Source organism: Oppia nitens, unplaced genomic scaffold (genome assembly GCF_028296485.1).
Source record: "Oppia nitens isolate AA-2021 unplaced genomic scaffold, nextdenovo-longstitch-racon4-pilon3 scaffold1_pilon_pilon_pilon, whole genome shotgun sequence".
In the NCBI taxonomy this organism is placed as follows: Eukaryota; Metazoa; Arthropoda; class Arachnida; order Sarcoptiformes; family Oppiidae; genus Oppia; species Oppia nitens.
This window is the reverse complement of record NW_026533199.1, coordinates 11925043-11997131: the sequence shown is the minus strand read 5'-3', so window position 1 is coordinate 11997131 and position 72089 is coordinate 11925043. Positions and strand designations below refer to the sequence as shown.

General features: G+C 23.5%; 11 protein-coding genes across 11 annotated transcripts in view; 6 read left to right on the top strand and 5 right to left on the bottom strand.

The window, feature by feature from the left end:
- Positions 1 to 612, bottom strand: part of LOC128951913 (transmembrane 7 superfamily member 3-like) — a 4059-nt gene extending 3447 nt beyond the window's left edge. Inside the window, exons 1-2 of the mRNA XM_054297214.1 lie at positions 566 to 612; positions 1 to 180 (exon numbers count right to left, since the gene is read on the bottom strand). The exon at positions 1 to 180 is cut by the window's left edge and continues 126 nt beyond it. Of these exons, the coding sequence (XP_054153189.1) occupies positions 1 to 157 (157 nt within the window). The 5' untranslated portion in view covers positions 158 to 180; positions 566 to 612. The remainder of the gene's footprint in view (positions 181 to 565) is intronic.
- A 2088-nt stretch (positions 613 to 2700) lies between these two features.
- Positions 2701 to 4464, bottom strand: LOC128951520 (glucan endo-1,3-beta-glucosidase-like). The gene is made up of 4 exons (XM_054296768.1): positions 4377 to 4464; positions 3979 to 4234; positions 2800 to 3623; positions 2701 to 2711 (listed from the first exon to the last, which is right to left on the bottom strand). The coding sequence occupies exons 1-4, from the start codon at positions 4450 to 4452 to the stop codon at positions 2701 to 2703; spliced, it is 1167 nt and encodes a 388-aa protein (XP_054152743.1). The 5' UTR covers positions 4453 to 4464.
- Positions 4465 to 5926: 1462 nt separating this feature from the next.
- Positions 5927 to 7331, bottom strand: LOC128951519 (E3 ubiquitin-protein ligase cblA-like). The gene is made up of 5 exons (XM_054296767.1): positions 7304 to 7331; positions 7137 to 7211; positions 6795 to 7022; positions 6504 to 6737; positions 5927 to 6432 (listed from the first exon to the last, which is right to left on the bottom strand). The coding sequence occupies exons 1-5, from the start codon at positions 7329 to 7331 to the stop codon at positions 5927 to 5929; spliced, it is 1071 nt and encodes a 356-aa protein (XP_054152742.1).
- A 19095-nt stretch (positions 7332 to 26426) lies between these two features.
- Positions 26427 to 28690, top strand: LOC128951910 (mannosyl-oligosaccharide glucosidase-like). The gene has a single exon (XM_054297211.1). It carries the CDS (start codon positions 26492 to 26494, stop codon positions 28688 to 28690), a length of 2199 nt encoding a protein of 732 aa, XP_054153186.1. The 5' UTR covers positions 26427 to 26491.
- A 605-nt stretch (positions 28691 to 29295) lies between these two features.
- LOC128951518 (uncharacterized) lies at positions 29296 to 30395 on the bottom strand. Its single transcript, XM_054296766.1, has 3 exons — positions 30295 to 30395; positions 29541 to 30188; positions 29296 to 29411 (listed from the first exon to the last, which is right to left on the bottom strand). Exons 1-3 carry the CDS (start codon positions 30314 to 30316, stop codon positions 29296 to 29298), a joined length of 786 nt encoding a protein of 261 aa, XP_054152741.1. The 5' UTR covers positions 30317 to 30395.
- Positions 30396 to 31185: 790 nt separating this feature from the next.
- Positions 31186 to 32059, top strand: LOC128951931 (putative NADH dehydrogenase/NAD(P)H nitroreductase Pnuc_0932). Its single transcript, XM_054297238.1, has 2 exons — positions 31186 to 31235; positions 31359 to 32059. Exon 2 carries the CDS (start codon positions 31419 to 31421, stop codon positions 31953 to 31955), a length of 537 nt encoding a protein of 178 aa, XP_054153213.1. The 5' UTR covers positions 31186 to 31235; positions 31359 to 31418; the 3' UTR covers positions 31956 to 32059.
- Positions 32060 to 34121: 2062 nt separating this feature from the next.
- LOC128951932 (uncharacterized) lies at positions 34122 to 34998 on the top strand. The gene is made up of 2 exons (XM_054297239.1): positions 34122 to 34207; positions 34405 to 34998. Exon 2 carries the CDS (start codon positions 34465 to 34467, stop codon positions 34993 to 34995), a length of 531 nt encoding a protein of 176 aa, XP_054153214.1. The 5' UTR covers positions 34122 to 34207; positions 34405 to 34464; the 3' UTR covers positions 34996 to 34998.
- A 4409-nt stretch (positions 34999 to 39407) lies between these two features.
- Positions 39408 to 40313, bottom strand: LOC128951517 (uncharacterized). Its single transcript, XM_054296764.1, has 2 exons — positions 40212 to 40313; positions 39408 to 40031 (listed from the first exon to the last, which is right to left on the bottom strand). Exons 1-2 carry the CDS (start codon positions 40311 to 40313, stop codon positions 39408 to 39410), a joined length of 726 nt encoding a protein of 241 aa, XP_054152739.1.
- A 1524-nt stretch (positions 40314 to 41837) lies between these two features.
- LOC128951516 (uncharacterized) lies at positions 41838 to 42769 on the top strand. The gene is made up of 2 exons (XM_054296763.1): positions 41838 to 41949; positions 42146 to 42769. The coding sequence occupies exons 1-2, from the start codon at positions 41848 to 41850 to the stop codon at positions 42767 to 42769; spliced, it is 726 nt and encodes a 241-aa protein (XP_054152738.1). The 5' UTR covers positions 41838 to 41847.
- A 1863-nt stretch (positions 42770 to 44632) lies between these two features.
- LOC128951925 (uncharacterized) lies at positions 44633 to 45524 on the top strand. The gene is made up of 2 exons (XM_054297232.1): positions 44633 to 44796; positions 44894 to 45524. The coding sequence occupies exons 1-2, from the start codon at positions 44704 to 44706 to the stop codon at positions 45491 to 45493; spliced, it is 693 nt and encodes a 230-aa protein (XP_054153207.1). The 5' UTR covers positions 44633 to 44703; the 3' UTR covers positions 45494 to 45524.
- Positions 45525 to 52213: 6689 nt separating this feature from the next.
- LOC128951901 (rhoGEF domain-containing protein gxcJ-like) lies at positions 52214 to 71655 on the top strand. Its single transcript, XM_054297199.1, has 11 exons — positions 52214 to 52310; positions 54975 to 55120; positions 57596 to 57820; positions 63199 to 64056; positions 64752 to 65038; positions 68597 to 69173; positions 69722 to 70197; positions 70274 to 70528; positions 70590 to 71093; positions 71177 to 71460; positions 71546 to 71655. Exons 2-11 carry the CDS (start codon positions 55105 to 55107, stop codon positions 71583 to 71585), a joined length of 3522 nt encoding a protein of 1173 aa, XP_054153174.1. The 5' UTR covers positions 52214 to 52310; positions 54975 to 55104; the 3' UTR covers positions 71586 to 71655.
- The last annotated feature ends 434 nt before the right edge of the window (positions 71656 to 72089 follow it).

The following is a 72089-nucleotide window of genomic DNA, read 5'->3' as shown; positions in this document are numbered from 1 at the left end:
ATCGCTTGCGGCTGAGATGATCGTTGGTCTTGGACAGCGTTAGATTGTGTTGCTGTGAGTGTAGGCCAACAGTGACAAACCCAACCCATTTGGATACCGGATTATCCAATGGACTATAGACTGGCCATACTTTTGTCGAGTTGGCCGACACTTGCATTACAATTGATTGGGTTAATAGACCTATTGATTGATTAGTAATTTTTTATTTTTTAAAAAATAATATGAGATAATTAAATAGTTTATATAAATAAAAATTTATATCATATTACTTGTTTTATTTCCACTAAATATCATATATATATTTTTAATAGTTTAGTTAGTAATTTAATCTAACTATAACTTTATAAACTATTATTTAATATAATAAATATTTAATATTGTAATCAATAAATATATATATATATATAATTGATTTTTTATATAAGATATTAAATATATATTAATTTTTAGTTATCAAAAATTGTTTATACTTAATTAAAAATAGGAAAATTTAAAATGTTTTAAATTTTAGATTAATAGTAAAATGTTAAAATGTTAAAAATATAAAATTAATAAATAAACTTACCAGTTACATTATTGATGAATAGACTAGTAATATTAAGTATGGCACAAATAATTATTTTAAAATAATAATTCATTTTTTTATTTTTACTAAAAATTAAATTGATTTTTGTTTTATATTATATATTTCTATTAAAACTATAGATTTTTTAATTATTATATATTAATAATGTTGTTATTCATATGTTTACAGTTTTTTTAAAATTACATTATATTAGTACATATAATAACTATCACAATAACTATTTGACAATTAAGTTAATAAACATTATTATTATTATTACATTATTAAATAATTGTTGTTTTAATCATTGAACAGTAAAATATTAATAATATATATATTTAAAAATAAATTTTAGACAAAATTAAAATAAAATAATAATAATAATGTTTGTTAATAAACTTTTCTTAAAATAATTGTTACTAAATGTTTAGTTTAATAAACTATACAAATATTGAAACTATTTATTCAACTTATATTACAGTTTACGTATCAATCAATCAATTATATTATTAGTATTATTATTCAAATAATGTTTTAATATTTTTTTGGGTAAATATATTATTGTAATTAAATTGTTTACATTGAAATCATAAAATAGCAACTAGCAACAACAACACAAACAACACACTAAACATTAATAATGTTTGATAAATTAAAAATTATTATTAGTTATTTTAAAATACAATATTATAAAAGTACATCCCTATCCCCATAACAAACTACCAGTCCTTTAACACATAAACACACACATACACACACACACACACACATACACACACATACACACACATACACACACATACATACATACACATACATATACACACACATACATACACATATGCACATACACAGTAGATAGTAGAGGGGGGGCGCTTATCAAACGTATAGCAACAGTTGATAACTTAAAACTACTTAACAAAAATATACATGTACAAATACAGTATTACTATTTTTTAAAATAATAGAAAATTTTTATAATTTTTTATTTAAATGATTAACTTAATTAACTAATTAATAATATATTTTTTTGTAAAAATTAACATTATAAAAAAATTAGCTATATAAATATATACAGTACTATTAAATTATGTTTATTTTTTTATATCGACAATAGACTGTAGAGACATATGTTTGAATATAAAGGGAAAGCCGTTGTAGACTCTGGTGGGTGAGTCATCTCACATAAGTATATAAGTACTATACTCTCTATCTCTCTCTCTCTCTCTCTCTCTCTCCCTCTCTCTCCTCTCTCTCTCTCTCCCTCTCTCTCCCTCTCTCTCCCTCTCTCTCCCACTCTCTCTCCCTCTCTCTCCCTCTCTCTCTCCTCTCTCTCTCTCCCTCTCTCCCTATCTCCCTCTCTCTCCCTCTCTCTCCATATCTCTCTCCCTATCTCTCTCTCTCTCTCTCTCTCACACACACACACTCACTCACTCACTCACTCACTCACTCACTCATTCATTTAAATGTCCCATTCATTGACTAACCAATCATCGATGAGCAGCTAAATTTAAATTTATATATAATTATATAATACATATAATGTATATAAAAATGTGTGTTACTGTGTGTGTGTTATGTAATTCATGTTTAATGTATAACAAATTTTATGTGTTAGTAAGTGTTATAATTTTTATATTTAAAAATTAAAAAATATACTGGTAAATGTAATTATATTTATTTAAAATTACTTAAACATGTAATAATTTTTTTCCTAAAAAATATAAATTCAAAAACATGATATTAATTAAATGTGTTAAATATATATAAATTTCATTGTTGTATTATCTAATTATTAACTTATATATATTTTATAAATTAATCTAATATGTAAAAATATACAATAATTGGTGTTATAATTTAATTATATATTTATATATATAAAAAAAATTGTTTTTGCAATATTTGTATATATTATATATCGTATAATTTTTTTTGTTGATAAATTAAATTACAAAAAAAAAGTTTAATACTATAAATAGTTGTAAAATTTAAATATGTTTTTTATATATATATAAAAAAATAATTTTTTTCTTTACTATAGCTTTTACCTAATTTATTAATTAATGTGGATTATATATATATACAGTATATACTGTAAGTATGGTAAAACTGATTATATATATATCATTAAACTAATTATAATCTACTGGGTCAATTGATATTGATTAATTTAAAAAAACAACAAAAATATTATACTCTAACATTATATTTAGGTTTATTAATGTTATTACGTTTAGGTGTAGATTTTTTAGTATGACCCGGTTTCTTAGGTCCCGGTTTTTTAGATGGTCCCGGTTTTTTGGTAGGGCCCGGTTTTTTGGATGTTCCGGGTTTTTTGGATGGACCCGGTTTTTTGGTCGGAGTCACTGGAGATGTTGGCGCTGCAGGATCGGGTGCATGTGTTGTCTCGGCATCGGGTGCGTCGGTTGTATCGGCATCGGGTGCTGCCGGATCGGGTGCACCTGCTGCTGCTGCTGCTGCTGTTGTTGCAGGAACGGGTGCCAGTGTTGTTGCATCAGGTGCTGCCGTATCGTCTCTAAGTATTATAGGTGGATCATCATAATCATCAGTTGGCTGATTCAGTTGCGATACCCGACACCAGTCGACCAGCATATTGGGTTGAGTCCAATGTCTAGACTCGTCCAGTGTAGTAACCACTGGCCCATCATCTAATGGGTTAGCAGAAAAATGTCTACTACTACCACCATCACCACTACCCACTGCTACATCTAATATCAATTGAAACTTGTGGTCAACTGTTGGCGGTTGACCATCATTTTCGGGTGCATCAGCAGTAGTAGCTATATTTTCTACGAAAAATTGTTGGCCATCGACCATCCATTTAATGGTCGACCCAATCCATTCGATACCGAATATGTGAAAGTTGGCCGAAAAATCAGTGGTAAAGTTGAACCAATCATCATTGCTTCGGGTGGTCTGAACTAATTGTTTAGACGGCCATTGACTGCCGCCGCCGCTGCCGCCATAGTAGTGAATGTTGGCTAGCAATTGATTAGGTCGTTCCCCTTTAACCATTGCTATATCTATTTCATCGCTTACAATAATATTATAATATTTATATCAAATATTAATATTAGTAATTTATAATAAATATATTTATATGTATAATCTTATTCTGTATATAATTAAATAATTAGACTATCAATACAATAGCAATTAATTTAATTAATTTAATTAATTTAATTAATTTAATTAATTTAATTAATTTAATTAATTTAATTAATTTAATTAATTTAATTAATTTAATTAATATAATTAATTTAATTAATATAAATATAAAGTGTAGGGATAAAAATTATTTTTTCATCTACAAAATAAACTAGATATTATTACATAGATAATAATTATTTTTTATTTTAAAAATTATAGAAAATTATAGAAAATAGTACCATGTTCCATTAGTATATCGGTTATTTTCGGTTACTATCATCCAGATACCGGGCCATAGATTTTTGCCGTTTGGCATTTTAGCCCGACATTCAAACCGTCCATAAGTCCATGAATTTTTTGATAGCAAACGCGTTGATGTATAATAATAATAACTGCCATTCAATTCATCAATTTTGACATTGATTGACATCAAACCATTGTTTAGTTCAATATTTGCACCATCAGTATAGTATTGTAGCTCATTATTACCCCAACCTATATATATATATATATATATATATATAGAATTATAATAATTTAAATCAAAATTAATATATAAATCAGTTTTATTTATAAAAATAAAAAATAATGTTAAAAAAATTAAAATATTATATATATAGTATATGATAATACTAACCATCATTATTAGGACCCCTTCCCACTTGAAATTCCCAATTATTTAGATCCAGTTTATCTGAATTAAAGTCATCCATCCATACTTCAACCCAATCATTGCTTTTAATTTTATTTATTATAAAAAAAAATAATAATTAATATATTAATTAAATATATAATTAATTTATTTTTCATTATTATTATTATTATTTCTATGTTAAATTAATATTTATCATTAAAAATATAATTATTAAGTGCAAAAAAATATGTTTGTTATAATTTTTTTTTATTATTGTGATGATCTTGAAAGATAGCATACATTATTATATTAATGCGAATTAAGTCTAAATAAACATAAATAGTACCTAAAAAAACAAATAATTTTGTTCAAATAAAATGTTAATTTAATTTATAATTTGTATAATAATAATAATCAAAAATCAGATTCTGGTATACTATATATTAATTATATGTATAAACACCTTTTATATATATATTATATATATATAATATACTGTATATAGAATTGTATTATTATTATAAAAAACAAGTAAATTAAAGATATTTAATTAAAATGAAATTTTTTTATCTAATTATTGTAATTAAAATATGATATACTGAAAAATCACACTGTCTATTATAACTCAGTTGAATATCTTAAATAATTAATATTTAATTAGTATTATATTAATAATATTTTACAGTATGTATATGCTTATAACTTTGTAATGTATTTTTTTAAAAAATACAAAAGCATTTTTTTATTTTAAAAATCAGGTATAATGTTATTTAATAATTTTAAAAAAGATAATGTTTTTTTTAGAAAAAACTGTAATATAAACTTATATAAAGCATTAATATATTAATTTAAAATAATTAGTTTAAAAATAGGATGCATTTAGTATGTAATTTTTTTAGATAAAATTTTTGATTTTGTTTAATATAATTTATTTTTATTTCTAAAGTAGAATTTAATATTAATTAGTTATAATAACATATGAAAAAATTGTTAATAAATAATCATAATTATTATCATTATCAATCTTAATAAAAAATATAGTTAAGAAATAATTATATATATATATATACCGTATATAATCGATAAATTAACACAAATATGTAATACAATATTTTAATAAAATAATATTTTAGTAATTTTTCAATTTGTAATTTAGTAATTTCTTATTGCGTATATTAAATAATATACAATATATAATATATATATACAGTATAACATAAGAAATAAATTTTATAAAAACTGTATCATTGCAATAATATTTATTTATAATATACTAATATTAATAAACTAAAAATATTTAGTGAGTTTTTATTAGAAATAAATTACTATAAAAAAATAACGATATTCTAGTATCTAACACTAGTATCATAAATATAATTAGTATTATAATTATTTTGTTCACTATATGTTCACATAAATATTAAATTTTAGCAAAATAAATAAGTTGTTAATTAAAAAATAAATTATTATTATTATTAAATATTTTAATAAAAATATAGTCAAATAATAATAATAATAATCAGTTAATAGTTAAATAATAGCTAAAACATTGTTTATAATAAATAAATTCTAGTTTTGCCTTCAATTGTTTGCCGACACAGTGGACAGGTAGCCAACTGATTGGTACATTCACCGCAAAACGTATGACCACAGGGTAACAGTGCCCAATCTATTGGATTTGTCAAACATATTTTGCAGGTAACACTTGTGTCGGTATTATTATGGGCACTGTTATTGTTGTTGGCACGTCTATTGGCATCGTCTAGCCTACTGTTCCACTCTAATTTATCATGGTCATATTGATCACGTAGCTCCGATAGCTGATTGCATAGTCCCTGTATTTCAATGTTCAAACATGAAACCTCATTTAACTGTGTATTACCACCACCACTACTACTAGTACTACCAGCACTAGTATCATAAATATAATTATAATTAGCTATACTAGTAATACTAGCACTGGGAGGTAGAGATATAGGTAATGGTGGTGGTAGTGGAGATGATGGAGGTGCAGATGGTTGCGGTGGTGGTGGTAGATTTGATGGACTGAGTGTTTGATCTAGGTGATTAATTGTTAAAAGTTAGTAAAATAATTTATTAAAAATATATAATTTAATAATAAAAAATTACCATTGACGCTCATACTAAGTACCAGTGCTAGCTCCAGTTCCTCATCATAATCATCATCATAATCATCATCATCATCATCATCATCACTATTAATTTCCAAATTGATTGATCTAGCTACTTCTACATTATTGCTAGTATTTAATTCATTATGAGCTTGATTAGTTTCTATTTCGTCATCATTATTATTATTAGTTGTTATATTTGCCATTGTTGTTGTTGTTGATGATGTAATAGCTAGAAATTATTAGATTAGATTTAATTATTTTGTTGTATATTATAAATAAATTTTACCATGTTCATTTTGCTGATTAGATGATTGTCTATCATCATTATTATTGGTATTATTATTATTATTATTATCACCATCATCATTTAAACTCATAGTTAGGGCTAATGCTAGCTCAAGATCTTCATCATAAAAACTATCATGTTGATAATTATTTTCATCATGATCAAATCTAGGTATTGGTGCATGTGTGCTTATTGAATTTTGATCACTTTGTCCAGGTGCTTTTAGACCTATAAATTTTATAATAATAATTTAATAATTTATTTAATAATTAATTGTAGATTACAATATGTAAATAATATATTAATGTAATATTTTATATATATATATAATTTGATTATTACCTGCTATTGTTGATGTCCTATTATCTTGATTACTATTGTTAGTAGTAGCTATGTTTTCAAATAATCTAGTTAAATCTATTAATTAAAAAAACAATACAGTATTATTATAATTATTATTACAAATTTAATTTTTATAATTAAAAACAACAATAATTTAGTAATTTTACCTTGTACTTTTTTCCTATTTTGCGACATTTTTAGTATTATATAATGTAATTTATTACAATAATTATAAATATATTATCATATATATTAATAATATTTATTAACTAAATAAATAAATAAATATATAAAAATAATATTTTTAAGCATATTTAAAAAAAAATAAAAACTATTGTTTCAATGTTTTATTATTTATTTATACTATAAATACGCACTAATTATATTTATACTTAAATTAATTAAGATAAAAAATTGGCTTTCATTGTTATGATAATTTAATCTTAGTTTTATATAAAAGTAAAACTTAAATGCAATAAAATAATAAAATTTTTGATAAGTCAAAAATTAATGATATTAAGTTATCATACAGTTTAATATAAAGTAATGTAAATGTAATTTTTATCTCTAAATTAGTAAAATAATTATTTATATATATAACATAATAAATTGTAAACTTATTTTAAATTACTGTTATTATTTTTTAATTTATCTAAATAATTTTTTTTGTATAATTTAATTATTTTCAATTATTTAAAAATATTATTGTCATTAATTCTATTATATAATTAATTATAAATAAGCACTTGTTTATCAATTAAATTGGAAATTATTTTCAATAATATTGTAAGGACGGATTTGCCGGACCGATGAGTGTGGGAGTCGGTGAACACAAATAGTAATAAAAGCGACACAAATAGATATTTACTTGAAACTGTTTTATTAATATTATACACAATTATTACATTAGGTGTTATACTAGTCCTAACTCGGACCCTAGTATTATATGTAAGCAAGTCTTTACTCTATGCTACACATGGGGTGACTCCTCGAGCTATGGCTTGATCTCCTCGTTATATAATAATGAGTGTAGGTGTGTACATGTTATGGAATGTCTGGGTAAGCGGACCAATGGGGTGCAGTGGAAGGTACCAGAAATAGTGTTACAATATTAATAATATTTATGATAACAAACTATATTAATACAATTAAGTCTGAATATGCAGAAACCACTTATAATCATTTAGACTCATTTATAAAAGTCCCATATTTACGGTTAAGTCTTAAAGCAAAATATAAAGTACGCTCTCATAAAATAATAAATTTATTGAATAAATACATAAAATTACATTAATTTTCATCACTTTCTGATATATATTCATTATTATAATTACAATTAATTTCTTTAAAATAAGATAAATAATATTTTTGATTTTCTATATCTAAATATTTTAACAAACTTAAAATATCATTATATTTTTCTTTAGTAATACCTATATCAACAATTAATAAATTTGTATCTATAGTAGATAATTTAATATCTATTAAATTAGCTTTAATTAAATTAATTTTAACAACATTTTGATCATAATAATTATCATAAAGAAAAATATCACCATTAGGATTAAAACAAAATTTTACAAATTTAGAAATATGAATTTTTGATCTTTTTTCAGAAAAAAATTATTCAAAAAACTATTAAAATCATAAACCTCTGATTCTATAGTATTAAATTTACATTCTTTAATTAAATTTATATATTTATTAGGATTTTGAATAATTTTATTTTTACAATTTTTACTTATAACTCCAAAATTTCTATCACACATACAAAATGTATGACCTTTTACAGGATAAATATGTGTTAATTTAATATTAAATTTAATTGAAATATAGGAACAAAATTTTACCATGCACCAATTTTTATTTTGAGCACATGTATTATCTGACATAAATATAATTTCTTTATTTTCTAAAATATCATTATTTATAAAATTTAATACTCTATATAAATTAGAAACTACACTATTAGCATTTTTTGGGAATTTCCCTTCAATATTATAAAAAATAAATGAATCATAATTATATACATGAATATTTAATATAAAAAACCACAATAATCTTTTATAAAAAACATCTGAATTTGTTAAATATGGTAAAGGCTTATTTTGCCCATAGTCAAATTCAATTACTAAATATTTATTATCATTAATATACATATTTTTAATGTTTTTGTGTGCTAATATAGAGGATTTATGATTGTTATAATCTATATCTTTTATTAAACTTTTATTATTTATTTTATTATTGTATTCAAAACAAAAATCACATTCATCAGCTTTAGGTTTTTTAAATTGAATATTATAATGTATTTTAAAAAAATTATTAAATAAACTAAAGCTAATTTTAGAAATATTTTTATCTTTAGAATAATTTAAATAAAGTTTATATAATTTTGTTATATTTAATTCACTATTATAAAAATATAATTTATTACTATTTGTATAATGAGATGGTAATGTAGGGAATAAATTAATAAAATCATTAAATATAATTTTATCAATTTTTGATTTTTTAATATTATAACCTCTTAGATCAACTAAATTAATATTTTTATTTAGTTTGTTTTGAATTTTTTTAATTCTAGATATATCAATATTTAATAAATTTATTATAAAAGTTAAACAAACTTTAACCTCATAATTGTCTTGATTTTTAATTGCATAATTCCATATGTTACTTCTCGGTGAATCTTGATTATCATTTATTTTTTTCATCATCTCTTTTAACATATAATCTTGTTTTTCTTGATTCATTAAATTCCAGTACCTGTTATAATTAAAATTAAAAAAAATATAATCAAAATTTATTTTATTTAATAACTTTAAAATTATTGGTTCGATTGATCTAAAATTTAATATATTATAATATAAGGTAAATTAAAATATATCAATTAAAATATTAATTTCCAAAATTTGCTTAACCGCGCCTGCTAATTTGTAGTTATTTTTTATACTAGCAGTTAAATTAAAATTAAAATATTACAATTATTATTAAAAACTACTTATATTTAAATTAATTTAGTTATAAATACCTGTTAAATATTTCATTTTGTTGTATTTCATTAAATTTTTTATAACATTTCAATCTTTTACAACAATTTTCTATATTTACAAATGTTTTTTTAGGTACATTTTTCCCTTTAGATGTTATGTAATCATTTCCCTATTTTAAATAAAATAACTATTATTAATATTAATTATTATAATTTTATATATATTTACCGATTGTCTTCTTAATTTATTTTCAACTCTTTTATGGCAAATTGGATAACTTTTCCTATATTTTGATTCATTTTTTTCTTTTTTTTTGCTTTCAATTAAATCAATTAATTTATCTCTGTTAGTTATTTCATTTAAATATTGAATATTGTTGACATTAAAAGATGCATTCATTGCATATAAAAACACAATATACAAAAACTTAATCATAATTATAATAACTAAATCACAATTAGTAGTAATAATAATAATAAATAAATTACAATTTGTAGTAATAATAATAATGATAACTAAATCACAATTAGTAATAATAATAATAACTAAATCACAATTTGTAGTAATAATAATAATAATGATAACTAAATCACAATTAGTAGTAATAATAATAATGATAACTAAATCACAATTAGTAATAATGATAACTAAATCACAATTAGTAATAATAATAATAACTAAATCACAATTTGTAGTAATAATAATAATGATAACTAAATCACAATTAGTAATAATAATAATAACTAAATCACAATTTGTAGTAATAATAATAATGATAACTAAATCACAATTAGTAGTAATAATAATAATGATAACTAAATCACAATTAGTAATAATAATAACTAAATCACAATTAGTAATAATAATAACTAAATCACAATTAGTAATAATAATAACTAAATCACAATTAGTAATAATAATAATAACTAAATCACAATTAATAATAATAATAATTTAATTTAAATAAATTTTAAATAAAAAAATACAATATTTTTGAATGAAACTATTTGTTAAAATATTTGAAACCAAATGATAGAGATTAATAAAGTTTTACATTTGTTTAAGGATTAGTACTATTTTTGATAAGAGTCATGAGTTTATAGGTGGTTTCTGCATATTCAGACTTAATTGTATTGAAATAAAAAGCATTTATTGATAATTTTTAATAGACATTACTTATTTATAATGAAATATGATATTTTAATTATATTATATATCTTATAATAAAAAGTGTTTTAATATAATAAATGCTATTTTTAAATATATACTAAAACTGTATTTTATTATTGTTAATGATTTATTAATAAGGCATGTAATTTTTTTTATAAATATTGATTAAATGTCTCCAAATATCTTAATTTAAAATTATTATTGTTCAATATACAAATCATTAAAAACTATCAAATTATTTTATTTATATCAATTGAAATATATTTATTTATCTTATATTTAATTAATTTATATAAATTATGAATTAAAATATTTAAAAATTACTTAATCAAATATTTTTAAAAAACGATATTTTGATTTTTAAAAAATTTTATTTGAAAACTCTAGTAATTAATTTTATAGTTAAATTATGCTAGCTTAAAATTATTATTATTATTATATTAATAGTTGTTTTAATTTATCGCATGTTATTTAACTATAATGTGTATTTAAGATATTATTTATTTATTTTATTAAATACATAATAATCATTAAGCATAAACTGTATATTATTAAAATATTATTGGTCTATATAATTAAAATAAGTAAATTAAATATAATATAGGATAACTTTACAAAAAACGTAACAAATTATTTATTTATAAATTTTAATTAAAACGATAATTAAATTTTATTAATTATGCAATTAATTTTGTTTAGACAACAAATATTAAGAAATTATTATTAATAACAATATTACTTATTAGAGATATTTATTTTTAAAAAATACTATAACATAAAAATGTAACTTATTTTAATTTTTACATGAATAACTGTAAAATAATATGAATTTAAAATATTAGTTTTATTGAAAAATAATATTAAGTAATTAATTGAGATTGGATAGTCATTATTATTATCTTTTTATTTTTATAATTATTAAATTGTTATTATTATCAGTAACTGTATTATTAGTTGATAATTGTATTGATTGATCATGATACTTTTTGTTTAATACGGTTTATACATTATCAATAGTCTAACAAATTATTTTTTTAATAGACCATGTTTATTATGTTTTAACTGATATTTTTGTTTGAAAATGTTTATTACAACAGTTTCTATTAATAGTTTAATATTTTATTTATTGTCTAATATTGGCCAATACTTGAAATTAAATTTGTAATTTTAATTACCTTTAAAATATATAAATTTATATCATAATTATTGATGACATTGTTATAATTTTTTTTTTTAAAAATGTTGAAAAATTATACGTGGAATAAAATCTTACTGTAAGTATTAAATTATTAAATAAATATACACTTTATTTTTAATTTTCATAAATTATTTACAGTCTAATAATAAAATATCTAATAATAATTGATGAAGTTTTGTAAATTAATATAAATTATATTGAAAGTTAATTGTTTTATAATTAAAAATAATTGATTATAACACAAAATAAATTGATAAATAGTATTCAACTAAAATATGTTTTGCCATAAAAAAGTACTATAAAATTTATTAGTTAAATTAATCATTATGATTATCATTAAATTATTTACTTAAAAATAATATTTATATTTTATAATTTTTTTTGTTATAATAATTTAATTGTAGTTTTTAAATTCAATATACGGACAGCCGTTCCGTATATATAAGCAATTTTAGTCGCATATGTAAAATATTAATAAAATTATTTGTTGTTTTGTTTTTAATATAATTTTTTATAAATTATTTCAAATTGCATAATGAATTATTATCAATATAAATATCTAATAGTCTAATAATTTATATTCAATTATTATTAATACAAATATATATATATATATATATATAACCCTAAAATTCTTATTAGTTTATAAAAAATATTGAAAATTAATTATTTTAAAAACAAACTTTTAGTATATTTTTTAAAACTGTATAATATTATACAATTAAAATATATTAGTTATAAAAAATGATTAATTATTATTATTAGAATGAGGAAGCATAATGAAAAATAATTTTATCTTTATTCAATAATATATTATTTTAATTTAATTAAATATACTATTTTAATATAATTAAATAAACTATTTTAATATAATTAAATATACTATTTTAATATAATTAAATAAACTATTTTAATACAATTAAATATAATTTCAAACTTTTATTTTTAATATATAGTAGAATGCTTCAGTAAATAAATTTGTTGTAATTTATTAAAGATACCAAAATATTCTATTTAAAATTTTTTTATAACCTACGTCAAATAATTATCTTTTTTAATTAAAAAAAATTATAATAAATAAATAAATTTATTTAATTAAAAAAAATTATATTGCTGACATTAATAGTATTATGCAATGACAGCATATATAAATATATTGTGATAACTCTAGACTATTGATTGGAAATAAATTATAACAATAGAAACCAATTGTCGGTCCGGACAGCCGTTCCGTATATATAAGCAATTTTAGTCGCATATGTAAACTAATTGTCCGATGTTTAGCCAAATAACCAAACAATAGATTTAGAGGTAAATGTGCCGATCGGCTGATCCATGTGTTCATTATGTAAACAAATTGCATAAACGATATGACAAACACAAGCATACATGTAATAAACAATTTGGCCAATGGTGTCGACTCTCTGTGAAACGTGCCGTATATGGCCAGCAATACGCCAGGGGTTGCAATAAAATACAAGATAAATGTTATGCAACGAAAATAATGATTACATTTTGAAATAAAATTGTTAGTAAACTCGTTGTGTTGTGTAATCAATGCGATTAGCCTACGGGGGTAGACAAGTTGCCATTGTGTTCTAGTTGAATTAATATTCAAAAATTTAGCTATATATGTGTTTAGTTCATTGAATTTTAATCTAGCATAACTGGATAAAAAATACCATAGAAAATAACCAATAAACAGGCAGCTAAACATTTTCGGTAAACATAGTAATGCTAGAAAAATGTACAAGGTAAATTTAGTTAACCACCAATAGGTACAACTGGTATCAAAATCGCCAATCAATGCCAAATAATAAGCATATAATGAGAAACATAATTGCATTGCACTGTTCGTATAGATTAACGGATCGATTAGTTTGACAAACATATTGCACCGGTTGGCCAACCATTTCATTGATTTACTACTATTTAGTTTCATTGGAAAACAATTGTATTTGATTTGGTTGACAATATTAGCCCAATACAGGGTGTGACTTAATTCTTGATAATTGGTAACACATAATATGCAAAATACAGTAAAATGTTCAGTGAGTATCAGTGTTGCACACAATCGACCATTGATTAGTGTATAGGTTGGATCACCCAATAGGTCACGAATCCATAGCTTATAACAAAATATTAATAAATTTTTATTTAATCATAATAAGTTTTAATTGCTAAATAATTGTTATATTTTATAATATTGTATTATAGTATAAATAATTATGTAATTTAATAAATTTATAGATTATATACAACTAATTCAAGTTAAATTTTTACATTAACTTGAATTATACATTTATTTAAATAAACTTTAAGTTGTTATACAGTATAAATAAATTATTATTGGATTTAATTTTAATAATAATAAAATACTTTACTTTACTTTATTTATTTAAATTTAATATTTTATAATTTTTAATGTAAATATTTAGTGTTTATTTATTTATGATAATTTATTATTATATACAATAAATTATTATTTAATAAATTAATTTTTAAAAACTAGATTATAAACAGTATAGTTAATGTTTATGATAGTAATAAGTAACACAATAAAAAAATTATTAGTAATTAGTTTATTATATACCTGATTGACAGCAGCTGTTGCAGCAAATTTTAAACTACTTAACAATAATGTTAAGTGAGTTATGAATACCAATACTAATCTACGTTTATTAAATGGTTTACCGATCACATAACTGTCCAAATTTTCATATAGTGTTAGATAATACCTGTACTGAATTGACTCTAGTTTTTCAACAAATGGTTTCATAGTTATAATAATAATTATAATAACACTAATAGCTATTATCGATAGATATAGTATTGAATTTAATTAATAATAATTTAATTAATTCAACTTAACTGATTTAATTAGCATAAATTTTTTAATTAGTTATTTACTACTATGACATTGACATAGATTTATTGTAAAAAAATTAATGTATTTTTGCAATTATATTGAGTAATGATATTAATAAAAAATCATTATAGGTAAATGAAATTGAAATAAAATACATATACATATTATTTGCAATATTTTAATATATAATTATAAATATAATTTAATTAGTATTTTACGTGATTTTTGAAAAAAAATGTTATAATTTTTTTAATAAAAGACATTATTTACAACTAATAATAAAATCATTTATTGTTATGTTTTTACAATATATTTAATTCAAATTGCTCAATAAAGTAAAATCATTATATATTTAGTATATGTCTAATAGTCTAATAATATATTATTAATTATTATTAAATAAATATAATACAAATTTATTTACATAAACTCTATAATATATAAAATTAAATTTTAAAAAACAAAGTTTTAAAATTTATTTAAAAAACTATATAATAATATAAAATAAAAATATAATATTTATAATAAAGGAAGTTTATAAATTAATAAATTAATCTATATTAAATAATATATTAATTTAACATAATTAAATATAATTATAATAATATTTATTAGTAATATTAAAATTTCAAAATAATATTACTTAATTTATATAATTTATTATATTATCGCTTTTAAGTTAAGATTTAAATATGCTAAGCTTAAGTTAAATTTAATCGTATATTTTAAATTTAAAAAAAAATTAAAAATATAATTTACCTAATAATAATTAATTTTATTATTATATAAAAAAATTCATTAACAATTAAAAAATTGTTGATTATGTGTTATACTGTACTATTGATAAAAAATAATAAAAATTAATTTTAAAATCTTTAGCTTAAATCTATATAAAGCATTCACATATAATTATAAATTATAACTATTTAAAATAATAATTCAATCAATTGAGAAAAAAAATAGCGCTAGAGATCGTCATTTTAGTATTATGGGTAATACTAGAGGTCCTGTACTACTACTTGACATTAGTTTACATTTGATATCTATGGTAATTAAATATTTGGTCAACTTTTTTGACACTACTCTTAAATTACGTTATCATATTTATTGCTTACACAATAGCTTAATAGCAATAAATATGATAACGTAATTTAAGAGTAGTGTCAAAAAAGTTGACCAAATATTTAATTACCATAGATATCAAATGTAAACTAATGTCAAGTAGTAGTACAGGACCTCTAGTATTACCCATAATACTAAAATGACGATCTCTAGCGCTATTTTTTTTCTCAATTGATTGAATTATTATTTTAATTTCCTAATACTAATTGTATACTAAAAATTATATATAAATTTATTTTAATAATAATTTTTTTTATAAATATTATTATAGCAAATTAAAATATATTTAGAAAAAAATAATAAGACTTAGTATATAATGTCAAAAATATTTTATCATTTTTAACTAATATATTATTTTAATATAATTATATATATATATATTTATTTTTTATTATAATAATATTTATTAATATTAAAATTTTTACATTTTAAATATTTAAACATATATCTAAATCATATACAATATAAACTATTCTATTATATTAAACATTTATTTTTTACTATAATTTATGCATAATTTATTTTTTAATTCAACACAAAACATCTAAAAATTCTATATTATTAGTTAATAATTTTATTGATTGATCATGATACTTTTGTTTAATACGTTTATACAGTAACAATAGTTTTAACTAAGTTTTAAAATATTTTTTATATAAATTTCATTAATAAGTTAATAATATATTTTTAAATATTTTATAAATTCATTTAAAAACAATTATATTGCTGACATTAATAGTATAAGATATTGACAGCATATATAAATATATTGTGATAACTCTAGACTATTGATTGGAAATAAATTATAACAATAGAGACCAATTGTAGGTCCGGACAACCGTTCCGTATATATAAGCAATTTTAGTCGCATATGTAAACTAATTGTCCGATGTTTAGCTAAATAACCAAAAAATAGATTCAAAGGTAAATGTGCCGATCGGCTGATCCATGTGTTCATTATGTAAACAAATTGCATAAACGATATGTTAAACAAAAGCATACATGTTATACATAATTTGGTCAATAGTGTCGACTCCTTGTGAAACGTACCGTATATGGCCATCAATACTTCAGGGGTTGCAATAAAATACAAGATAAATGTTGCGCAACGAAAATGATGATTACATTTTGCAACATAATTGTTAGCAAACTCATTGTGCTGTGTAATCAATGCGATTAGCCTACTGGGGTAGACAAGTTGCCATTGTGTTCTAGTTGAATTAATATTCAAAAATTTACCTATATCATTGTTTATTTCATTGAATTTTAATCTAGCATAACTGGCAATAAAATACCATGGAAGATTGCCAGTATAATGGAAACTAAACAATACAGTATTAGATACTAGAGCTAAAAAAATGGACATGGTAAATTTAATTAACCAACAATAGGTACAACTAGTATCAAAATCGCTAATAAGTGCCAAATAATAAGCATATAGTGTAGAGCTAAATAAAACAATAATGTGAATATAAATCATAGGGTCGACTAATTTGACAAATTTATTGCACCGGTTGGCCAAACATTTCATTGATTTACTACTATTTAGTTTCATTGGAAAACAATTGTATTTGATTTGGTTGACAATATTAGACAAATAAAAGGTATGACTTAATTGTTGATAATTGGTAACAAATAATATGCAAAATACAGTTAAATTTACATTGGCTATCAATGTTGCACTCAATCGACCATTAATTACTGTATAGGTTGGATCACCCAATAAGTCGCGAATCAATAGCTTAAAAACATATGATAATAAATTTATTTTTTTAAATGTATAAAAATATATTTTTTAAAAGTATAGTTAACATATATTACTATGTTTACAAAATTATATGATTATTATTAGAATTTAAACACAAAATAATAATAATTAGTTATTTAATAACTATTTATTTAAATAAACTTTATGTTAGCTATATAATTAAGTTATAATTATATATTTTATTATAATATAGGAGTTCAGTTAATATAATTTGTTAGAATTATATTATATATTATTATTATCAAAATTATAAAAACAATAATAACAAATAATAATTAGTGTATTATATATATATACCTGATTGACAGCAACTGTTGCAAAAAAATTCAAACTACTTAACAATAATATTAATTGAGTTATGAATACCAATACTAGTCTACGTTTATTAAATGGTTTACCGATCACATAACTGTCCAAATTTTCATATACTGTTAGATAATATTGACTATGAATTGATTCTAGTCTTTCAAAAAATGGTTTCATTATAAGATAATAATGATTATAATTATTATTATTAAAATAAAATTTTTTGTAATAGTAATAATAATACAAATAGAAAATTTTAGATTTAGTTTAATTAAATCAATCGGTTAGATGATTAAAAATCATATAATTTTAAAAAGTTTTTTACTACTATTTATATACTGTAATTATTTCTATATATTTTGTAATAATAAAAATCATAATAAAAATCATTACAAATATTTTAATTACTATTTTACGTGATTTTCTTAAATAAATTTAAATGAAAGCCATTATTGAGAATTATTAAAATTTCATATTAGTTTATAAAAATATTGAAAATTAAATATTTTATAAACAAACTTTTATTATTTAAAAAAAATCTTTATAATATTGTGCAATTAAACTATATTAGCTAGAAAAAATAATTAATAATTAATTTTAGAATAAATAAGTTTAATGAAAAATAATTTTATTTTTATTAAATAATATATTATTCTAATATAATTAATTATATAAGATCATCATAATTAAAAATATTGTTTTAATATAATTAAATATATTATTGTAATATAATTAAATATAGTATTTTAATATAATTAAATGTATAAGTTTATAATAATCAAAAATATTGTTTTAAGATAATTAAATATATTGTTTTAATATAATTTAAAACTTATATACTCTATAATATCAAACTTTTATTTTTAATATATAGTAGAATGCGTCAGTAAATAAGTTTATTGTAATTTATTTAAGATATCAAAATATTATATTAAAATTTTTTTTATAACTTACGTCAAATAATTATCTTTTTTAAGCAAGAAAAATATTATTTTTTTAAATATATAAATATATTTATTTAAAATAATTATATTGCTGACATTAATAGTATTATGCAATGACAGCATAAATAAATATATTCAGCTAACTCTAGACTATTGATTGGAAATAAATTATAACAATAGAAACCAATTGTAGGTCCGGACAGCCGTTCCGTATATATAAGCAATTTTAGTCGCATATGTAAACTAATTGTCCGATGTTTAGCCAAATAACCAAAAAATAGATTCAAAGGTAAATGTGCCGATCGGCTGATCCATGTATTCATTATGTAAACAAATTGCATAAACGATATGACAAACACAAGCATACATGTTATAAACAATTTGGCAAATGGTGTCGACTCTCTGTGAAACGTGCCGTATATGGCCAACAATACGCCAGGGGTTGCGATAAAATACAAAATAAATGTTATGCAACGAAAATAATGATTACATTTTGAAATAAAATTGTTAGTAAACTCGTTGTGTTGTGTAATCAATGCGATTAGCCTACGGGGATAGACAAGTTGCCATTGTGTTCTAGTTGAATTAATATTCAAAAATTTAGCTATGTCATTGTTTAGTTCATTAAATTTTAATCTAGCATAACTGGCCAAAAAATACCATAGAAAATAACCAATAAACAGGCAGCTAAACATTTTCGGTATACATATTAATGCTAGAAAAATGTACATGGTAAATTTAGTTAACCACCAATAGGTACAACTGGTATCAAAATCGCCAATCAATGCCAAATAATAAGCATATAATGAGAAACATAATTGCATTGAACTGTTCGTATAGATTAACGGATCGATTAGTTTGACAAACATATTGCACCGTTTGATCAACCATTTCATTGATTTACTACTATTTAGTTTCATTGGAAAACAATTGTATTTGATTTGGTTGACAATATTAGCCCAATACATGGTATTAGTTAATTGTTGATAATTGGTAACACATAATATACAAAATACATTGAAATGTTCAGTGATTATCAGTGTTGCACTCAATCGACCATTGATTAGTGTATAGGTTGGATCACCCAATAGGTCGCGGATCCATAGCTTATAATAACAATATAATAATTTATTAATAAAATTATAGTGTGTTTATTATAGTAAATAATTATGTAATCAAATTAATTTATAGATTAAATAAAACAAATTTATTTAAATTTAAATTAACTAAGTTTTCATATAATTAAGTTATTATCTTATCATATTATTTATAAAAAAATAAATGAATTATATTTAATAATAACTTGTTAATGTAAATATTTATAACGATTTATAGCAAATTATTATTTAATAAAAATCTAATTGTAATTATTATTATTATTATATACAATATAATTGATATTTTGATTAAAAACATAAGATTATTATTATAATTTAAAAACAATAAAAACAAATAATAATTAGTTTATTATATACCTGATTGATAGCAGCTGTTGCAGCAAATTTCAAACTACTTAACAATAATGTTAAGTGAGTTATGAATACCAATACTAGTCTACGTTTATTAAATGGTTTACCGATCACATAACTGTCCAAATTTTCATATAGTGTTAGATAATATCGGTATTGAATTGACTCTAGTTTTTCAACAAATGGTTTCATAGTTATAATAATAATTATTATTATAATAAAACTAATAGCTATTATCGAAAGATATAGTATTGAATTAGATTAATAATAATAATTTAATTAAATCTATCTATTTGATGATTATAAATTTTTGTAATTAGTTTTTTTACTACTATGACGATAATATAAATTTATTGTAAAAAATTACTATATTTTTGCGATTATATAGACTAATAATATTATTTAAAAATCATTATAAGTAAATGAAATTTACATAAAATTACATATACATATTATTACAAATATCTTATTATAAAATTATAAATAATTTAATTAGTATTTTACGTGATATTTAAAAAAATGTTATATATTTTTAATAAAAGACATTATTTACAATTAATAATAAAATTATTTATTGTTATGTTTTTACTATATATTTAATTCAAATTGCTTAATAAATTAAAATCATTATATATTTATTATATGTCTAATAGTCTAATAATATATTATTAATTATTATTAAATTAATAGAAAACAAATTTATTTACAGTCTAAAATTCTAAATAGTATATAAAATATATAAAAAATCAAAATTTTAACATTTATTTAAAAAACTGTATAATAATATAAAATAATAATATAATATTTAGAATAGTGGGAGTTTATAAAATAATATATTTATCTTTATTAAAAAATATATTTATTTAACATAGTTAAATATAATTATTTATAATTATAATAATATTTATTAATAATTTTAATTAATTTTTATAACTTATTATATTAATGATTTAGGTTAAGATTTTAAGTATCTAAGCTTAAGTTAAATTCAATCGTATTTTTTAGATTTAAAAAATCAACAAATTTTTAAATATAATTAACTATTAATAATAATTAATTTTATTATTAATATTATATAAAAAATTTAATTAACATGTAAAAAATTGTTGATTATGTGTTATACTGTACTATTTATAAAAAATAATTTATTAAACATATAATAATTATTAATTTAAAAAACTTTAGTATAAGTCTATATAAAGCATTCATATATTAAGATAACTAATAACTAATTAATTTAGGATAATAATTCTTTAACATATACTTATACTGTACTATAAATTTTATATAATTTTTTTTTTAAAAATAATAAATTTATTTATTGATATTATATTTAATTATTTTTCTATGTAATTGAGTAGTTTTAATCTACAAAATATTTTTAATAAAATTAAGTTTGAAAATATTTTATAATTAAGTTTGTAAATATCTATTTTAAAAAAAAAAACATTAATTAAAAATAATTATTATTTAAATAAATAAATAATTTATTTTTTACTTATGTATTCAATGTTTGCACCATATTTCTATATTTACAATATATTATTTCTATTTAATAGTAAGTTTATAATTATTAATAATAATTGTTTATTTTACATTAGTTTATCAAATAATGAATAATATATTATACAGTGATGAACTGTATATTATTAGCAATTTAAAATAATAATTTTGTTTGAAAAAAATATAAACATATCAAATAGTTATTACATGTAATATGTTTTTAAAAAATTATTATTACTTTTATTTATGATAAATATATTTTCAGTTTTCTCAACACAAAACATCTACAAATAGGACAGTTGTCTAATGGTTGGCAACATTGCCAACAACAACACGTATGACCGCACGGTATGATTGCCACCGACACGTCATTTGAGAGACAAATTTTGCACAACAATCGCTGATTATTATTATTATTATCAGTATCTGTATTATTAGTTGATAATTGATCATGATACTTTTGTTTAATACGTTTATATAGTATCAATAATTTATCAAATTGTTTTTTCAATTGACCATGTTCATTATATAGTAATTGATATTTTTGTTGTAAACTGTTCATGCTACTTTCTAGTTTACTATTATCACTGGTTAATTGGCCAATAGTTTCCATTAAATTTTCAATTTCATTGACATCTAAAAAAAATTTTTTCAAAAAAAAATTTTTATTATTAAACAAAAAATAATTTGTCTATTTGACCTAAAACTTTTAAATTGAAAAAATATATATAGATAATTTTTTATTTTAATTATACTTAACAGTTTATTAATAAATATGTTTATACATTGATTATTTAATAATTAATTTGCTATTAGTTTTTTTATCTTAAATTAATTTTTTTAATTAAATAAATAAATGTTATTTGCAAAGTTGTTTTTTCTATTAACTAATTTAATTTTTAAAATATTTTTTTTAAATATATTAATTACTAAAATATTTTTTTTAATATATTATTTATCAAAATATTTTTTAAAAAAATATTAATTATCAAAATATTTTTTTTAAAAATATATATATTATTAAAAAAAATTTTTACAAAATATATTAATTATTAAAACTTTTTTTATACTTACGTTTTTGATGATCAAAAACATCAAGTTTGCTTAGTTGAATAGCGCACTCTAAATCAGCTTCAAATATATCATTATTATTCAAATTAATTTGATCATGTACATTTACTAGTAATTTTTTTATCACTATTGCCACCAACAATTGCTGCAGCATAACTTTTTGGTTTTGTACCTAGATAAAAAACATACAAATAAAATTTAGATTATTATTATAATTATTATAAATTATATAATTATATAATACAAACCTGTTGATATTTTAGGCAAATTATTAATATTATTATTTATATTTTTATCAAATTTATTACAATTTTTATTCAAAATATAATTATTTTTACTACTACTCATTATTGATTTATTATGTTATAATATAAAAATTAAATACTTGTTTGCAATTAAATACTTGTTAGTTATATTGTATATTATAATAATTTAAATGCAATTAATTTTCAACAATTTTTTTTTGGTAATACTATATGTATATGAAATACTGTATTTAATCTTAATTATTAACACAAATATTTATAGTAATACATCAATTATATCAAATCAAATATTACAATCAATAACAGGATAATTAAATCATTTATTATGAATCATAATTTTTAATAAATACAAAAAATAATATAAAAAATATCTTATATATTATATCAATATTATTATTAGTAACATTGAAAAATGATTATATATTCAGTACATATACACTATTTGTATGATTATAGATATTAAAACTAAATTAATTAGTTTACAATGTTTATTTTTTAAAAATAATTTTTTAGAAACAAAAATAAAATTACTATATATAATAATTAATCTAAATTAATAATTAAAAATATATAATATTTTTATGAATTATATATAGTATTTTTAAATAAATAACTAAAAGTCAAATATCTATGAATTATAAAGACGAAACTGTAATTTATTTTATACATTTAAATTAATTATCAATATTTAATTATAGATATAAATTTATAACGATATCTATACTAAATACATTATTTTTAAAAATTATTAACAATATTTAATAATAATTTCTTATTTTTAAAAAATTTATATTTAATTAATTAATAAATATATATATATATATATATAATGCTGCGATAAAAATAGTAAATTTTGGATAAAAAAATATATTTAAAAATTTAAAAATATTTATTATACATTGTAATATATTCAGTACATATACACTATTATATGATTATAGACATTAAAACAAAATTAATTAGTTTACAATGTTTATTTTTTAAAAATAATTTTTAGAAACAAATTACTATATATAATAATTAATCTAAATTAATAATTTAATAAATGATCAAATTTTATATTAAGTCAAATATCTATGAAATTATAAATAAAAAACTGTAATTTATTTTATAGATTGAAATTAATTATTAATATTTTAATTATAGACATAAATATATAGAGAACATAATAAACATAACTATAATATATAAATTGTTTTTCTTAATTATTAATAGTATTTAATAATAATTTCTTATTTAAAAAAATTTAAATTCAATTAAATGATTGATATTATTATTATTATTTAATATTTTTGTTGTAAATTGTTTATTGAATTTTCTAGTTTACTATTATCATTATTTAATTGGCCAATAGTTTCCATTAAATTGTCAATTTCATTGAGATCTAATTTTTTTAAAGTTTTATTATTAAACAAAAAAAAACAAGTTTTATATTTGATCTAAAACTTTTAAATTAGAAAGTATATATTTGTATTTTTATTTTATTTTAATTATACTAAAACAGTTTATTAATAAATATGTTGATATTGATTATTTAATAATTAATTTGCTATTACTTTTTTAGTTTAAATTACTTTTTTTTATTAAATAAATAAATTTTATTTGCAAATTATAAAGACAAAACTGTAATTTATTTTATATATTTAAATTAGTTATTAATATTTTAAGTATAGACATAAATAAATAGAGAACATAATAAACTAACTATAATATATAAATTGTTTTTTTTAATTTTTAACAGTATTTAAAAATAATTTCTTATTTTTAAAAAATTTATATTCAATTAATTAATCAAAAATATATATGTATAAAATATTGCTAAAAAATCATATTCAAAAACAACAAAAAATAAAGGATAAAAATAGTAAATTTTGGATTTTTAAAAAAATATATTACATTTAAAAATATTAATTTTTAAAAATAAAAAAATATTATTAATTTAGCTATTATTGTAAAATAATATTTTTTTTAAAAATAATACTACTCTTATCGTATTTATTTCAAGTGGCCATTATTAGGGAACTGGGCTAATATGTGAGGCCTTTCCTCAGCAGGTGATTGTTTTATTATTGTTATAATTACTTAAATTTAGTCTTAATTTGTTTATTTGTTTTTTTATAAAGATTATAATAATATCATATAAACAATAAAAAATGTCAAGTTAGCTAAAATAATAATAGTAATAATGATAACTTATCAAATGTATGATAATATTGATATTATATAATATTGAAGTATTAATAAATTATATATTTTTTAAAAAAATACTAATCATTATAAAATAAATAAAATACTTAACTTCTAATAAAAAAAATATTTGTTACATATTTATTTTAAGCATTATCTTATCAACAACAAAAAAATATTTAAAATTTTATTTTTGAAAGTATTATATAATATTTCAAGTGTTGATATATTTTTTGTGGAAAACTTCTAATATTAAGTGTATATAAATAAATAAATAAAAATAAATTATTGTTTTGTTTTTAACTTATATAATATAAAGTTGAATATTATTATAATTATTTTTTCTACTATATTATACTAAAGAAAATGTTTTTCATAAAAAACAATTATTATTATTTCAATTTATTACTTATTGTTTCAACATTTACTACACCAATAACCGGCAACTCTACCGATGTTAACCAACCGTTTGACGGCCGGTTTCATATGGAACCTATATTACCGTACAATACATGGGGTACATTCAGGGGACTATACTATTTTGGGCTACGAACTACCCAACCCGACTCACCCGCAATAGGTCTAATGTGGTTCAAAAATACGGCCACCGATGTCGGCCATCTACAAATCAGACACCTGTGTCAGGACGTGGGCGGACTGGTTTACGGTTGGAAACGACATAATTTCCAGGATTTTGGTCTACAAACTATCCGTGACGGTAACTATCACCTGAATACGAGTTTTGTCAAACATACCAGTGCTGGTACCGATTGGTCGACACTGGTATCGGTCGATAGTACTGATAAAATAGATGATAACAACAGTGCTGGTGGTGAAAGTATGTCAGTTATAATGTATATATCGTTGACGAGGGACAGGGATGACATCCGGATAACTGGGTTTAATACTAGTTCACTAACTATTCGAGGTTACAATGAATTTATTGGTAACTTTACATTGGAAATCAGTGCCGATAGTAATAATAAACAATCGCTACTATACGTTGGACAGTTGGCTTGTAATGCAACCATTATTGAAACTACTGGAGCTTTGAAACAAAATTTAATCAAAATGAAAATCAATGGCACAGATATCTATGGATTGAAACAGGGATCGACACCACCAACACCTACTCGCGCACGACTTATTGCATATCAAGTAGTATTCAAAGGGTCGGTCAATGTTAGGTCAAATTTTTCCAGTAAAACAAAATCACAAGAAATTATGGATAATAGCAAACAGTTAACTACTGGTGACTACAACTCCTATGAAACTGATTTACAAAATCGTATCAAACAATTTGATAGAGAGTTTGATGAGAAGTTTCCGTTGAAGGGAAAGGGATTTACCGACAATCAGATTGATTTCGCCAAATCGGTAATCAGCGAAATGTTAGGCAGTATTGGCTATTTCAATGGTAATCTGTCGGTTGACTCGCCGGGTATGCCATCGCCGAAAACCTACGGTCCACTACAGATACTGTCGGCAGTGCCGTCGCGTCCAGTATTTCCCCGACCGTTCCTATGGGACGAAGGATTTCATAATCTGGTCATTCAATGGTGGAACAGTTCGCTGACCACCACTATCATGAAATCGTGGTTCAATTTGATGAATATTGACGGTTGGATACCCCGTGAGATAACTATCGGTGCGGAAAGTCTGGATCGGTTTCACGGGTTGAATACCCAACGGGATGTCAATGCAAATCCGCCGGCATTCCTGTTGACCATCGATACGCTGATGAGGCGACAGGCCGTCGATAATGGCTACTTGAAGGACATATATCCCCGGTTGCAGTCGTGGTTTCATTGGTATAATACGTCGCAATCGGGTAGCAAACCGGGTACCTATCGATGGCGCGGTAGATGGCAAAATGATCGGGAACTGAATCCGTCAACATTGACATCGGGTCTGGACGACTATCCCAGGGCTACACATCCGACCAACGATGAGTATCATTTGGATTTGCGCTGTTGGATGTGGTTGGCGGCCGATGTAATGACTCGTATAGCCAACGCCGTTGGCGATACATCAATGAAAGCCCAATACAAGGCTACGGCCGATATGTTGGCCGACAATCGGCTACTGGAGTCATTGCATTGGTCCGATGTGGACAAAGCCTACTGTGATTATGGCTATCATTCGACAAATGTATCGCTAGAGAAACAGCCGTCTGGACAGTACGTCCGTAAAGTGTGGACACCACCCAAATATCAGCATACATGCGATCAGTTAGGTTATGTCAATCTGTTTCCGTTGATGTTTGGCCTAATCGAGGCCAACAATACACGTTTGGGACATGTATTTGAAGTCATTGGCAATCGATCGCTGATGGGATCACCCTATGGACTGTCGTCACTGTCGAAGACAAGCTTCTACTATATGAAACAAAACAACATTCCGTACGGCGTTCCCTACTGGAGAGGACCCATTTGGATCAATATAAACTATTTGGTATTGAGGGCACTGAACCGGTACTCGGGTATTGATGGTCCCTACAAGCAAAGGGCCGGACAGTTGTATAGAGAGCTAAGACAGCAAATTATTGACAATATGTTCGGACAGTACGAGAAAAGTGGTTTTGTTTGGGAACAGTATAACGATCGGTCGGGTTTGGGTCAACGGTCCCATCCGTTTGTTGGCTGGTCTGGTGTTGTACTACTTATTATGACTGAGTCTTATTGAGATATATATATATATATATAAAGAGTTATTATAAAAAAATTAAAAAAAACTTTAAAATTAAAAATTAAATAAACATTAATATATATTAGTTAACAATAATATAACATAATATCAATATACAGTATATATCATATATTTATTATTTCTTAAATATAATATTAATAAAAATCATTATTATTAGTATTACTTGTAAAATATCATTTTTTAATATCTTAAAATAATTATAAATAGTTTTTTTAGTTAATAAAAATTATATTTTTAAAAAATAAAGTTAAATAAAATAACACAAATAAAATGATTATAATACAAATATTAAATTTATAAACAATATAAATATATATACAGTATACTATATATATTGTTACAATGTGTGACACTAAAAATAATTCATATAAAAAATGTAATTTTAGTACAGTACTATTTAAACTTAATAATTTTTAAAATAAACTGTAACATAAACTTATAAATAATTATTAATATATTAATATAAATAAAGATTTTTGTATTATAGAGAAAGGGAGAACCGATTTTTAACAAAATATAATAAATTGTAAAAACGTTATTAATTATTATTTTTATATAATTAAACAACAAAATTATTTTTTTTAAGATAAATAAAATCTTTCAGTATTTCGGATAGTTTGTCGACAAATATGACATATAGCTAATTGTCTAACACATTGATCGCAAACTGTATGACCACAAGGTTTTAGTATTATTCCTATATTGTTGTCAAAACATATTTGACATTTTGATTGATCGGAATTTAAATTATTATTATTATTATTATTACTAGTATTAGTATTATAAGTATTATGTTTTTCAGGATCATATGGTTTACACGATAAACCATTGCTAAGGGCGGCCAAAATCAGCGCACTGTTAGCCTCCGGGCTTATGGTAGTCACAAACAGTGCCAATGCTTTCCGATTGGATTTCGCAACATTTGAATTGACTGTTAAAATCGTTGAACTATCCATCCTATTAACTGGCCATTGGTTAACCCGTCGGCGAAAATCACTAGTCAATCGGGCATTATCTGTGGTTACAGTAATGCCCAGTATTTCCGGATTATATATAACACATTGACGTTGATATAGTTGTTGTTGATGTTGTTGTTGGCTAATAACCGACTGTCCAACTGATGTATGGCTAGTAGTTGTGTTGACGCCGCCGCCGGAAGCAGATGTTTGCCCACTTGTAGTACTACTACTACTACTACTTGGCCTAAGATATACAGTTCCCTCCTCTTCGGCTAATAGTCTAGCAATTTCCCGGTCATTGATTTCTTGTTGGTGTTGCTGTTGTTGGCCGGGTATTGCACGGGTAGTCAAACAACTGTCGCAAACAACTTCTATTCTAACATAATTGGTTTGAATTGATTCGCCAGTATTACTATACGATAGACATTCCCGGCAGTAATCTTGTCTACATATTTGACAATTAATTGGTCGACGAAATAATAGTTGAAACGGTTGTCCACATCCACGACAACTACCTGTCCCGTTAGGTAAATGATATATATATATATAATAGTCAATAAATTTTTTTATTAAACAATAGATTTAATACAATAAATAATTAAACAATTAGTATATAATTACCTGAACTGTTGGAATTAGACATTTTTTTGTGTATATTTAAATAAAATAATTTTTAACTATTTTTTATTAATATAAATACAATTACAATTAGTTTGATTTTTGTTGTTGTATTTTACTCACTAAGTAATTAAAACGTAATGAATGTCTAAATGTTTTTTTTAATCATAATATTAATCATTTATATGAATCATAAAAATTATATTATTTTTTATAATATATTATTTAATATATTTTATATTTAAAGTTTAGACAAATTAATTAAAACTAAAAATTTCCTGATTAAAGTGAAATATAAATAATTATTTTATTGCCATTTTATCAGTAAAACTAATAAATTTTATTATAATAAAAATTGTAATATACTGTATATACTGTATATATATATATAATATTATATATATAAACATATATAATATTTACATTATAAAACATATTGTAGTCAATTAATTAAGTGAAATAGCTTATGTAGCTACAGGTATGTTAGACACACACACATATTTAATATTTTATAAATATAATTTTTATTATTGTTTGTATAATACAATTTATTACAAATAGATTACATTAAATATTTATTTATATTTATTACATGTAAATCAATTAAATATTATATTTATGTTTATATGATCTAAAATTTGTTATTTAACTTTAAATTTTAATTTTGTCTATGTTTTTCCGTTATCTATATATTATTTGAAAACTATAAAATAAATATGGGTTTATTTATAATTTATTATTATTATTAAAAAAATACTCTTTAATTAAATATTTTTTTAAATTAGCAACAAAAAATATTAACTGAAAAAAATAAAATATATCAAAATATAATGAAAAATATTATTAAAAACATTTTATTTACTATTATTGTTTTATCTATAGTATATCATGTAACAATATTAGCTGACCCGGTTCAATATAATTATGATCCAGTTGCTTTAAAAGTAAATTAGTTATAATTTCTAATTAAAAAATAAATTTAATAGATTTTATTTTTCAAAACAACAAAAAATTACTTTAAATTACTTGTATAACAAAAAATAATTTGTTTATTTATTAAATCATAGGAACGCATAACTGAATATCCGATTCATCCGCTAATATTGGCCCGAAACTCACCGCTCAATATGACTGGCCAACCAATCAGCGATGCGGAGTTAGGCTCGGTGTTTGAGGCGGCCAAATGGGCGCCGTCGGCCTACAATGTCCAGCCGTGGCGTTTTGTTTACGCCAAACGCAATACCAGTCGATTTGATGACTTACTCCGACTACTGGTGCCCGCCAATAGCGTATGGTGCAGACAGGCCAGCGTACTGGTCATTGTATTTGCGGCCAACTATTACCAGTACAAGGGTCGAACTCAGGTCCAGAAACTCAATGTGTTTGAATCGGGTATGGCATGTATGTCGATGTTGTTGGAAGCCTCGGGTCGCGGACTGCTGGCTCATCCGATGTCCGGTTTCGATGTCGACAAAACCTACCGGCTATTGAATGTGACCCGAAAATCGCATACAGTATTGGCATTTGTAGCCATTGGCCGACGTGCCGATACCGAGCACCGACCGTACGAATTGATTAGCCAACGACACCGGCAAAACGTGTTTGTCTTTAGGGATAGGTTTGTCAATACAGATCCTACCGATGCTGATGTTAAACAAAGTTAAAGTTAAATAAATAAAATTGTAACAATAATTGCTATTACTGTGGCAAATATATTTCGAGACAAATTGTAATATGAAAACTTAATAGATTTTTCTGCATTCGGTTTAATAATTAAAAATTATTTTTTTATGGTATTAAATAGTAGAGATATTCATTATTATTGTTAATTTTTAAAAATATTTTATAGTATACTAATTAAAGTTTTATAATGCTACAAAATTAGTAACCTCTATTTTTAGAATTGTATAATTTATAAAATCTAAGAAAAACTATTAATCCTGATAAAATAATAAAAGTATTTTTATTTTATTAGATTTCTGACAATTAAAGAATTATTTATGAAAAATTACAAAAAAATACAATTTATACTTATTTCTAAAAAACGAAAATAAATTTTAAAATGTTTTTGTTATTTATTAAAATTGGATTATTCTAATAAATTTTTAAAAATGATTAAATATTATATTATGTTGCCTGCTTTTAAGAAAATAATAAAATAATTTTTTATTATTGACGAAAATACCAAACATTATTAAAAATTAAAATTGTGCTATTTTGGAAGACAAATTTAGACCTAATTTTAGATAAAATTATTTATTAAAAATTGTAAGCATTTGATAAACTTACTGATTTTTACTAAAAAATAAACATCAAATATTACTCTTTAAAATTAATATTTTTTTGTTTAAATTTATTTTTATTTTAAACATAAAAATATCAAAAAAGATTACTGTTTTAAAATGTCATCTATCAAATATTTTTGTAAATAATTCCGAAAACTTTTTAGACAAAGATATTAAACTACTATTATTTTGATAAGTGATAATCATAGAAAATATGTACATTAAAACAAAAATATAAAACATTCTAATATTCGAATTATTTTAGAAAAACTTAGTACAAAGATTCTGTCTCGAAATTTATTAGCCACAGTAATACTATAATAATATTTTTTTAAATATTTTTATAATAACAAAATTCAATGAAAAAAAATAAATAAATGATTATGTAAAGTGTAATACTGTATAATAATGATATACAATATTTTTTTACATAATGATTTATTTATTTTTTTTCATTGAATTTTGTTATTTTAAAAATATTTTTAAAAAATATTATTATAGTAGCAATTATTGTTACAATTTTTTGTTTATTTCAACAATTTAAATAATACTATGTAACGGTATTATTATTATTTTATTGTACTATATAGTTATATAAAATTAAATATTAAATAAAATTACTTCACATATATTTTTTTGTAATTTAATTGAATACTTATACTGTAATAATAATAATAATAAGATAATATTATTATTTTTTATTAAATTTAAACGTTTAGAAGTTAGTGTAAAATTTATAATGTTATACTCAATAGCTACTGTATGTAATTTTAACAATAATTGTAGCAATAATTTTTTTTATGTTTTTTAATTTTTGTTTGATAGCTAATATTTATATATAGATAATTTTAAAACAATAATATAAATAGAAATAAATTTATAATTAATTTTTTTAAATAAATTGGAGACCTCAGGTCGCGGACAGTTAGCTTATCCGATGTCGACAAAAATCTATGCGCTGTTGATTGTGACCCGAAAATCACATTTGTGGCCATCGGCAGCCGTGTCCAACCCGAAAGCACCGACAGTACGGACACCGATTAGCCAACGACACCGGCAAAAGTTTAGGTTTGTCTTTAGGTATATGTTTGTATAGAATCTATACTATAGATCCTACCGGTGCTGATGTCTACTAACTATATATAATAATAATATAGACATATAAATTTTATATAAAATTATTTATTTATTTATTTAATTTTGTTATTTAAAATATATATTATTTTTTATTAGTAGGATTTTTTTGTTATAATTTTATTTTTTTTTAAAACAAATTAATAAAGATATATTTAAGTAATTAATTATTTTTGTAAAATTACCACCTGTTAGATGAAAGTATATTAATTAACTTAAAGTTATAATGCTTATAGTATTTTAAATTAGTCTAATTAATTTAATAATATTTATTTATTAATAAAAAAAATAACTAAATAGTTTGATTATAATTACATTAAAGTAATTATTTAAAATTAATAAACTTTTTCATAAAATTAATTATATATTTAAATAAAATGGAAACTAAATTATTTATCAATAGCATTTTCATTACTATTATTTTATCGATATGTAATTTTTATGTATCAATATCAGCTTACCTGGATCAATATACATATGATCAAGTGGTTTTAAATGTAACATATTTTTTTAAAAAAAATTAATTAATAATTAAATATAATTCAAATTCAAGATATTTTTTGTTGTTGTTGAAAATGAAATATAAATAATTTGATTAAACTATAAATACTTGAATAATAAAACAAACAAACAAAAAATAAAAAACTAATAAAATTTTAAAACTAATATAATATTATTATTTGAAAAATCATAGGAACGCATACCTGAATACCCGATTCATCCGCTAATACTGACCCGAACTTCACCGCGCAATATGACTGGCCAACCGATCAGCGATGCGGAGTTAGGTTCGGTGTTTGAAGCGGCCAAATGGGCGCCGTCGGCCTACAATGTCCAGCCGTGGCGTTTTGTTTATGCTAAACGCAATTCAAGCCGATTTGATGAGTTTCTTAGACTACAAGATCAACGTAATAATCAATGGGCGGGAAAATCTAGTGCACTGGTCATTGTATTTGCGGCCAACTATTACCAGTACAAGGGTCGGATACAGGCCCAGATACTCAATGCGTTTGAAACAGGTATGGCATGTATGGCAATGTTGTTGGAAGCATCCGGTAGGGGGCTGGTAGCTCATCCGATACACAATTACAATCAGACAAAAACCAGAGAGTTGTTGAATGTTACCGAAAAATCTCATCAACTGTTGACGTTTGTGGCCATTGGCCGACGGGCCGATCCAGTGAACCGACCGTACGAACCGATTAGCAAACGACATCAGGTAAAGGAGTTTGTCTTTAGGGATACGTTTGTCAATACGGACCCTACCGGTGCTGATGACTGCTAATTATAAGATATATGTTTTTTCATATTATAAAACATTAATTATTTATTTATATTTTTTTTATTTTAATGAATTTTGTTAATTTAAAAAATATTTTCTTTTCTAATTTTTATAAAATTTTGTTTTAATTAATATTTTTGTATAATAAAATATTATGTAAATAATGATTATTTGAATTTGAATTTTTTTTTAAATTTTGAACATTTATTAATGATTACTTTTCAATATAATTGAATATATATATTTTAATTAAATAGTAGTATTTAATTATAATTAATAAAATTATTATAACTTTAAATCATATTATATGTCAATGTTTCAATATCGGCATCACTGGGAGGAACGGGATCTTTATTGATAAACTTTTCCATGAAGACAAACTCTTTTGTCAATAGTCTTGGATGAATAATTTCCGCTGCCTTACGGTGCTGGGCATCGGGTGCTCGACCGACAGCAATAATCTGCAAAACTGTATGCGATTTTTTGGTAATACCCAAAACACCGTACGATTTTTCAATATCCAGACCGGCAATAGCATGGGCTACCAGTCCACGACCGCAAGCTTCGTAGTGTAAGGACACGTAGGCACTGCCCGAGTCGAACTGGTTGAATGGGTTGGCCATGATTTTGTCATGATAGAGCTCATAGTTGGGCGTTATCTGAAATATCAGTACCGATGCATTCACGGCCCACACTTTGTTGCGCTCGTCCATCAGGTTGAACCAGTTTTGCCACTCTTTCGATCCCTTACGGGTCCATATGAATCGCCAGGGCTGTATATTCATAGCCGACGGTGCCCATCGAGCGGCTTCAAACAGTGCCTCCAAATCGGCATCGGAAACATCGCCGGCAACCATCTCCTGCTGAGATGTCCGACTCATTACCAGTGGATGGACTTTTGTGGCAGCATTTCGGGCCTACAATCAAATCAATTATTAATTATTAAATAATTGTATCAAATATTCTTTTTAGAAAGTTAATTAATTTAGTTTTTTTTGCATATTTAATAAACAAACAAAATAACAAATATTTTCTACTATGAATTATTAATATATTTTAGTTTTTTAGTAAATTTTTTTATTTGATTGTTTTTGATAAAATTACCTTGATAGCATATTGATCATATTGATCATCGACATCGTTAACATTAGCTAACGGTATTGCTACCGATGCGCATATTAAACTGGCCAATACTATAAGCAACATAATTGATATTATTAATATTATTATTTTTTAAAAAAAAATAACTAATATTATTTTATTAATTAATTAAAATGATTGTTTTTCAAATTATTAATAGTTAATGTTCTCTATCTTTATTTTTTTGAGCCCTATTTATAGTAAAATTTAACTTTACAAAAAATTACATAATCTAATATAATAATCAATTTAATTAATGGAAAAATTATTATTATTATTATTATAGCTATCTGTAATCGTGTCTAAAAAAATATTAATGATGTGAACTATATTTACACTTAAATTGTATTTTAAATACAACTAATTTTTATTAATTATCTGAATTATCTGATATAAATATAAAATAATCAATTTATATCACGATTATATTACAATTTATACAGTAATATTGTATATACAGTACATTTTAATTTTAATATTAATAATATAATTTTAAAATTACAAACTGCACGTGTTTGTGACAAAATACTTCACACTAATAATAATAATAATAATTTTAGCAGCTAATTATCTAATTGGATAATTGAACAGCTAATTAATAATTATTATATTTTCATATTAATTAATTATAAATTTTATTACCTAATTAATATTATTAATTATCAGTTAAAATAAATACTTATTATATATTAATTATTATTATTATATACAATACATTGTGGGACTTGTATACGCATATAATGTCACGAATTCATAAATTTAATTTAAATTAAAAAACAACAATTAGATAAAGTTGATAAATAATTAATTATGGACTATATGTGTAATATATGACATTAGATGCACATTGATTTAATTATTATTTTAATGAATTTTGTTAATTATAAAAATATCTTTTTCTAATTTATTATAAAATTTTATTGCAATTTATTTATTTTGATTAATAAAATAGTTGTTAATATTATGTGAATAATAATTATTTGAATTTGAATTTTTAATTTAAAAAATTAATTAAATAATTTTATTAGATTAACATTTATTAATGATTAATTTTCAATATAATTATATACATATTTTAATAAAATAGTAGTATTTAATTATAATTAACAAAATAATTATAACTTTAAATCAATTGTCAATGTTTCAATATCGGCATCATTGGGAGGAACGGGATCTTTATTGATAAACTTTTCCTTGAAGACAAACTCTTTGGTCAATAGTCTCGGATGAATAATTTCCGGTGCCTTACGGTGTTGGGCATCGGGTGCTCGACCGACAGCAATAATCTGCAAAACTGTATGCGATTTTTTGGTAATACCCAAAACACCGTACGATTTTTCAATATCCAAACCGGCAATAGCGTGGGCTACCAGTCCTCGACCGCACGCTTCGTAGTGCAGCGACACGTAGGCACTGCCCGAGTCTAATTCACACCATGGGTTGGCCGTAATTTTATCATGGTAAAGCTCATATTTGGGCGTTATCTGAAATATAAGTACCGATGCATTCACGGCCCACACTTTGTTGCGATCGTCCAACAGGTCGAACCAGGTTTGCCACTCTTTCGATCCCTTACGGGTCCATATGAATCGCCAGGGCTGTATGTTCATAGCCGACGGTGCCCAACGGGCTGATTCAAACAGTGCCTCCAAATCGGCATCGGATACATCGCCGGCAACCATCTCCTGCTGAGATGTCCGACTCAGTACTAGTGGATGGACTTTTGAGGCAGCAATTCGGGCCTACAATCAAAATAAATAAATTATTGTATTATTAAATAGCTTTTTTAAAATTTTTTTAATTAAACATACAAAATAATTTTCTATATTGTATTATATTTATTTTAGTTTTTTTAATAAACTTTTAATTTAAAAAATTACCTTGATAGCGTATTGATCATATTGATCATCGACATCGTTAACATTGGCTAACGGTGATGCTACCGATGCGCATATTAAACTGGCCAATATTATTAGCAACATAATTGAAATTATTACTATTATTTTTTAAAAAATAATTAATATTATATTATTAATTAATTAAAATAATTGTTTTTCAAATTATTAATAGTTAATGTTCTCTATCTTTATTTTTTGAGACCTATTTATAATATAATTTAACTTTTAAAAAATTACATAATCTAATATAATTAGTGGAAAAAATATCATTATTATTATTACAACTATCTATAATCGTGTCTATAAAATATTAATGATGTGAACTTAACCTTATATTTACACTTAAATTGTACTTTAAATATATTTTTTAAACAAATAAATCATTAAATGTATTTAAAAAATAATTCATTTTTATTACTTATCTGCATTATCTTATAAAAATATTTATTTATCAACTTAAATCACGACTATATTACAGTTACCAGTATATATTGTATATACATTGTTTTAATGTCAATTTTAATAATATAATTTTATAATTACAAAATGCATGTGTTTGTGACAAAATACTTCACACTAATAATAATAATAATAATTTTAGCAATTAATTACCTAATTGATTAATTGAACAGTTAATTAATAATAATTATATTTTCATATTAATTAATTATAAATTTAGTATCTAATTAATATCATTAATTATCATTTGAAATAATACTTATTATTATTAATTATTAAAAATTATTATATACAGTAAAAAGTCGCGGACTGGTAGCTCATCCGATACACAATTACAATCTGACTAAAACCAGAGAGTTGTTGAATTTGACCGAAAAATCTCATACACTGTTGACTTTTGTGGCCATTGGCCGACGGGCCGATCCAGTGAACCGACCGTACGAACCGACCGTACGAACCGATTAGCAAACGACATCAGGTAAAGGAGTTTGTCTTTAGGGATACGTTTGTCAATACGGATCTTACCGGTGCTGATGTCAGCTAATTATAAGATATATATGTTTTTTCATATTATAAAATGTTAATTATTATTATATATTTTCTTTATTTTTATAAAAAAATTTTTCAATTTATTTATTTTTTTAAGTAATAAAATAATTGTTAATATTATGTCAATAATGATTATTTGGTTGATAAAAAAATTATTAAATTAGTTTTTTTTTGTAAAAATATAAATGATAATATTAATATTTAGTTATTTATAATAATAATAATAAATTTTTATTAAAATTATTTAATGAATGAAAACTAAAATTTAAAAAATTAAATTAACATTTATATATGATATTTCTATATAATTATATACATAGTTTGCTTAAATAGTAGTATTTAATTATAATTAATAAAATCATTATAACTTTAAATGCTATTATATGTTAATGTTTCAATAACGGCATCACTGGGAGGAACGGGATCTTTGTTGATAAACTTTTCCTTGAAGACAAACTCTTTGGTCAAATGTCTCGGCTGAATCAGCTCCGGTGCCTTACGGTGTTGGGCATCGGGTGCTCGACCGACAGCAATAATCTGTAAAACTGTATGCGATTTTTTGGTAATACCCAAAACACCGTACGATTTTTCAATATCCAAACCGGCAATAGCATGGGCTACCAGACCGCGACCGCACGCTTCGTAATGTAGCGACACGTAGGCACTGCCCGAGTCTAATTCACTCCAGGGGTTGGCCGTAATTTTATCATGGTAGAGTTCATATTTGGGCGTTATCTGAAATATGAGTACCGATGCATTAACTGCCCAAACTTTGTTGCCCTCGTCCATCAGGTCGAACCAGGTTTGCCACTCTTTCGATCCCTTACGGGCCCATATGAATCGCCAGGGCTGTATGTTCATACCGGACGGTGCCCATCGGGCCGATTCAAACAGTGCCTCCAAATCGGCATCGGATACGTCGCCGGCAACTATTTCCCGCTGAGATGTCCGACTCAGTACCAGTGGATGGACTTTTGAGGCAGCATTTCGGGCCTACAATCAAATCAAATAAATTAATTAATGTATCATTAAATAGTTATATTAATTGTTTTGTTAGTAATCCTAGTTTTTTGTTAATTTTTTTATAATTAAACTAAATTTTTTTTACTTTGAATTTAATTTATTTTAGTTTACTTTTAAACTAATTATTAAATTTTAATTTTAAACAATTACCTTGATAGCATATTGATCATATAAATCATCGACATCGTTAACATTGGCTAACGGTGATGCTACCGATGCGCATATTAAACTAGCCAATACTATTAGCAACATAATTTTATTATTACTACTATTATTTTTTTTTTAAAAAATAATTGATAATATTTTATTACTTAATAAAATAATTTTTATCTAATAGTTAATGTTCTTTCTTTATTTTTTGTGTCCTATTTATAGTATAATTTAACATTACATAAAAAATTACATAATCTAATGCAATAATCAATTTAATTATTGAAAAATTATTATTATAATTATCTGTAATCGTGTCTACAAAAAAATATTAATTAGTGAACTTAACCTTATATTTACACTTAAATTGTACTTTAAATAAATTTTTTAAGCAATTAAATCACTAAATGTCTCAAATAATAATTAATTTTTATTAATTATCTGAATTATCTGATATAAATATTAACTTATATCACAATTATATTACAGTTTATACCGGTATATATTGTATATACAATGTTTTAATTTTAATATTAATAATATAATTTTATAATTACAAACTGCACGTGTTTGTGACAAAATACTTCACACTAATAATAATAATAATAATAATAATAATAATTTTAGCAACTAATTATCTAATTGATTAATTGGACATTTAATTAATAATTTACAACTAATAATTATTATATTTTCATATTAATTAATTATAAATTTAGTATCTAATTAATATCATTAATTATCAATTAAAATAATTGCTTTTTATTATTAATTATTAAAAATTATTATATACAGTACATTGTGGGACTTGTATACGCATATAATGTCACGAATGCAAAAATTAGCTATAATTTATTATTTTTTCAAAAAAAATATGTGTGAAAAATGCACATGTTAAAATTGTTATCAATTAGATGAAATTGATAATTAATTAATTATATACTAAATGTGTAATATTTGACATTAGATGCACTATTAATTATTAAATATTGAAGATTAGAATTACTTAATTTAACCAATTTAAGTAATATTTTTTTTTAAAAATAAATTATGAATATTTTAGAAAATTAAACTTAATATTATTTAATAGAAAAATTCTCAACAATTACAACACAAAATTTATTTAGCTAATATTTTATCAAATTATTAAAACACACTAATAAATATATTTATATAGATAGATATATAAATTATTAATTTATTAATTATCTAGATAAGATAATAATAATTACATTATAGATATAATATATATAATAAATAGATAGATACAATATAAGCGTGTTATACAATGATAAAACAAATATCAGATCATTTTTTTTAACAATTAATAATTAGTAAAAAATAATCAGTGATTTATAATTGCATCAAAATATATATGTAATTTAAGTATAATTTAAGTTTGAAATTAAGTTTTAGTTCTCATCAATTAATTTTTGTAATATTTTAGATAAAATCATAGATAAAAAATACATTGTATTTTATTTATTAATACAATAGCTTAGGCATATGAAATTTTTATTTTACTATAAATAGAGAGAACGACAAAATAAAAAAAAATCATAAAACAATTATTATTTTTATTAATTATTAAATAATTTAGTTATTTTTATAATAATAAATAATAATAATATCAATTATGTTGCTAATAGTATTGGCCAGTTTAATATGCGCATCGGTAGCTCAACCGTTTGCCAATGTTAACGATGTCGATGATTTATATGATCAATATGCCATCAAGGTAATTTTATAAACTAATCAAATAAAATATATAAAAGCTAAAAAACTAAAATAAATATAATTCATAGTAGAAAATATTTTTTTTTGTTAAATATGCAGAAAATAAAAAACTAAATTAATTAAGATTACTAAAAAAATATTTGATAAAATTATTTTTTAAAATTTATTTTTTAAAATTTATTTTTATTTGATTGTAGGCCCGAAATGCTGCCTCAAAAGTCCATCCACTAGTACTGAGTCGGACATCCCAGCGGGAGATTGTTGCCGGCGACGTATCCGATGCCGATTTGGAGGCACTGTTTGAATCGGCTCGTTGGGCACCGTCGGCTATGAACATACAGCCCTGGCGATTCATATGGGCCCGTAAGGGATCGAAAGAGTGGCAAACCTGGTTCGACCTGTTGGACGAGGGCAACAAAGTTTGGGTCGTGAATGCATCGGTACTGATATTTCAGATAACGCCCAACTATGAGCTCTATCATGACAAAATCATGGCCAACCCATTCAACCAGTTCGATTCGGGCAGTGCCTACGTATCGTTACACTACGAAGCGTGCGGTCGAGGACTGGTAGCCCATGCTATTGCCGGTTTGGATATTGAAAAATCGTACGGTGTTTTGGGTATTACCAAAAAATCGCATACAGTTATCCAGATTATTGCTGTCGGTCGAGCACCCGATGCCCAACACCGTAAGGCAGCGGAAATTATTATGCCGAGACATTTGACCAAAGAGTTTGTTTTCAAGGAAAAGTTTATCAACAAAGATCCCGTTCCTCCCACTGATGCCGATATTGAAACATTGACTTATAATAAACTTTAGATATTTAGTAATTAAATTATTTGTTGTAATTAAATACTACTATTTTAGTAAAATATGTATATAATTATATTTTAAAAAAATAATTAATAATAAAGATTAATTGAAATTTCAAAATATTGCTTCTTTTATAAAATTAATTTCTTAATTAATTTAATAAAAATTAAATTTTTATTTAAAATGTTTAGTTATATTAACATATATTTTTTTAATTATATATTTTTTACTTTAATACTTTAATTTGTATTTAATATTAACTATAGATGTTGTTAATGATTAGATTTATTGATAGTATATTTTATTTATTTAATTTTTTGCAAAATGCTATTTCAGTTAAATAAATGCATGTATATATTATATTTATTTCTATATTAGGTAATATTTAATTTATTAAGTAAAAAAATCATAAAAATTATATATATATATTATATATATTTTAATTTTATATTGTTATTAACTAGTTAAATTTTATAATGCTTATTGTTATTAATTTTATATCAATTAAATAAAAATAATTACGGTAAAATTAACTTAAGATTTTTTAATGAAAAATGTAAAAATATTTTTTTTTAATTATGAATTAAAGTTTTTATTTATTAGTAACTTATTTTTATATAAATAGATTTTTTAAAAATTATTATCTTATATATAAAATAATAAATAAAAGTTTATTGAAAATTATATATTTACTATTAGATTACTTGATTTTTATTTTATTTTAAAACTTTTAAAATGTAATAATAGCATTAGTGTTGGCAAAAAAAAACATAAATTTATAAAATAATAGAGAAATTTCTAGAAATTTTCTTAAAAATTTTATTAAAATACTTGTATTACACTAACTATAGATATATGGATCCCATAGTATAACATTAAAGTTAAATTTCTAATGAAATTTATTCATGAGAAATTTTCTAAAAACTTTCTAACAGAAATTTATTAGAAACTTTCTATTTGCCCATCTCTAAATAGCATACTTTATATATAAAAAAAATTATTTTAAAAGTCAAACGTGACAAAACTCATGTAAAATACTAAAATGTAACAAATGTTACATAAGTTTTTTAATTTAATGTAATAAAATATGAAAGATAAACTTCAATTATAAATTTAACATGTGCATATTTTTCTCACAGTTATCATTGTTGAACATTATCAAATATGACCATGACATTGTATGTATAGACATTTATTTTATTTTATTTTTTATAAATTAATATAGATTATTATTATATAATAGCAGTTTATTATTTATGTATATAATATTATTTAATTTGTAAATATTTACTAAATTTTTTTATTAATTAACAATAAAATAAAAAAGATTTCCACATATTATAAATAACATTTAAAATAATAAAATATAATAAATAGTAATTAACATTTATATATAGTTATATACAATCTTTTCATATTTATAATTATTTTCTAACTAATATATATATTTATTTAATAATTGTGCTCAAAATAAATTTTATGCCTTCCCTTTTGACTATTGTATTTGTGAAAATTTATTATCCTATATACACTCGTGCAATATTGTTAAAAATAATACAGTATTAATCATTAATACTAATTAATGATAAAAATTTTGATCATTTTTTCAATAAAAAAAATAATCTTATTGTACAAAATGATAAACTTAACTACAATAAAATAGTTGGTCACAGTTTTTTAAGGTTCACACTATCTCTATAGTTATGTTCAATTGTACTTAATATGGGCACAAAATATTGAGTATCAAAATATAAACTAAAACATTAGACCAACAAAAAAGCAACCCTGATAATATTTATGATAACACTTATTTTCTACAGGGAAAAAACATTATAAATAGCAATCAATATTTTCTAACAAGTTATAACTTTTATTATATCTAGCTTATTTTAGTAAAAATTAATTTTAAAAAGTTTAAAAAAAACTATTTGATAAAAACAATGTTGTTAATTTTAGCTACATTAATTTGTTCAGCAATTGCATTGCCAGCAATTAATGATGTTGATGATTTATATGATCAATATGCTATTAAAGTAATTATTGAAAATTTTTTTAATAATTTAAAAAATAAAAATATTAATTAAATAAATATCAAAACTAATATATATATATATAAATATAAATTTCTAGACACGAAATGCTGCCACAAAAGTCCATCCACTGGTACTGAGTCGGACATCGCAGCGGGAAATAGTTGCCGGCGACGTATCCGATGCCGATTTGGAGGCACTGTTTGAATCGGCCCGTTGGGCACCGTCATCGAAAAACATACAGCCCTGGCGATTCATATGGGCCCGTAAGGGATCGAAAGAGTGGCAAACCTGGTTCGACCTGTTGGAAGAGGGCAACAAAGTTTGGGCAGTGAATGCATCGGTACTGATATTTCAGATAACGCCCAACTATGAGCTCTATCATGATAAAATATATGAAAACAAATTCAGTCAATTTGATTCGGGCAGTGCCTACGTATCGCTACACTACGAAGCGTGCGGTCGAGGACTGGTAGCCCATCCTATTGCCGGTTTGGATATTGAAAAATCGTACGGTGTTTTGGGTATTACCAAAAAATCGCATACAGTTTTGCAGATTATTGCTGTCGGTCGAGCACCCGATGCCCAACACCGTAAGGCACCGGAAATTATTATGCCGAGACAGTTGACCAAAGAGTTTGTTTTCAAAGAAAAGTTTATCAATAAAGATCCCGTTCCTCCCACTGATGCCGATATTTAAACCTTAACAATATAATAGCATTTAAATAGTTATAATAATTTTTATTAAATTATAATTAAATACTACTATTTAAGTAAAATATGTATATAATTATATAGAAAATTAATTGTTAATAAATATCACTGTTAATAAAATGATTTAATTAATTATTTGAGTAAAAATTAATTCATAAACGTTTAATATTTTAAACGTCTAATAATCTGTTTTATAGCTTAATTTTTTAAACAGTTATAAATTATAACTTATAATAGTTTATTGTTAATAATACTGTATATACTTAATATTATTGCTAACATACTTTTAGTAATTAATATAATTTTATACTGTATTATCATTATATTATACTGTATTTTAATACTTATATTTTAAACAAAATAATTGAATTTATTATTTTATTTACAAATCTAACAAAATTACACAAAATATTGAAGTTTTTCTTTATGCAAACGTGATATTGATCATATAATATACAAATTAATAAAAAAAAAATTATTACATAAATATAATAATATATTATTTGATAAACTGTAATACAGTAGAAATATAACATGCGCATATTTTACCATAATTTACATTGCTATTAAAATTATATATCTTCAAGTATAGAAATTATTTTTAAATTTACAAATCTATATAAAATATTAATAAATAAATAAATAAAGTTATAACTAATATATTAATAGAAATGTTTGACTAATAATATTTAATAATTAATAAGCAAGTTTTTCACCATTTATAAACTAATTAATAATTTATTTGAATAATTTTATTAAGTTATTTTGATTATTATTTTTTGTGGACTTATTTATACCGTATGTTCAGCACTGGTTAGGCATCCGGTGCTTATTAAAGCCCAGATTAATGTCCAATGATTTTGTCTAATAAATATTTAGAGATCCCGTTCCTACTAAATGATAGTTGAAGTTCAAAGTTTAATTAATATTTAGAGAATAGGTTGATTTTAATATACAATAAATTTTAGTAAATGTTTATTTTAATTTTTTTTCTATTTTTCTATTTTTAATAAACTGTAATAAATTAATTGTGATATTAAAAATTATTTTATAAAAATTAAGAAATTATATTATTCATAGATTATATATAAAAGTTATTTTACTTAAACTAATATGAATTTTATTATAAATTAAAATACTTATAGAGTTAAAAAAAAATTGAATGCAATAAATAAACATAAAATTTAAAAACTAAATAATCTATTAAGTCTAAAATAAAAATAATGAATCAACTTAATAAATAAATTTTACTTTATTAGATAAAAATTCAACAATAATATAGCAAAAAACAATAATTTATTGAAGTTGAAAAGTTAATTAATTTTCATTTAATCTATTAATAATTTAATTAATTGCAAAAATAATATTTATTTATTTTGAGACATTTTCCTAAAAACTATTTAAAAAATTTTAAACAATTCATACTAAATAATTATATTGTATTAAATCTTATTTACAGTATGATAATCTATATTTGTAAAATTAAATATTAAATTATTAATTTCTACTAAAATAATTTATTTGATAATAAGTATTTTTTTAAATAATTTATTTTATTCTAAAAAAATAAAATTACAAAATTTTTAAATATATTTTTAATATATTATATTTATATTTAATTTAACTATAATTTTAAATAATTAGTTTTTTATAATTTGATAAAAATAAATACAGTATATTAGATTATTGTTAAATTATTATTTTTATAATAAATTTTGTTTAAAACAATTTTTGTTTAATTACTAATTAAAAATTATATATTTATATAAATAAAATTTGTATAGTATTTGTCAAAAAATAATAATAATAATAAATGTATAATAATTAAAAACAACAAAAACAAAACACATATACATAATCACAAAAACAAAACATATTTTATGTAATTATGTTAAAACTTTTTAAATTTTATCCAATAATTTGTAAATTGTTTTTGAATTTTTTTTAGTAAACTATTGATAACAGTGTTGAATATTATAATCAATTTATATTGACTTAAATCGGGCATTACTTGTCTCCATAAGCGTACCAATAGTTTGATCATTATGTCGATGACTACCAGTGCTACAGTTATCGTAAATATTACTAAATGTTTGAGAGTTATGATAATCAAATTCATTGTGTATTGAAGATATTGGCGGACAGTTTGATCGCATCGCTGACCACAGCGGACAACAAAATCGCGGGTAGTTTTCGGAGTATTTATTACAGCCGTAACCGTATTGGTTGCCGACTGATAACCGTTGCGTACAGTAGTTGTCGTCCGATTGGTGGCCAAGTTTATGGTCTCGACCATTGCTTCGATACCGGTAGCCGTTATGGTCATTGTGTTGACCACCGAAGTACTGGCCGTATGTACCGATAGTACCTTAAGTTTAAGATATATATATATAATAAAATAATAATCAAAAAAATAATTGCTTTACAAGTTTTTAAAAAAATATAAATTAGTATTATATAAATTGTTATGTACTGATATTTAGTCTAAAAACTAGAATAATTAAAAATATATTTTTAATATTAAAATATTTTCCGTTTAAATTTACAATTTTTTTATAAAAAATAAAATAAAAGTAATACTATTTATTATGTATAGTATTTAATAAAATTTAAAAAAAAAATATTTACATAACTAGATTTTTCTGGTATTTAAAAAAAATATATTTATGCTAATGTTAAAATTAAAATTGTAGAATTAAATTTCAAACAAAAATTAATTAAAAATTGTGTTGAAATTTAATTCTTAAAATATAAAATAATAAAATTATTATTATTATTACAAATACTAACCTTTTCGACGATAGCACTGGATATTTGTTCGGCCAATATCTTTGAACCGATTAGTATGGATACAGTGGTCACGACTACCGATGCGGTCAACAGCGGTCTCAACGATCGCAAAACATCCGATTTGTCCGATTCGACCGATAGGTGTGCGGCCGACAACAGAAACAACGATAGGACGAGTAGATCGAGTAAACCGTTTACCGTACAAGTAATACCTTTGTCGCGTGCTTTTTGCTGATTGCCCGACATATAGGCAGCCATGGCTTCGGTAGCATAACGGGCTGGTCCGACAAAGGGTACAAAGTGTAACATTAGCCACATGTGCCGTACAATTGACTTATAGTTGATGTTATCATCCATTTGTTGTTTAGTGTTTTAGTGAACTTTTAAAAAATAGTTTATTAAAATTTTTAATTATAAAAAAAAATTTTACTATGAAATCAATAATATATCATTATTTATATAATAATAATATCTAAGTTTAATAATTTTTTTTTAAAATTTAAACTATTACTATTAATATACTTAATTATTTTAGCTTTCAAACATTAGTTATGTATATACTAAAAATATTTTAGTAAGTTTACTTAAAATCATTACATTTTACATATAATTACAATATATATATATATATATTATTAATTTTTATTTCATATATCTATAAATCTTATTATGATAATGTTTAAAACTAGTTAAGTTTCAATTATCTAATATCCAACAAAACTATCAAAAAAATAGCTTATTATGTAATCATGTTTACAGTTTTAATTTAATTATATATTAATATATTATTATTTTTTTCGTAATTTATATTTAGTTGTCTATCATTTTTTTGTAATCGAAATAATCAACAAATAAAATCAATAATTCAAGGCTGTCTGCGAAAAATTGTTTAGACTTTTTGACATTTTTTTTTGAATTATATTCAAATAAATATTTTTAAAAAAATTATATATATAAATCATTTATAACTTATTTAAAACTTAATTTTTTTAAAGATAAAATTAATATCATCCTTTATATAACTTTATATACATTATAAATAACAATACATTATTATTATAATTAATGTAAATATTTAAAAAAATAATATAAATTTTATTTATAAAATACTTACAAAATCAATATTGGTTGATATTATTTTTTGTTGTTGAATTAATAATTGAATAAAATTTCATATAATATTTATAAATTATATATAAATTAACTAATCATATAATTTGAAAAATTAGTCAAATCAATAAATATTAATCAAGATTTATATTAATTTAATAAGTTTATTAATAGTAGATCAGAGATAAGCACATTTAAACTAAATTTAATTTAATATTTCAAAAATTAAAATTAACAATAAAGTTTAAATTAAAACATTAATTTATAAACTTTAATTATTATAATTGAATTAATAATTACAATTTACTTTTTATATATTGTATATTGAAGTTCACAATAACAAATTTAAAAAAAAATTATTGTCATTAATATGAGTATTACTAACTTAAACACTATTAAACACACTAACTATTAATAAAATTTTTAAAAATATTAATAGTATAAAAGTTCATTATATTTAAACTATATATTTTTTACAATTATCTTATTTAAAAAATTAAAGTAAAAGGGCCTTACATTAATCTCGCACACGCGGTTTTTGCTATAATTCTTAAACGGAGTGAGATATATTAATTTTGTAAAAAGAGTATTAAAAAGTGATTTACGCGTGATATTATAAAATATTAAATTTTTAATTTTGATCACGTGATCATATTTATTCTTGGATCTTTGCAAACCACTATGTCATAACCTAAACTATAAATGCTAGAATAAAATTTCAATAGTAAGTTTGTAATGCCTAAACTGGAAATTTATAGGAAGAAAAAATTTTTAAAATTGGTTGCAGAATAAATTTTTTATGGCTTTTCAAACTTGTGGAAAAACACATTATATAAAATAGTCGAAAATAAAATGACGTTATTTATGGACAGTAGACACTTATTAGATAGAGATATTAATACTATTGCTTATTCTGAAAACAAAATTTTTTTATGTTAAATATTTTTTTAGATAATTAAATTACAATAAAAAACACAACATTATATTTCGATAATGCAATTTTTAATTAAATTTGATTATCTAAAAAAATATTTGACATAAAAAAATTTTGTTTTCAGAATAAGCAATAGTATTAATATCTCTATCTAATAAGTGTCTACTGTCCATAAATAACGTCATTTTATTTTCGACTATTTTATATAATGTGTTTTTCCACAAGTTTGAAAAGCCATAAAAAATTTATTCTGCAACCAATTTTAAAAATTTTTTCTTCCTATAAATTTCCAGTTTAGGCATTACAAACTTACTATTGAAATTTTATTCTAGCATTTATAGTTTAGGTTTTGATATAGTGGTTTGCAAAGATCCAAGAATAAATATGATCACGTGATCAAAATTAAAAATTTAATATTTTATAATATCATGCGTAAATCACTTTTTAATACTCTTTTTACAAAATTAATATATCTCACTCCGTTTAAGAATTATAGGAAAAACCGCGTGTGCGAGATTAATGTAAGGCCCTTTTACTTTATATATATATATATATTAATATATATTTTTAAAAAATATTTTTATACAATATTTTTAGTTGATACTTTTGTATAAAAAAATGTGCTATGAATTGATTTTATTCAAACTTCAAAATAAAAATTTTGTGTGTATTTAATATATACAAAAAAGTTTTTATACATATATTAAATAAAAACAAACTTTGATATATGATATGATCTGATGTGCTGATGAACTATGTATTACAGTACAGTATATACAAGTTTTTTTTCATATATTTAAATCAATAGTAGATTTTATTTATTAGATAAAAATATTTAATAAATTATTATTTTTGAAAATTTTAACAAATTAATATAGTATTAATAAAATTTACTGTCATATATACATTATAAATAACTAATATAGTAATAATAAATAACTTTTTAATATCTATTAAAAATTTTATTAAAAATTTATTTTTAAACATACATTAGTACTAGATGGCGCAATGCATCTAGATAATTTTTTAAATAATAATTTACAGTATGCTATTAAATACAAACAGTCTATGCTATTTAGTTAAACTAATTAAGTTAAATAAAAAAAAATGTCAATGATTTTATTATTAGTTAAATGGACTATTTAAAAAAATAGTTACAATTTTTAAAAAATTATTGCAATAATTTTTGTTTGAAAATATTTATTATATACTAGCATATACTGTATGGTAAAGTTATATTACTTTATTGTATATATTTTTCAAAAACACATTATTGGTTGTTATCGTAAGTAATATATAGCAACCATATCACCCAAAAATATATAATAGTAAACATTGTGGTTAAGGGATGCCAAAACACATATATATATAATAACAACAAAAAAGTTTTTTAACAATATTATACATTGTTTTATTTTAATAAAAATATTTTTATACAAATTTTTTATAATTATCAAATAAACATATCACACACACACACACACACACACACACCATATATTAACCATAAATCTAAAATCATTGTATTTATTTAAAAATTTTGTTTGTTTTTTTAAAGTATACGTATAATAAAAGTGCATTTTTAAAATTTAAAAAAAAAAATTAAGTCTAAAAAGTAATTTTACACTTTTTTTTATTGAAAATAATTAATATATACTGTAATATAGTATATATACTATTATACACATCAAGTTTATCATGTGATTTTTAATAAATATCTAATGTTTTATAATTTTAAGTTTTAATTTATTATATTGGAAAAATTTTTTTTACACATTTTCATAATGTTCAATGTTATTATTAATTTTTTCTATTAAAATATGTGATATTTTTTAGTTTTTTTTTTAAAAAAAGTATCCCCCACTTAATATAACACCACAATGTCAAATACATTAATTTATTGTAGTGTTTATTTATTTATTTAATAATAATAATGGTACATCATACATTGGTACACCCAATTATCAAGGTAACTATATATACTAATATATATATATATATATATATATATATATACTAATATATATATAATAAAATAAATTAACTTTGTTATTGTATGATGCATCATTTTCATCATAATCGTACAGTTAATCATATGTACAATGTACATATACAAAAAAAAAATAAAATTACCATAGTTAAAATTTAAGTTTTAAACAAAAAAAATTTGTTTTAATAGCATTAGAATATTATTTTATAAAAAATTATTTAAAATATAAATAGTTTACTATAATTGTCTCAACAATTAATAAAATATTATGTTAAGTAATATTTGTTTTTGTTGATAAAAATTACAGTTTATGTGATTACATATAAATATATACAGTATATACTATTTAAAATAAATGTTTGCATGAATCACATGCAATAACTACTATATACTGGTATATATATATATGACTGACTACTTGACTATTAAATACTACTATTACTACTACCTGTTTGCTGGTATGATATGATACATACATACATATACTTTATTTTTAAAAAAAAATATATATATATATATATATATATACAGTATATATAATCGACACTTACGTATATAATAATATTTAGCTATAATGGGTAATATATATATAATATTAAATAATAATAATAATAATAATGTAATAATTATTATATAACAATAAAATAGTGTCACATAATGTGTTGCCATTTGATAAAATGCGACCATAATTTTTTTTACGTCAATCATATATCAAATATATTATTATTATTGTATTTTTGAAAAAAAATAATAATAAAAATTTCAATTTTATTTAAATAATTGAATGAATCACTACTACTACTACTACTAGCTTTTAACTGATAATAAAAATAATAATTTATTATCATTTTATTTATTTGTTATATAGACTTAAACTTTGTTAAACACTAAACGTTTTGTATTATACGGTAAATTAGTTTTATATGTTTTTTTTTGTTGTTGATTATTATTATGAAATAAATACTGTATTAATTATCACAAAAATAAAATATAGTTTTCAACTAATGATATTTCCCATAGAGTTCCCTATACAGTGAAATAATCGCATATTTTTTCATATTTATTCATTATTAAGTGGTTTTTTGTTCATTGACTTTATCTATTGTTTTTTGAAAACTATTAGATTATACTGTACTGTATATGAAATTTTTTTTAAAATTTTGTTTTATTTCATATTATTAATATTGTAATTAACATCTATTACTACTTTATATACGTGTTTGAAATCATTGTTTTATATATATTTTATTTATATTTGTGTTGTAAATGTCACATATATTAACATAATATTTTTAAATATAATAGTTTTATATATTATAATAAAAAATAATGTCCATAATAATGTAATTGTTTAATTTAATAATAACTGGTGCTATTATTATTATTATTATTATTATTATTTGTAAAACATAATAATAATAATATTTATAAATTATTGTAATAATACTAATTGTTATTATTATAATAATAATAAATAATGACAATTAAAATAACTAAATATATGTATAAAATTGTTTTCTACAAAAAAAATTTCATTTAATATGTAGTAGTAGTGGTAATAATATAATATAATAATGTGAAAAAATGTTATAAAATACATGATTTCCCAAATAATATAAAATAATATATACAGTATTAAATTTATATACATATATTTATCTAATTTCATGTGAATTTTATACACAACTATTTTTTTCAACAGTTAAAATTGAAATAAAAATTGTTGTTTTTTATATAAAAATATTTTTGTTATTCATATATAAATATAAATAATATTAATATATAAAATAAGTGTCATTTTGCAACAATTTTTTATAGTGAATAGTTATATTCAAAAAAAATATTTTATGCATAAATAAATTTTATAATAAATATTATTATTTCAACAAAAATATTTTTTAAATGACAACATTTTTTTATATATATATTTATTTATTTATATCAATACATACATCTACTATATCTAGAAATTAATGATTTATTGATACAAATTGTTTTTAACATATGAAAAATGTGTTTAATATTTTTTGTTGTTGGTATAAATTTATTAAATAAAACATTTTATTTAATCATATGTCGACAACCTGTGACAATTTAAAACTAAAAAATAAAATAAAAATAAATTGTCAATAATAATAATAATAATAAATTAAGTACAATAATAAACTGTAATAAGATATCATTTTATATTTATAGTCAAAAAAAATTATAAAGTAATAATTTAAATAATAGTGATTGGGAAAATATCCTATTTTTTATATTTATTTTTTAAATTTTAAAGTTTGAAAAAATGAGTGAATTAATTGATGACAAAAATTTGTATAAAAACAAATTGGAGAAAATATTGATTAATAATAATAATAATAATAATAAAAGTTTTCTATATAATTATAAAAAATTTAATAATAATTCAAATAATATTAATAATAATAATAATTACTCTAATAATCATTCATTAATAACTAAAAATAAATTAATTAATAGAAGTAAAAGTATTAGTAATAATAATTTTATTAGTAGTAGTAGTAGTAGTAGTAATAGTTGTTTTGTTAGTAGTAGTAGTAGTAATAGTAGTAAATGTGATATTTTAAAGTTTAATAGAAGTTATAGTACTAATAATAATTGTAATACTATTATAAATAGTTTAAAAAGTACAACAATAACACCAGTCATTAACAACAACAACAACACTAACAACAATGCATATCAAGACACTAGTGATGGTATAAATGATAAATCATTGGATAAAACATTATTATCATCCATAAGCACAATGCGAACAACTAATGGTATGTATATTGACATAACAACAAAAAAATAATGATAAAAAATTTATTTATTTATAAAATATTTTTAGAAAAAAATCATAAATTTAATTTAAATAAAATCCGATTATATAACTGTAACTTAAATTTTAAATTTTATTAAAACCATATTATTTATTGAAATATGAAATAATTAGTTTTTTCAAAAAGTAGATTAATTTCATATTTTATGCTATGTTTTTTTACTATTTAATTTAATTAATTATTTTTTTTAAATGATTTACTAAATTCATATTGATAATTTAATAGATAATAATAATAATAAACATCAATTAAATTTTCTATTAAAAATAAATATACAAAAATTAGCAATTAATTATAAATTCTATAATTATTTAGATTTAAAAATAGATTTAAATTATTTTTAAGTAATTTTTATTTCTAAATGTTTTTACAGAATATTCTTTATATTGTTTATATTACTATACATTATAAATATGTTTTCAGAAAATTCTTTAGGAATTTATTTATTTATCTTATCTTTTATTTGTAAGTCAATTGGTAACAGATTTTGGTTAATGTCTATTATATATATTACAGTATATATTTGAAAATTTTTAATCATTTATCACTGTATTTTTCAAACTATAAATATACAATTAGCTATTGTAATGGATATATTAAAATTTATTTGTTTTATTTTTGTGAACTTATAGATAGTAAACTCAATATTATTATCATTAGACTAAACGATTTTTGGTTTAGTAGTTAAAAGTTAGTATATTTGTACTGTTATTAGTTATTAAATGATAGTACAATTATATTTAATGATTACATAAATGTAAAAAATATTGTGATTATTAATTTGTTTTATTAATGAATTTAAATAATAATTTTTAACAAAAAAGTTCCGTGTTTAGTTTCATTTAAATTTTAATATTGTAATAATCACTTAATTACACAACTATCTATTTTTAAAAGGGAAGTACAGTATTAAGTTATATATATATATTTTTTAACTTTATTACATTATTAATATTTTTTTAGTAATAATGCAAATATTATTTCATAAACTAAATGTTTGATTATTTAATTTTTTACATAATTTTCTATCTTAATTGTAATTAATATTTAATAAAAAAATTATTTTAAATTTAAATATTATATTTCTTAAGTATTTATCTTGCTATAAAATAATATTTAATTTTAAAATCTAATTTAATTATACTATAGTTGATTTAAAATTACATTTTGTTTTTAAAATTAAACATAATTTTTTTAATTATATTATTTAATCATAAAAATTATCTAGTTAATTTGTTATTTATTTAATAGATAGCATACGTGCAGCAATTTATTTTTAATTATTTTTGACTATAGTATGAAAAACTTTTTTTTTTGAAAATGCATAAAAACATTTACAGTACAGTATATATTAATTATACGCAACTATACGTTTAACTGCTATATAATAAAAAAAACACATTATCTAACAAAATATATATATATAAGACACACAAACATAATGTTTCATTTTAAATATACATAGACATGGGTTATTTTTAAAAATTTTTTATTTTAAAATTTTTTTACATAACAGTACACTAATAATAATAATGGCATTTGAGAGCACAGGGATGTTGTGAATGAGTAGTATATATGTGTCGATAGAGAGAGAGAGAAAAAAATAGATAAGGAAGACATCTTCTTTAAGTGTGATTTATTTTTTATTTATAAAAACTTAATGTTTTTTAAATAAATTTGTTTAATTAATAATAAATTTAGTGATAGTTATACTAAATATAATTTTTGTTTATTCATAAATTATAATATTTAAAAAATAAAATTCAAGTTTATTTTTCAACAATTAACAAGTATAGTATTGTTTATATGTTATAAATTAATTTATATTATTATTATTATTAAATAATTAGAAATATAATTAGTAATATAATTAGAAATAATTTACAATTTTATGTTTTATAATAATTATATTACAAATGAGTGCTTTTAAAAAATAAGCAATTTATTTATACATATAATTTTAGTTTCTATTATTAGGAAATGTTTTAATTAAATTATAGTAAATTTTGTTTTTCTTTTTTTTTGTAAATTATTAAAATGATTTAATTTGCGTCAATAATTGTTTGTTAAAAACTGATTGTTTATTATTATTAAGTTTTTGGTTTTTAAAAAAATATATACAATATATTAGTTTATTTTAATAATAATAAATATTTTTTATATGATATATATTTTTTTTGAAAAAAAACTGTAATATATATTTATAAATGCAAATATATATTATTAAAATTTTAATAATATATTAATTTTCGATACGATTTTATAATTTAAAAATTTTAGTAACAAATCTATAACTTTATTTAATTTATACAGTTATTATTTTATATATAAAAATATAGTTTTTACATTAAATTATTTTTTAAAATTAATTAATTACAAAAATATACTTAATTAAAATTTTTTTCAATTATTAAGGTCTCAACAAAAGCGATAAGTCGTCGTCTACGACATCAACGGTGGTGTCGACAACAAAATCGCCGCTCAGTCCTAAAATTCCTACTAAACCTTCAACATTAATAGTCAACAATAGCACAAACAAACCTCCCGTTCCCTACAAACCTCCGGGTCTGTCACAAAAATCATTGATCAACAACAACAACGACAACAATACATCATCGGCGGCTCCCATACAGAGCACAGGTATATCATCTGAACTTTTTTTTTAAAAAAGTTAAAACTGTATGAGTATTATATACTATATGATGCACATTATGTGCTGATTAATATAAAAAAACTACCGGTGTCTATCATCCCGGTGCTCAATATAATCATTTAAACTCTATATATCTATTGTTTTTTCTCTCTCTATTACTTTCATTGCTGTCTAAATTTAAATATATTTTTTTCTTTAATAATTTTTTACATCAATAATTATTTCTATTGTTTTTTATTATTATTATACTATTGTGCTCTCATTTTTTTAAACTACCGTTTCTCTACAATATGTTTTAATATCTGATAACTATTACTCTATATATATATATATTTATATAACTTGTGAGTTCATCTACTATACACACAACTGTCCCCAAAAATAACTTTAAATTTGTTGAATAGTTTGAAAAGTGTTGTTTGAAAATAAAAATTATATAAAAAAATATATAATAAGTATTTTCAGCGCTGAATGTCTGCCAACAAATCAGACAACACTTGTATAGCTAATACTAGTAATAATAATAATAATAATATTAATACAAATATTAATAATAATGATAACAACAACAACATCACCATAAGTACCACCACAGCTGTAGACATCAATGGGAACGGCATTAAAGATGCCGTTTCTCCTACTATTAGCAGTAGTAGTAATACTGATGAAAAATGTCGGCTAAAAAATCAGCCGAAAAAAGTGATGAACGATACGACGGCAAACCCTAAATTGGATAACACATCGAAATGCCGTCCATTAAAAATGGGAAGTAGTGGTAGTGATACTACCAGTGGTGCTGCTGTTGATGGACAGACAGATAATAAGTATGTATTTTTTACTAATGATTTTTTTTTAAACATAAAAATTTGAATTATAATTACTTTAAGAAATAATTTTTTTTTTTGTATATTAGTAAGTTTATATGCAAATATACAAATAATTAAACTATTTTAATTAAATTTATTATCATACTGTATATACTTAATTAAATATTTAAAAAAGATTATGTCCTCTACAACCTAAAATTTAATTAATTATCATTTTTGTTTATTAATTATTAATTTTTAGATCAAAATTTACAGTTTTATTTTTTAATATATATATATATAATATTTAATTCAAATATAATTGTTTGAATATAAGTAGTTTTTAATTTTTTCTCAAGTAAATTAAGTTGTTAATAAATTTATTTAGTTTAATTAATAAATAGTTTAATTATTTGTATATTTGCATATAAAATTAATTATATTAATTAACATATTATTTTTTAAAGTAATTATACTTACAGCATTATTTAATACAGTAGATTTTTTTCTAAAAAAAATTATTAATTAATTATTTTTACATTTAGCAAACTGTTTTAAAAATAAATTTAAGATATTAATATATTAGTTAGACTATTAACAAACTAATTATTAGATTACACTTCACTTAATACTTAACTAATAATAATTTTTTGTTTGTTTATTATTACATTTATATTTGATTTCTAAACAGCAATGTTTATAACGCGTGTGAAACGGGAACCGGTAGCCAACCTGGTGGTGGTGGTGCTGTTGGTCGTGGCACCCGTTTTCCTACATTAGGCCAGTGCTCGCGTAATAACGATTCGCTAGAGGAGCGGACAGTTTGCTGCACCAATTTGGCCGTCAATCTCTACAATAAGGCACTAGAATCGGCAAAGAGGGCCCTCCCGAACAAGTAATTGTCATTATAATGCCATTAAAAATATTAGGCAATAAAACTAATTATTTTCTTTACCGCCGCCTCCGCCGCACCTGTAGATCCAAACAGAGTCGTCAGCCGCAGTTTGGTCACAGTTTTGGTGACGACTTTTCCAGTATAGGACCCGACGGTTTCAACTATCTGGACGACGGCCAAACTGAATGTTCGTACGACTATCGGGACATTGAATTCAATCGCGACTCATGGGTACCGCCAGATCTAGCCTTACAAATGTTAGACAGTGGTGGTGGCGGTGGTGGTACCGATAGTTTACCGAAACATATGCCGGTTTTGATTGAAAATCCCGATCCAATTAATTTCGATGACCTACAGTCGCGATACGGTTTGCCGGGACAGCCGTCATCATCATCATCGACAGGTGCTGCTCAGCAACCGATAAATACAGCTACAGGTGCTGCTGCTGCCAAAGCTAAAGTTGGTAATGAGGAGCCGACTAAACAGTTGTCTGAGACGACAAAGACCACTTCACCGGTTAATAACAAAGACAATGTGGACGACAATCCTATTGTTAAAAAATCCAATAAACTAATAGTCGATTCGCCGCCACCACCACCAACTCCAGCGCCTACAGTCAACAACGATCAGGCGATTGTCATCGAAATAGGTGTTCCTATTATTGATAATAATGGAGTAGTGGCCGAGTCGTCAGCCGGACCGAAAACATCTAAACAGCGACCCATTGTGTTGGTCAGTAGTCCAGCACCGGTAGCTACTGAGTCAATACCGTCCACATCAGTATTGGACACTGGCATTGATAAACCAAATAGCGAAACATTGACTGTCAAGTTTGCAGACACCGATACCGACAACAACAACAACAACAATAGTTCGGACATGGATTTGTTGGCCAAACGGGCGTCAAAATTGATTATCGAGTCGGCCATGGAAGAGGTCAAACGTAGGTCACTTGAACGTAGCGGTAGCGGCGGTCATGATCTGTTGACACTTCAGCACCAGGAGATGAAACTACTGGAAGGACAGGCATCGCAAAAGTCATCGACCGAGTCGTCCGCACAGAAAGAGCTGAAACGCGAACGAAAACTACTGGAGAAGAAGCTCAGGGAAGAGGAAAAATTACGCAAACGAGCGGAACGGGAGGCCCGGGCCGAGGATCGTCGGGAAAAGCGTTCACTGTTCGACCGGTTCCGTAGCTCCGATCGTCAGAAGCAGAAGATTATGAAAAAACAGAAACAATTTGAGAAAATGAAGGCAAAGGCCGCTGCAGTCAAAGCTGGTGGTCAGTCGTCGACATCGGCGGCGATCAACAAAACACTTACCGCCGACGACCAGTTGGCCATTGATGCCGATGATGAGTACGAACCGTCTCCGATACCGACCAATGACGAGCAGCGGCGTCGCGGCGAACGACACTACGAAGAGATAGCTATTGATGACAATGAGGATAAACAACCGGCAGTAAGTGGCCAACAAACCACCATCAATAACGAGAACAGGGAGGTCTTGGAGGATGTGGTGGTCAAGTACGAGCTTATAGAAAATATCCGAGAAATTGGTGTCACTTATGTACCGTCACGTGACGCTTCGGGCAGCGATACAGAAGCTGAAACGGGTGACCATCACGGTCGCAACCGCGACAACAATGAGCGCAAGTCTATCAAAAATCGTATGAAAAAGAAGGCCCGACGAGTGGTCGGTTTCGGGCCGCACGACTCGTTTCGTGTGTTACGGGAAAAAGTTAGCGGTATATTCCCGCTGGGAGGCGGAGGAAACAAACGTAACAAAACTGTTACAACTGAGCTAAAATCAATGGACACTACCACCGATTTGACTAATGTTCCGCAAATTGTTGTATGCGATGACCAACAACAACAACTGGCCACCACCACTACTACTACTACCATCACCACCAATGATGATAAGCCGCCGACAGCTGACGACAATGTATCCGAGTTTAGACAGGAATACGAAAACGTTGGTGTTGTACATACTTTTGGTGGCGGCGGCGGCGGCTCTGAACATACCGGTGCTGACGATGACAATTATAATGTCAGTCAGACCTACTCTACAGTCAGCGATACGGCCACTACTGTTGTGCCGTTGAATAAGACAACAATGATCGGTCAATACGAGACCGAAGAGGACGACGACAGGACAGAGGAACAACAGTTTCTCGAACGTGTATCGCGAGTCGGCTCTGGTCACAAAAAACCGCGGAAAAAGTCCAAAACACGGGTCAAATTGGACCGGTTTAAGGCCAAAGCTATGGAATCGTTGCCGAAAATTACGTCCATTGGACCCAAACTACGTGAACTTATGTCCTCTAGTCGACGTATGTCTGGCCCGACTGTCCACGACTTAGAATACGAGCGTTTTATGTCTACCCGCTATCCACCGCCACTACCGCCGCATATGGACCGTCGATATCGCGGTGCGGCCGCCGGTTATGATTCAGATTTCGATGTTGTTGTCAGCGATTCCGAACTGTGCGACTCATTGCGCCGATCGGGTGGCGCTCATCGTCTTCATGTGTACGAAGAAATTGCCGCTACACAGGAACGGCTCGATGCCTACATGAGCCCCGTGTCGGGTCCGCTGCGTCCGCCGCGACGTTTTTCGGCCGGCTTGCGTACAGGTGTCGGCAAAGTGGCATCGGTTCCTACATTGCACACCCAACCGATGATCCGGGGCAAACGTCAACCACCTCCACGGCCGCCGCCACCGCGACCACCGGCACCCAAAGTGTCCATAACGTTGTCCGAATCGGAGTGGACATCGATGGACAGCAGTTCGGTAGTCAGGCGTTGTCGGCAACGAGTGCCGGCGCATATCTACTACAGTAACGTACGGCTGAACTATAAACCAAAACGTCGATTCATGCATAACAGTCGGGTCGGTGGCGGACAGAAAGCCAGTTGGCGACGAACACCGCCCAACATTCACCAACTGTTGGCCATTTACGATCATCCGAAACCACCGATACCCGTACCGGCCAAACCAAAACCGGGTCAGCGAATAACTGTACGCCTGCCGACTCGGGTACAGATTATGAACGCCCGCAACGCGGCTATGGATCGTATGTATGACACCGGTAGTGGTGGTAATGTTGGACCACCGATAATGGCTGAACAAACTGTGCCAATCAATCGGCTGCCGCCGCCAATGCCTGCCAGTGCTCCCATTACTATAAGTCCTACACGAAACTGGGGCCCAAAACCGCCGCCACGTCGCCATCGCAGGGCAGCCGAGCGCAGCCAAACCATGGATCCGCTCGATTGGCAGCCGTTTAGCTGGAAGTTTCGCCGATGCCGTTCGCTAACCGAACTGGACGTCCGCCAAAGTCAGGACAGTCTATCAACTGTCGCTACTGTTGGCTCCAAACGACTAATAACCGGAACATTACAGTCAACTACCGATACCGTCGATAATACCATCGATGCTAATCAGCCACGGATTATCCGAACTCACAACAAACGACCCGAAAGACCACCCCTACCCTCCTATTCCTCTATACTGTCCTCTAGAACAGCTTCCTCTTCTATTATGAATACTACTACTACTAGTAATTTCACTTCCAATTCTACATTAGCTACCAGTGCTAGAAGTACACCCTATTCCTCTATTGCCAATAATTTTCATTTGTATGCTTCTGTATCTAAAGGTAGTGGTGGTTCAGTACCTAACGTTCCCGATCATCGGACAGCAGCTAATAATAATGATTGGTCAAAGCGACCGTTACCGCCACCGCCGCGACCACCAAAACCGATGGTCCGTACGCGTGACGTAAGCATCAGCACAGGCGACGATCTGAATCATATTCCTCCTACTAGTCTCCCAATGGCCAACCGGACACCGCAACTGTGCGACCGTCAGACACAACTGGACGCCCGTAATAACTCGCTCTACGAGGATATGAACGGTAATAATATCGACGACAGCGACGACACAGAGGACATGGATCTCAACAATAAGACACCAACTAATCCGCTGACGCCTACAACGCCAACAAATCGTCCTATTGGTGGTGGTGTCCGAGGAGGAGGAGGTGGTAGTGGTGGTGACGATGAGGACGTAGAGGAGTTGTTTCCCTATGGCTGCGTCAACAATGATCTGGAGAGATACCGAAGCGATGGTTTGGCTGACTCGCAGTCAACATTGTCGTCGTTGACCACAACCACTGCCAGCACCCAGTGGTTTGACGCTGAACTCGGACCCGATGGCCAACAACGGCAAGTTGAAGGTGGCTCCCGGTTCTATCGGGACTGGGATCAGGAAACCATTAACGATGACATCAGTTCTATTGCGTCCAACTATCAGTCGTTTGCGTCCGAATATCGTACTAATTCTGAGGACAGGGAGGCGACTCCCGTTGCCGACGCCGACGATACTACTGATTTTAGACTAATGCCAGCAGTAGTCGATGATGAGCTACCAGTGCCGTCTCAGGCACTCAAATCGGCTACTAATGATGAGATGATAGGGATGACGGCTACCGGTGCCAGTGGTGTACAAAAGTCAGGTATGTTTTCTGTGTCTTAATTTAGAAGTTAATATTATTTTTAATTTTTTTAATATAATTAAATCTAATTACTATTATATTATAATATTTTTAATTGATCTTTTATTTAGTATAGAAAGTTTTACTAGAATATTTTTAAAAATATCAAGGTGGTTTTTAATTTTATTTGTTTGTTTAATATATTGTTTTTAAGTAAAATGTTTAAATTATATAAAACTTTTTATGTAAGATTAATAAATTAAATATTGAATATTATTTGAAAATATGACTGAATTACAGTTTAACGTTAGGTTTATATAAAAATACAAGTAGTATATAATTGTGTGTGTGTGTGTGTGTGTGTGTGTGTGTGTGTGTGTGTGTGTGTGTGTGTGTGTGTGTGTGTGTGTGTGTGTGTGTGTGTGTGTGTATGTGTATGTGTAATAACTGTATTATATTAATAATTTATTTATTTTGCCAGAATTTATCAGTACTTATTATTTAGTAATTATTATTTTTAATAATAAATTTATAAATCATTGATAAAGAATACGAACTATAGATTGATAAACAAAAATTTATTTTATTGTATGTTATAATAATAGATTGTTATATAATTTTTTTTCCAAAAATCTTATATAAAAAAATTTAAGTTTATATTTATAAATTTTATATTAGTTTTTTATTTTTTATTATTTTGCAAACTAATATAACAGCACCGATGCGATCACAGTCTACCCGAGTCATGTCGACCAGTGTTAGCTGTAAGACTGTACAGCCGTCCCGGCACTCATTGCCCGTCAATATTGACGACAACAACGACGATGAACCGATTATTGAGGATCTGGACGAACGGATACTGTTTGGTAGCGTCGGCGCCGGCGGTATCGGTATGACACCTGATCTGCACCGGGAGCTGCGCCAGGCTATCGACAAACGTCAAAGTAATTTATCGTCAGCTGATAGCACCGGTATCTCGTCGTCCGATGTATCACTTCATGAGGTATGTGTTTGTAATAAATATTATTATTTTTTATTGCAATTAAATATATGTATATTTTTTATGTAATACAGTATTTATGAGATCTATATATATATATTAATAGTTAATGTATTATTATTATTATTATTATTATAGTGTTATGTATTATTAGATTATGTATAGGATGTACTGTAATAATTATTTTTCTTTTTAAATTTAAAAAAAAAAATATTTTATTTTCAAAACGAATTCCTATGATTTAATAGTTTAATAGATATTTTTAATTAAAATTAATTTTTATAAACATTTTACAATTCAAAAAAATATTTTTTTTTTAAAAATTAACAAATATAGTAAATATAATACCATAAAAATATTTTTTTTAAAATTATTAATAACTTTTTATTTATTAATTAATTAAATATGTCTAATTCATATTTATTTATTTTCTTTTTTTTCAATTTACCCATTACCTTTTTTATATATATTATTCAACAAAAATAAATCATCTATAAAATTTGATTTAATAAATAATATTTTTAAAAAAAAGTATATCAAGCATACTACCGATGCCCATCATTGATATAATATTAGTTATATAAAAAACAAATTGTTATTACCTGGATACTGTTGTTTTATATATTAATTTAAGCATTAATTGATTTTTAACTATAAATGTTGCCTAAAATAATAATTAATTAATTAATTAATTAATAATTTAATTTGGTTATTACACATTGATTTTTTTATTATATTAGCATATTATAAAAATTAGTTATAGTTATTTGAATTATTTATTTATTTATATTTTTTTTGGTAGCATTAGTATCATATTTATATTACCTACAAAAAACAATATTGTGATTATAATACAATGTATAACTATTATTTATAATTATCATATAATATTATTTTAAACAATCTATTTAATTTATAATTTTAAAAATTATAAATATAAATTGATTGATTTAATCATTTATAAATTATTTGGATGAAAAATAATAATAATACTGTGATTATTATTAATTAAATTAATTATGAATTAGATTATATACAGTAGTTTGATTTTATTTGATAATGTCTATTTAAAATGAATATTATTAATATGTTTATTAAATAAATAAATTTAAAATTTAAAAATCATCACTGGTGATTTTATTTATATTATTTAAAATTTTATTTGCTATGTTGTCATGTATTTATAATATCTATTAATATTAAATAATTAATATGATATATATAATAGTTATTTGTGTTTTAAATATGATTTTACGGTTTTAAAAAATTATATTGAAGGATAATATATAAAATTTTAGTTAAAATTAACAGTTATATTATTTTAATATTTTTTGATTTTGATTTTATTGTTACTTTTAAAATATAATTAGATACTGATTTTAAATTCAATAGTTAATACATCATTATTAATATTAGTAATTAAATAATACGTAAATTAGTTTTTTAAATGAAAATTAATTCAATAGTTAAATTGAAATTTATTTTATATATATGCTATAGTAATACTATGTGTATATATTATATTGTAATTATTGATATAAGTAAACAATATATCTAAAATACATTTTTTTATTTATTTATATTTTATTTAATAATTCAATTAATTGCAACATTGATTATTATTGATCACATAATTTTGTTTTATCATTAATTGTATTTTTAATAGACAATTAATTATATCTATAATGACAATTGATTGCAATAATATGTGATAATTTTTCAAAACTAATAATCTATTAATATTTATAATTTAGTAATTTGACATTTGAAACTGTAATCATTAGTATTTAAAAAAAATAATATATCAATAATTTTTATTCATAACCACTGATAGTTTCTTTTATTGTTTTAAAATATATTTATTTTTAAAAAATATTTTTTCAAATAATTATTTAATATTATTTATAAAGAAATATAACATTAATTATACAATTTTTTTAAATAATGCAAAATTTTATATTATTAATAACTTTAATAATAATTTTCTATATAAACAAATTAATCAAGGTATGTTATTAGGTATAATAAATATAATTTTAATTTTATGACAATTTACATATTTATTTAAGATATGATAGTAATTTTAAAATTTAAATTTTTTTATTAGATTAAAAAAAATTATTGCCATTATATTACGATCTATTTTAATAATTTAATCATCAAAAAAATTAATTAAATATTACGCATATTATTTTTATTACAGTTTATTAGTTAAGAAAAAAATGTTTACTCATAGCTAGAAAGTGTAATTTATATATAAATTTATATATAATTAAATTAATATATACTGTATAACAACATGTATGTAAATATCAATATCAATATTTTCAGTAGAAATATATTTATTTTTTTAATTAAATTTTCTAAACATTATTTACAACATTTACTATTAAACATACAGTGAATTTATAAATAATTTTTTTTATTAGTAATAATAATACAATAATAAAAATAATAAACTTTATGATTATGTTTTATTTTGATGAGAGATTAGTTTAATAAATTGATTGTTATATAATATGTTTTTCAATATATATATATACCAAATATTACTAAATATATTTACTTTATATATATTAACTGTTAATATAGTTATTATCTAATCTTAAAAATATTAATAATCACATTATTATATCACTGTGGGTAATGTATATATTTATCTATAAATACTTGACACACAATAAATTTATTATTACATTTCAATTATATATACAGTATAACTACGATACATTTGCCACCTACAAATATAAATAAATTGTCAACCATTTTTTTTTGTTTAGTTTAAAAAAATATTAGATAAAATATAAATTTTATAATTTAATGCAATTTTTTTTGTTTGAATAAATTAATTAGGAAAAAAAAAATAATATTATTAGTAATTTTTTTAAAAAATTTCTCAATTAATTTCAATTCAGTTAATTATATTGTGATAATTTAAAACCAAAAAATCATGATTATTATTTATTTTTTTGTTGAGGAAAAAAATATATATAATTAATAAATTATATATATTATCAATAATAAAGTGCATGTTTGTAGTGTAATAATATTAATGAAATTTGTAAGTAAATGTAATTTATTAAAAAAAAATTAATATTATTTAAATGTTGTCTATTAAACTGAGGCCTAAAATAAATTAAGTTAACAAAAAATATTAATTTTATAATTAATAACAATATTATTTACAGTTTTCGATGTTTAATTTTTAAAAAAAATTTACAAATTAATGGTTATTATTTATAGTTAAAATTAAAATTTCTGGCTATATATATATATATATATATATATACCGGTACACTTACATTGAAATTTTAATTTTTAAAAAATCTATTTATAGTTTGCAATTTTTAAAAAAAAAATTATTTATTTTAAAAATTTTTTTATGTTAAATTAAAGTTGTATACGGTTTTAGACTCACAAAAAATCATAATATATATATAATTATATTTCAATAGTTTTTTTTAAAATATTTATTATTTTAAACCTAAAACTATTAATTAAAATGCAATAATAATATTAATAATAATAATTTGCTTTATTTTATTTTATTTTTAAATACAGACATTAATGACTAACAATACTACTATCGGTGCCAATAATAATAATAATAATAACAATAGCAATGGCTGTAATAGTAGTAGTAATAATAGCGATAATACCAGTAGTTTAAGTATTAATAGCGACAGTAATAGCGATTTATCAACCGGTAAGCACAGGCACCCAATACAGGTGCCCAACACCGCCACCACCGCTACCGATACTGTCGGCTGTAGGATAGCCATAGACCGATCGGAATCGGTTGAATCGTTGGCCAACAACAACAACTTGTCATCCGATGGCGAAGGCGATGACTACAGTCTATCGTCGGCTAACAAACAGACACCAGAATATCGGAAACGTAAACAAAATCAAAAACTATATTTCATAGCCAAAGAGCTGTACTCCAGTGAACTGGTATTCATAGATGTCCTACAATTGCTTAACAATGATTTTCGCCGAGCAGTCACCGATCACATACCCGATGATGTGTTGCAACAAATACTCAACTATTTGCCGCAGTTGTTGAAAATCAACGAACAGTTGGCCAGTGAGCTCAAAGTCCGTATAGATAACTGGGCCGATCATCAACGTATATCTGGTTAGTTGTACTCAAATATATATACAGTATATATATATATATATATTTAATCATTGATTATAATATGACTATATTATAAGGTAACAAATATTACAGTTTAATATATATAAAAATTAAAATAAACAATCTTTAAAACATATATATATATAATATAATGTATATAATATAAGAAAAATTTATCTGTACCTCCTTATATACTATTTGTAATTATTTATTTAAAAAATATAGTTTAAATTAAAAAAATTTAGTATATAATTACAGTTTTTTTTATAAAAAAAATAATTAAATGATTATTAATATTTTCTATATTTTAAAGATTCTGTATTTTAAAAAAAATATTTTTTAATTAAACTATAATATTTAATACCATTGATAACTATATAATAGTGAAAGTATTATAATCAATGATTAAATATACTATTAGTGGTTAATAATTACATTAATCATTGGATAAACTAATTTATTGTTTTATTGATTATAATTTATTATTTTTAAAAATTTTTAATTTTATTTATTAAATATTTTTTTATATATATATAAATAATTAGATGTATTGGTACGGATCTGTCCGTTTCTCAAACAGTATTCACAATATATCGGCGATTTCGGTCAAATAACTGCCATCTATGACGACGCCCTACACCGTTATCCGGCGTTTCAGTCAGCAGTCAAAGAGTTTGAACTGACCGCCCGATGCCAGAAGCTATCGGTCAAACATTATATGCTAAAACCAGTACAACGTATACCCCAGTATAGGCTACTATTGCAGGACTACTTAAATCATTTATCCGATGAATCCGATGATTATGCGGATACATGTTGTGCACTGAAAATTGTATCACAAGTGGCCGAACACGCAAACAATAGTATGAAATGCAATGAAAACCTACAGAAAATGCTGTCCATTCAGCAGAGTATTATTACTGGTAAATGTGAAGTCATCAAACCGGGCCGGGTATTCATCAAAGAGGGCGAACTAATGAAACTGTCCCGCAAGGGTATGCAGGAACGGTATTTTATACTGGTATGTGACTGTCTACTCATAATCAGTTAGGTTTTAATTAATAATATAATATATATTTTTATTTTTGATTATATAGTTTAACGATAGTCTACTGTATCTGACGTGCGTACAGCACGGTGTCTATCGGGTCAACCATGAACTTAGTCTGACCGGTATGCGGGTGTCGCTACCGAAACAGCAGGACTTTCAGAATGAGTTTTCGATTATATCGCACACCCGATCGTTTTCGTTGGCCGCCCGATCACCGAAGGAACGGGAGGATTGGGTGAATGAGCTGAACAAAGCGATCAAAGAAAATACTAATAAACGGATATCGTTTGCAAAGTCGCGGGTAATTACACTCAAAAAAAATCTAATTAATAATAATAATAAAATATTTTTTATTTGCTTAGAGTTTAATTGGCGACTCACCTGACATACCGGTTCTAGCATTGGGAGCTTCTGCACCCGTATGGATACCCGATGCCCGGGTAACAATGTGTCAGTTGTGTACGGAAGAGTTTACAGTGACCTACCGGCGCCATCATTGCCGGTGCTGCGGTAATGTAGTGTGCAGTGCCTGCAGTACTAACAAAGCGCCGATGCCTTACCTGAAAAACCGGACGGAACGGGTTTGCGACGAATGTTTCGATGGACTCAGACTACAGATGGAAAGGTTGGAGATCGAGAGGAAACACCGGAGCGATGCCAGCGGAGCGTCGCTGGACTCGCAATCGGCGACGGTTAGGACGCCGTCGACAACTGCCTCGGCATCGGATACGGACGATACTACGGCCACCGGAGCCGACGGCAGCGCCTGGAGTCTCAAAGAGTGGCAACAAATTTTTTCGCGAACTGCCGAACGAAAGAGTCACCGAAAAGCTAAACATCGATACGTGCCGTCCGTTTTGAAAGAGGTTTTTATTTTTTTGTTTGTTATAAATACTGTGTTTTTTATTACCGATAATATATTTTTTTGTTGGACACTCGCTTGTGTTAGGTTCGGGCCAATGATGTCGGTTCGCTGATATCAGGTTATCTGCATCGACGGGAAAGTCGTAAACAATGGAAAAACTACTGGTATGTCATCAAAGATATGGTTTTGTATACCTATAAGGCTAGCGAAGATGTGGCGGCACTTAAGTCCGAGCCGTTGCTCGGCTTTAAAGTGGAACCGTTGAGAGATAGTGTCGACGGTATTAATGCCAAACAGTTGGTCCAGTTGTCACATCCGGGTCAGCCAACTATTATATTTAGGGCCGAAACTGTCGGTCAAGCGGAACGGTATGTTTTTTTATGTTATATTTATACAATGTTTTTGATATTTATTTAATATATATATATATATATATTTATAATATATGTTTAGATGGCTTAAAGCTATGCAAACGGCAACAACATTGGACTGAAATATTTTTTTTCAATATAATTAAAATTATAAGTTTATCTTTTTTTTTTGTTTGTTATTATTATTTATAATATTATTATATCATATTATTATTAATGTAGATATAGATAAACAAAACGAAACAAAAAAGTTATAATTTATTATTATTATTATTATTCATGTTATTATTAAATATTTTTTTTCATATTAAGTTATGTATTTAATAAGTCATTATATGATTCATGTTTTTAAGCAACAATATTATTATTATTTATTATTATTAATATAAATGTAAACATTTTATTAATTGAAATTATTGATACACACATATATATAAAAAATATATTTAAAATAAATTTTTTTATCATTTATCAAATGTTGTTATTATATAATGTAAATTTCAATAAAAATTGTGTAATTATATTATATTAATTAATTATAAATAATAATCAATTTTCGTATATATATATATATAATATATACAATAAGTACTATAAATGCATTGAAAAATCAAATATTTCAAAAT

Coding starts and splice junctions, on each gene's coding strand:
- LOC128951931 (XM_054297238.1), top strand. CDS start 31,419: ATGACTGGCCAACCAATCAGCGATGCGGAGTTAGGCTCGGTGTTTGAG.
- LOC128951516 (XM_054296763.1), top strand. CDS start 41,848: ATGTTGCTAATAGTATTGGCCAGTTTAATATGCGCATCGGTAGCTCAA. Junction 41,950..42,145: donor ATGATCAATATGCCATCAAG/GTAATTTTATAA, acceptor ATTTGATTGTAG/GCCCGAAATGCTGCCTCAAA.
- LOC128951519 (XM_054296767.1), bottom strand. CDS start 7,331: ATGTCGCAAAATAGGAAAAAAGTACAAG. Junction 7,212..7,303: donor AAATAGGAAAAAAGTACAAG/GTAAAATTACTA, acceptor TTTAATTAATAG/ATTTAACTAGATTATTTGAA. Junction 7,023..7,136: donor TAGGACATCAACAATAGCAG/GTAATAATCAAA, acceptor TAAAATTTATAG/GTCTAAAAGCACCTGGACAA.
- LOC128951518 (XM_054296766.1), bottom strand. CDS start 30,316: ATGTCTAATTCCAACAGTTCAG. Junction 30,189..30,294: donor GTCTAATTCCAACAGTTCAG/GTAATTATATAC, acceptor CTAACGGGACAG/GTAGTTGTCGTGGATGTGGA. Junction 29,412..29,540: donor TTTGGCCGCCCTTAGCAATG/GTTTATCGTGTA, acceptor ACAACAATATAG/GAATAATACTAAAACCTTGT.
- LOC128951517 (XM_054296764.1), bottom strand. CDS start 40,313: ATGTTGCTAATAGTATTGGCTAGTTTAATATGCGCATCGGTAGCATCA. Junction 40,032..40,211: donor ATGATCAATATGCTATCAAG/GTAATTGTTTAA, acceptor ATTTGATTGTAG/GCCCGAAATGCTGCCTCAAA.
- LOC128951932 (XM_054297239.1), top strand. CDS start 34,465: ATGACTGGCCAACCGATCAGCGATGCGGAGTTAGGTTCGGTGTTTGAA.
- LOC128951910 (XM_054297211.1), top strand. CDS start 26,492: ATGGAACCTATATTACCGTACAATACATGGGGTACATTCAGGGGACTA.
- LOC128951520 (XM_054296768.1), bottom strand. CDS start 4,452: ATGGATGACTTTAATTCAGATAAACTGGATCTAAATAATTGGGAATTT. Junction 4,235..4,376: donor AAGGGGTCCTAATAATGATG/GTTAGTATTATC, acceptor ATATATATATAG/GTTGGGGTAATAATGAGCTA. Junction 3,624..3,978: donor CGATATACTAATGGAACATG/GTACTATTTTCT, acceptor TATTATTGTAAG/CGATGAAATAGATATAGCAA.
- LOC128951925 (XM_054297232.1), top strand. CDS start 44,704: ATGTTGTTAATTTTAGCTACATTAATTTGTTCAGCAATTGCATTGCCA. Junction 44,797..44,893: donor ATGATCAATATGCTATTAAA/GTAATTATTGAA, acceptor ATAAATTTCTAG/ACACGAAATGCTGCCACAAA.
- LOC128951901 (XM_054297199.1), top strand. Junction 64,057..64,751: donor CAGTGGTGTACAAAAGTCAG/GTATGTTTTCTG, acceptor CTAATATAACAG/CACCGATGCGATCACAGTCT. Junction 70,198..70,273: donor AGGAACGGTATTTTATACTG/GTATGTGACTGT, acceptor TTGATTATATAG/TTTAACGATAGTCTACTGTA.